A 61552-nucleotide genomic window follows, 5' to 3' on the forward strand; every position below is an offset into this window, starting at 1 on the left:
GTTTTAATTATGTTAGTCTTCTATTTATGTTTAGTTGTTCAATTATTCTAGACTTTGGGTGTAACTGAGATAAAGGTAGTTTAATTATAAATTGATTTTACTTGTTTTCTCTATTATGAATGAAAGTTCATTGTACTCAAATTACATCAAGTCAGTAAAATTTTTCTCTTTTCCAAAAATTCAACACTCTCTTATTCCACCACTGCCTTTAACGAAATGTAACATTTCCAATACTATCTTTAAGTCCTCCCATAACACTCCTTTTCTTTTCATTATATATTTCTCCATGTTAGAATTTTCAAGGAGAATGGCTTGTTTATAGTCATTTGCTCTAAGGGATGGGACATGTCGATGACTTTTCTCTTATCCAATGGTTTTTGGGATTTCAAGAGTTCATTTTCTTCTTGGAGCTCTAATCTCTTCTCATAGACAACCTCATATTCATTTCTCAATTATTCACGGCATTTAGTTTATCTTTTTCTCTTTCAAACTCTTCTAGTCTTTAGGAGCTCTCTTGCTTCAAAAGAAATAACTTCCTCTTCTAAGATAGTCAGTTGCATTCTAAGTTCTTTACTACCTTGGGCTTTACTCCTAAGAGAAGTCCTTAAATCTCTCAAATTTGGTTCTTCCTCTCTCTCACTTCTAGATTTGTCACTTACTAGGCACAAGTGCCTAGATGAGCATTTTTGAGTAAAAGGGTTGCACTCAATGTTCCTAGAATATACTTTAACTCTAGTTTGTTCCATATTTCTTTATTTGATTTGTTGGCTGAAACTTGATAAACTACATTATTGCTCAATGGCATTGAGTAATAGTCCCATGACCAATGCTTTGTTGTCTACTTTGGCAATGTCTACTTCATCCCAATTACTTATGGATTTTGGGATCATTTTCTCATTTACTTTTTGAGATGGGAGATGGGGTTCTTCACAAATGAATCCCCACAAATCTAGTCTCTATGAGAGAATTTTTTTTTTTCTATATTTCTAATATTAGTATTGGGTCTCATCAAACATAGAGGAGCAAGGTGTTATGGCCCTAAAAAAAAATGTAATGCTTTCATAATATACCATAACTAAACAGTCCTAAGATATTTGTAGTCATCCTAGAACCATGCTTTCAGAGTACACTTGTTTTGATACCACTTGTGAGGTTTGGTGATGAACAAACCTAGAGGAAGGAGGAAGTGGGTGGGGGGTCATGAAGTGAGTGAATTGGTTTGTTAACTTTGTTGTTTAATTAAGCTAATGAGTGTTTGCACTTTTAAAATTCACACATAAGCAATAATTTAAACAATAAACATACAAGAAACATATTATGATTTATAGTGGTTACTAATCCACAACCAAGGTGATTTGTATCTCAGAGTTAATTCACTATGTTAGGGTCTCAAAATGACATTTAACCAAATTACAATAGTAAAATAGACCGACATCCGATACCAACAAAGGGATTTCTCAATGACTAATTAAGTTGTACATTACTAGACCCGAATAGGGATTTTTAGCACCTTACCTTCACAACAAACACAACTTACAAGCCTTTACAAGGGTGTTTTTTCAATCAATTTGAGAGGAAGATGGTCTTGCCTACATAAGACTTGCAAAGCTTTCAAAGGGTTGCTTGCTTGCTTGCGATGCAAGCCTTGGATAGACTATAAATTAGGTATATTTAATGTACGTACCAGTGACGGGCGATTGCATAAATGCTGGTTAACGAATATAGAACGTCATAAATTCGAAAATTTCGATTGAACCCTTCACCCAGGATTCAATATGACGACTGGCAGTGGCGACCGCCCATTACGATCAATTATAAAATGATGCCAAGCCATGGATATCCCGGTAGGAAGGCCACCTAATCTTTGTCTTTGATCTTTCCTGTTCGATAAAACATCCTCAGAGAAAGACATCGCTCCACGTTGGCTCTCGGCCTTTTTGGCCTTTCCCCTTCTTGTTGCAATTCCCAAACCCTAAATTTTTTTCTAGAACCGCCTAGGACCCAATTCCCGCAGCGAGAAACCTCGAAATACACTCAAGTGTCAATTTCTGAAACCAGTCCCCGGATCTGTTCCAAGAATTTTCCAGAAACTGCCTCTCGATGTAAAATACTATTCTGTGAATAACCCATTTGGAGCTTTACGAATTCCAGTCGCTTTTTGTGGATTTGATATTGGAATTTGGAATTGTATTGAAATTTTCCTAGATCCTGTTTGGTAGTTTCCAATTTTGTTTGTCCAAGAGCTGTAGAGCGCACATACGTTGAATTCGGTTGTTATTTCTTCTGGGACATCGAATTCGGTTCAAATAGCCTCTCAAAAATTAAAAGCCTAAAACCCAAGTGCGTGTTTTTTTTTTTTTTTTCGTTGTAAATGGGCGGGGGAAGGATCTGCAGGTCCACCTCGCAACCTGATGCTTCTCCTTCCGTCACCTCATCGACGTCGCTAACGCATACTGTCAATGAGTCCCACGAATTTAAGATCACCGGATACTCCTTGTCCAAAGGTCTTGGTGTAGGAAAATATATTGCATCTGAAACTTTTGAGGTTGGTGCTTACCAGTGGGCGATCTACTTCTATCCAGATGGCAAGAGCATCGAAGATAATGCGGCCTATGTGTCACTTTTTATTGCATTGGCAAGCGAAGGAACGGATGTTAGAGCTCTTTTTGAACTGAAGCTTTTGGATCAGAGCGGGAAAGAAAGACACAAAGTTCACAGCCATTTCGGGAGGATGCTGGAAAGTGGCCCATACGCACTCAAGTACCGGGGAAGCATGTGGTAGGTTCTTTTCTTCTTTGGGTTTTGATTATGGAAGTTCCTTCCTTTATAGATTTTTAAGTAGCTATAGAATTTGAAAGAAACTATTTATTGTTACGAAGATGGTGACTTCAGAATCCAACGGATGGACACTTGTGATTATGGAGGCCCCTCAGCTTTCATTTTTTTTTTTTGTAATAAATCTGAGACGCTGTTGTTGCAAAGTAATACATTGCATTGCAGACTTAGGTTAATATTTTGAATGACTCTAAACTAAAGCCGTTGGTAGACAAAAGGAAAAAGGAGAAGAAGAAGGATATTTGCCAATGGGTGGTATAAGAGTTTCTGATGTGGACTTCTGGGAGTATCAATTTTTTTCCATATTTCATTATGGGGATTCACTATTTCCCATACTCTGTGGGGATTCACTATTTTAGTTAACAAGGTGGATAACTTTCATTTCTTTGAGTAGTTCTTGAAATGGCAAATTTGTAGGCTTCTGCATCGAATCTGAGGTCAATTTAGAGTTATCTGCAACTGAATCACAAACTCTTATGCATTTAATGTAATTGTGCAACAATTGGCCAGATATAATTTTTGAAGGATAACTGGCCACATTTGTAGCTGTCACAATGTTACTTATCTTCAATAAAGTTACAGAGGATTGGTTATGTTCAATAAAGTTGTAATAGGGGTCTGATTCAGGCTGTTTAAACAGTTCATGTGGCAATTGGTGGATTTGTAGACAACCTGCCTACTCTATCCCAATTGGTGGATTTATGTTTTAATTTTACAATAGTGATATGTGTTTATTGGCAATACCTAACCGAATCCTATATAAAACATCATACAAGGGGGGGTAACCCTAACACGAAAGACTCCTTCCTTAGCTAATAGTTCTGCAAGATTTTTAGCATAACAAGGTACAAATTTTACACTCCTAGAAGAGGACTGACTGTAAATCTCATCAAAGATCTTTTGCTTCTGTTGAATCTCATTGACTGAAGGGACCAGGGTATGAGAAAAAGACAGCATCTTTGTGGAGTCTATTCCTAGTTGTAGATCCTGTAGTGTCATTAACCGGAGCTGGTTGCAGGCTCATACTAGTGACTTCATCCTTCTTACAGTTCAAGGCATTAATGACCAACTTTGACCTTTTCCTGCATAAGTCAAAGGAAAATGTCACTTGAATAGAAGTATCAAATTATTTTAATTGGTAACGAGACATAAAAAGGTCCAAAGTTTTAACTTGGAAGGATCATTTTTCAAAGGTGTTAATGCAAGAAATGTATAAACATACAAAAGTTTCTATGAGTTCCATGAGAGGATAAATGATTAGATTGTTTGGTTCGATGTTCGATGGGGTAATCCTCGTTACAGTATGGTGGTTGGAGACAAATGGAAATTCTCTCATATGTCATTCTGTATGCAGATTACTGAAGACTTTTATTCTTTTATGTTCTAATATGTTTCTGCGTTGGATTAGTTGAAACTTACATGTTTTGTCTATCATGTTTATTATCTTTCCCTTCCAAATGGGTTTTTTTTTTTTTATTTGGTATTTGAGCAATACTTGTTTTTCTGTTTATATGCATCTTTAATACATTAGATTACAGTTTTTTTTCGTTTTTAATTTTGTCCATATGCATAAGCCTATTATTGAAGTTGACTATGTAAAGTGAGGTAGTCACTTGAAAAAGTGGCTGGAGGTTGAACTTCTGGAAAAATTTTGGTTTTTAAATTGCGTCAAGAATTAGTTTTCCTAAACCATAATTGGTCAAAAGAATGTCTTAAATCATAATTGTCATTCTGAAGATAAAATAATCTGGTGTGTTACCCAATTGGTTATCTCTGTTGAGAATATTTGGAATGAAATTGAATGGTGCAACTACTATAGTTGCCAATGAAGGTAACTTTTTGTTTTCCTTGACCACCCACTGTCTTAGGATGTGCTGCTGGTGGAAAGACATATCTAGTTGAATGTGTATCACTGATATATAAAATCTATTATGAGGATTCTCACGTATAATATCTGTTTGACTGCTTCCCTTTCATCTGGTCTAAATGAGCCTGTGTCATGGTCTAAAATGAGCGTTTTCACCTGGTGCTTGAACCTGGAATCAAATTGCATGTAGATTTTTGTTTTGGTTTTTGATGTCTGTATGGATGTATTGCTGAGTGTACATCTTCTTTTGTTTTTCGTCAATAAAATATAGTGCATCACATTTAAACAGAATGAAATATGGTTGTGTCATTTTTTATTCTTCATCAAGAAGTTTTTCTACTGACTGGAATAAAATGGTTAGTGTTTTTCTCTTAAATGATAATACTTGCTTTTCTAAGGCATATGTCTATGTGAAAAATAAATGTTGTTGGGTATTTTTTCCCTTTTAATGACGGTAGGCCTATTACAGCTACTACAAAATTAGCACTCTCTGTTATAAAATGAAAAAAGAAAAAGACCTCATGAAACAACCTATGTTCCTCTAAAAAAGGTTAGCTATGGGACAATTGAATGGTTTATGAACACGTCTCACTGTTGGTCTGTTTTTTTATTGTTCCAGGGGTTACAAACGTTTTTTTAAAAGGACATCTCTTGAGACATCAGACTTCCTGAAAGATGATTGCCTTGTCATCCAATGTATTGTTGGTGTTGTTCAGTCTCATACGGAAGGGCCCAAGACCTATTCTATAGCAGTGCCGCCATCTAACATGGGTGAACAATTTGGCACCCTTCTGGAGAGTGGTAAAGGGTATGATGTTAGTTTTGAAGTTGATGGAGAGATCTTCACAGCCCACAAGTTGGTGCTTGCAGCTAGGTCACCAGTATTCAGGGCTCAATTTTTTGGGCCAATGAAGGAAAGGGACACAGAATGTATAAAGGTTGCAGACATAGAAGCTCCAGTTTTTAAGGTTTGTCTTTTTCTTTGATCTGGTTCTTGACCACTTAATTATTGTCATCGCAATCTAGCTGTACTGATATAGCTGAAATAAGATAAGCAGAAGACCTCGAAGAAAAATGATAACGTTTATCAGATAATACTTTTGTCTCATATGGTTACCCCCTTAAACCATGAATTCCATGACGTTCAGTAACACCAGTTGTAGACTCTTTTTTTTTTTTTTAATGAAGTGAGATTTTATTCATCAGTTGTGGACTCGTTTTTTTTTTTTAATGAAGATAGATTTTATTCACCAGTTGTGGGCTCGTGATTGAATGAAAACTAAAATGTGACTCTTAGTAAGAGCTGTTTACCCCAATTAGCTAATAGGTTTGCTTCTGTTTTTATGTGAAGCACCTCTGTAAACCTTATTACTAGGACTTCCACTCTGGTTAGTTGAGTTGCTTGTTACAGTTTGACTTTTTTAGATTGCTTTCTTTAGATATTATTTGTAACTTGGTCTATGTTGATACTTGTTTTGGTGCTCTTGTAATTTTATTAAGATTTTTTCATTTCAACTTTACTTTGTCAAAACCAAATTTAGAGGAGAAATATGGAAAAGAAGAAGAAAAGGGCATGGGAGAAAAGGACATAATGAACAGAAAAAGTTAAGAGCTGCTGATTGATCCCCAGCTCTTGTATTCCTGATAAGTTAAGTGATCAGTTGCAAATACTAAAATACCCTTGATTTATGACAGCAAATCAGTTACTAGTAAGTGATTGAACAATATTACCTCTTGTATAAATTAGTGGTGCTCAATCTTCCCCTTATTCTAGGGCTGATATATCTAACAAACACAGCTTGTTAGACATTTTAGAAAACTCTTTCCTAGCAAGAGCTTTGGTGAAAGTGTCTCTTAGATCAGTCTTCATCTAGGGAGTGATACTTTATTGCATCTTGGAGAAAGTGGCAGTTATCCTTGATGTGTTTAATTATCTTGTGAAAGATAGAATTGCATGTAAAAAAGTTAAGAGATGATGATTGCGGCCCATGTATGAAGAAAGGCATCTAATTCAAAAAGCTTAGGATGGAGAGGCCCTACCCAATCTCTTATACCAGGTTGTTGATTATTTTACATATGATGGCACTAGTCTTTATACTCATTCACATGTAGGACCTCTTTATGACTCCACACATCTAGATAACTTTGAGTGGAGGCCCATAAAACTTGCTTTCATACCATGAAAAAAGAAATCCAACTCAAGTGGTCAAGCTGAGAATGGTAAGGCTCAGCCTAAGTTCTTATACTAATTTGTGGATTACTTCACAACCAATGTTAGACAGTTCGCAGCTGGCTTGTTCCTCGAAACCCAAATTTTGTTATCAATGATTTTACCAACATCTGGTCACAGGCAATGTGAGCCATCTCTTTATTCTCAGCTGTAGGATTTTGCGATATTATATGCTTTTTGCATTTCCCTGTGACAAGGTTAGAAAATACCTACTCTGCATTGGAATGCCTAGTATCAAGATTCCGTGCATGCTACATAGAAATCCTTTGCTTCTATCCCCTTTTTAAGTTTTGAATATTATGAGGTTTGCGTCTAAGTGAATCCATCTAGGTGACCACAAACCTAACTGTAAATGAAATACCAGGTCATGTCATTGTAATATGTATGAGCTTTCATCATTACATAAAAAATAAAAAAACTCATCACCTTGGGTGTGTCAACTGGTTTAGACACTAAATAACATTATCTTGCCAAACAGCGAGTAATATACTTTGAATTGAGATGTCTGGGCGATATTTTACTCCCATCTTTATTTTAACCATGTCAATACCTAGTTGACAAATATATGAAGACCCAAGTCGCCCTATCTTACTTTACAAGCCAGTAATATACTTTCAGTACAATCGTCTGGGTGATGTTGTACCTATCTACATATGACCACTTTAGCACCTATTAGGCAAACCTATTAGAATGCAAAGCCCACATTTTTTTCCATACTCATCTTCCATGTTGGTTTTGGAGAGGCTTTTGAATAAGATTTAGGTACCAAAACTGATACTGACAAAGAAAGGTGCTGTAAAAATTAGATAAATTTTGAAGGGAGACAAATTATGGAAGTAGGATGACAAAAGAAAGATCTTACACCATTAAAAAAAAAAAAAAAAATCTTACCACCATTAAAAGAGAGAGAGAGAGAGAGAGATCTTACCCTTTTACAAAGAGCAATAGGAAAGTTAAGATCAAATGGAAGGTTGGAAGATGGATCCTCAATAGAAGTCAAAACAATTGATGTATAAGGATCACTGCTATGTGCTCTCCCGGCTTTCTCTTCTTCCGAGTTTATAACCTTGGTGTTTTAGAGTTTGATTCATCTCTGCTTACTTCTCCCTCAACTAGAACTAGAAGAGGTATCAAGGACGAGGAAAACTCAGCTAGATAAGATTAAGATTTATGAGCCTGTGAAAACTACTGAGTGTTCTCAAAGAATGTCATATTGAGAAGTAATGTAAACTTTCGCTGCTATAGCATAAGAACACTTTTTCCTTCGACTTGTAGACTTTGGGTTCAAAGCTTTACTCTCAAGTACTGATGGCCGCATGAGATTAATAAAGTAATAGGTAGTGGGAACTGCACCACCTCAAAATCTTTTTGGCACTTTCATGTTGAACATGATTTTCATAACTAGACCTGGCAAAGGACAACTTTTCATGCAGCAATGCATTTGCTATCGGCTGTGCTCATAAAAGGTCCAATGAATACAATGGGAAACATGTAAATTTTCTTTTGTTAATATAAATACATCTTTATCAAAAAAAGAATACAATGGGAAACACTGATTTTTTATATATATTTATATTTTCAAAGGGATTGTTGGATCTAAGAATGCAAGTAATAAAACCAAATTGAACTTGCTTGAATACATTGAAGATTGTTATGTTGTCTTTGAGAAGATAAATTCCTGTTAATCTTGTAGAATCATTGACAAAAGACATGGATTACTTTTAACCATATGTACTCTCACATGACCAGAGGGAGTCCTACTATTGTGAAACATAGGTTAAATGACAGGCCTATGGTATTTCCCTTGTTCACAGGTCTCAACTGAAAAACTAACACACTTTTGAAGCATGGTGACTCTTGATGTACATACCCTGGTGAAGGATAACGAAGCAAGAGATGTTGATGGAGAAACTCTGCAATATGTACAACTTTGAGAGCTCAAGTAACCACTCTATCCTGGGGTTCTAGAAAATACACACAATTGTAGAAAAGGTGATATAGAGGTGTTGTGAATAGACTTGCTGATAAAAAGCTTATAGTATAGTTAGGAACATGCAATATTGGTTGTGGAGAAACCAAAGGAATAGCTTGCACTACACCATTCCCTAGGAACTATAGAACTGGACCTGCCATGACCGCAAAGGGTGAAGAAATTATTTGCACTAGGACAAAACTCATTAGGGTTCCTTATAAAAAAAGAAAAAAAGAAAAAACGAGGATTACCTTTCATATTGGCTAATGCATTAGAATCTATGACCCAGTCAGACTGGGAGGCAAAGCAGGTGTGCACTTCTGGTCATTGAGTGAACGCTTGAACCAATTGTTGATAGAAACTCTTGTGGTATTGTCTCAAGAAACAATAGGATCTGACTCACTAGGGAGTCTCTAGCCTTGGAGACAACCTGATTTATCCCTGCTGGCTTTTTTTCTAGAATAGATTTGTGCTAACATCAATATGATTTGTTGTTATTTCATCAATAACAGAGACATTGTCTTGCACCTCTACCTCTGCTATGACCTTGTTGTTGGCTTTTCCTCTGACTGCTACTATGCGTAGAGGCTGAGTCTAATGTGAAAGTTTATGTCATGCTACTAGAAGTGTGTGCTGACATTCTTGAATTTTCTGCCATCCTAACCCTAAAGAACACATTTTTCATTGAGGGTACAACCTCTCTTGTCATGTCTAAGCCTTTTCAGACATTTTATTAGAACCCAGGCCTTGTAGACACTTAGGCACTGACAACTCTTTTTACTGTATAGGTCCGATGGATGATACATACCCTGTATCTTTAAGACACCCACCCTTGTTGAAACCTAGCCACCAACAACTCTTCTGACTGTTACTGTAGAGGACCGATGGGTGACATATATTTAACTCATGCCTTGTACGTTAAAGACACCCACCCAAAATTTCACTTCCCTCTCTATAGAGTAAGCAATTTTAAATATTAATCACATGCTTCTGAGCACTAAATATGCAGCTTCATGCTATTGATTAACCATGCCCTCTGTAAATGATTTTCTGATTTCCTCTTCAAATTGGGGCTAATGTTGATCATCATTTATGTGCCTCAACTTCTTAGCCCCTATAAATACATAAACAGATTGTGCACATGACGAGTTTTTTCCATGCAATGTAACTGTAGTTTTTTTTTTTTTTTTTTTTTAAATGATTGATGAGAAGTTTTATCTAGGAAAAGGCAAAACAACAAAAAAAAAAACAAGAAAGTTTCTCGAAAAAGAAAAGAACAACAAAAACAAGAAAGAAAGAAGGCCAAGGCCCTAAACAAGGGAAAGAGACAAAATATTAACTGTAGTAATTTGGTTAGACACCATTCTTTTTCTCAGAATTCTAGTTCTTGACGTGAGGCATAACTAGTTAACCACTTATGTCAGCCATCTTACCAATTTTTCAACAAAATAAATAATAAGTTCAGAAAAAAAAATTGAAATGGAAAATTGATTATTCTCTGCTTTTTATTGTTTGTATTGCAAATGTGTGGCTGCAGCCTGTGCTTAAGTCATTTGATCCTCTTGCTTGACAATGCAAATACAAAGGGCACTCTTTTCCTACAGTGGTTCCTGAAAATGATTAAGAAATTGGAAAACATGCTTAGATGTTACTTTCTACGCTTGTGAACAGGTTGCTCAGTTACTCCTCTACTGAGGTTGAAAAGTATCATGTTATATTTTTTCAGTTACATAATTTGAATTTAGCTTGTGCTACCATTTCCTCTTCTTTTTCTTGCATGTCAGTGTTTATGGCTTTTATTGTAATATTTTAAACAGGATTTACCATAATCGTGATTGTTTAAATTTGCAGGCCTTGCTTCATTTCATTTACTGGGATTCTCTGCCTGACATGCAAGAACTAACTGGGTTGAATTCCAAGTGGGCTTCAACGATGATGGCCCAACATTTGCTAGCTGCTGCAGATCGATACGGATTGGAGAGACTCAAGTTACTATGTGAAGTGCAGCTATGTGAGGAAGTTGCCATAAACACTGTGGCAACGACCTTGGCTTTGTCTGAACAGCACCATTGTCTCCAGTTAAAAGTCGTATGTCTCAAATACATTGCACAGCCTGAAAATCTGAGAGGTGATTTCTTAATCACTACCCTTCCTTGGCTTGGTTTGCATGGCTCACAGGAGATGTGGTGATGGATCATTGATCTTGTGGGTTTTACCCTCCACATTGAGCTGCTCAGGTCCAAAAGAAAAATGTTCAGAGTGTCTTTATTTCTAATAAAGGATTTGTTTGCTGTTTCAGCGGTGATGCAAACCGATGGGTTTGAATACTTGAAAGTCAGTTGTCCATCAGTGTTGACGGAGCTCTTGGAACATGTTGCCAAGATAGCGGAGCGTTTAACAAGTCTCTCTCGGCAGCCAAATGAGGCGCTCGATGGGAGTGATGTCAATGGGAGACGCGTGAAGCAAAGGATATAGAAATGCTTTTAAGGACAAATCTCCCCTAAGCCTGATGATTTTGTCTTTGAGATAGAGATACGTAGGCTCTAAGATAAAATTCCTCTCAATTTCACTCTCCTTTGGCTATTGTATCAGCTGCAAATTTACTATTAGAAATTGGAATGGAATGCGTTTTCAGGTCCAAAAAAGGCTTTGCAATGTAGTGCCTGTTGATTTTTCTCAGCTTGTAACTTTTCTCTAATGAAATAGTAAACTACTTCGATATGTTTAGTTCTTTCATAAAGAAATAGGTTTTTTGGCGATACGAATTTTTGCTACAGTATCACAATCAAGTTGCATAGCAGCTTTAGATAAAAAAAACCCAATTCTAATAATAGAAATTTCAACCATATCATTTCACTTGTAGCATGAACCATAGTGCCATACTCTGCTTTTGTGCTAGAATGAGCCACAGCACTTCATTAGGTGACCAATGTTACAATAACCGAAAGTAGTGTTCATATCATTTGAAGAACTTGTCTAGTATGCATATGCAAACCTTTCTGATCTGTAAGACGAAGTATATATCCTTAGCGTCGTAATGTTGGTTTTTTATAATGCGAAAAAAAATTATTGGTTCTTATTGTTGGAAAAATGAGTGATGTTTTTTATATATTTGGTGAGAAATAGTAAAAAATATTATTTTTAATTATCTAAGCTTAGGAGGGATGACACTAAGCCTCTAAAATTTGAGATTCTAACAATTATTTTTATTTTTATGTTAATTTTTAAATAAATAAATAAATAATAAATATTTTAATAATATTATATTTGTTTTAAGAGAAGAAAAAAAACAGAGACTAAATCTACGGTCCTGTCCATGTCTGGAATTCTGGTTTTCGGATCCGACCAAACCCTTCCCTTCTCTCTTCATTCTGCAATTCAATCAACGAGGTCGATGACCAACGTTTATAAAACACGATGCCACGGACATTTCGAGCCAGTATTCTGACATAGCCGGCCTTCTATCTTTCTTCTTCTCCAATTTATCCGCGTCTACGAGAATCAAAGTAAGCCACTCTTTTCACCTTTCCCTTTTCCTTCTCTCTGGAATTTCAAAACCCTAACATTCTTCATGGCAGCCTAGGATCCAAATTACGCGGAAAAGAGCCTCGAGATGCCCTGTTCAAAATAAATGCAAGTCAGTTCCCCGATCCCTACATCAGCTCAGAGAATTTTCCTCGACCTATCCTCCACGAATTAAAACATCCGTATATGACCGTTACAAACTTTCCAACTCCCAAGTGTTTTTTGTTGATTTAGTGGTTGGAGCTGAACCGTGAAAAGCCCCGGATCCCGTTTGATTTGTTTCGGATTGTTTTCTCCCCAAGCAATAGAGTAACCAACAAATGTCTGAAGCCGATTGTTCTTTCTCCTAGATATCTCAACGGACCAAGCTCGTTTGAATAGCTCTAAAAAATTAAAACCCCACAAACCCTCCCACGAGAATTCTTGCGTTTTATCGTAAATGGGTGGGAGTAAGATCTGCAGGTCTGCCTTGCAACCTGCATCTTCTCCCTCTCTCACCACTTCGACCTCCCTAACGCATACTGTCAACGGGTCCCACGAGTTTAAGATTACCGGATACTCATTATCCAAAGGTCTGGGCATCGGAAAATATATTGCGTCAGAGACGTTTGAGGTTGGTGCCTACCAGTGGGCAATCTACTTCTACCCAGATGGTAAGAGTATTGAAGATAATGCGGCATACGTGTCGCTTTTTATTGCATTGGCGAGCGAAGGAACCGATGTTAGAGCTCTGTTTGAGTTGAAGCTTCTGGATCAGAGCGGGAAAGAAAGGCACAAAGTTCATAGCCATTTTGGGAGGATGCTGGAAAGTGGGCCATATACCCTTAAGTACCGGGGAAGCATGTGGTGAGTCTTTTAGTTTTGAGGTTTGGTTCTGGAAGTTTGGTTCTTTGGGTTTTCCTAGCGCTTGGCTGTAGAGTGTTGTTGAAATTATTTGTTTATGAGTATAGTGCATCCTGAATCCAGTGAATGAGCACTGTTGCCTCTGAGAATCTTTGTCATCCGTTGTTTTCTAATTTATGTACACTCTGGGTATAGTTAATGCGAAATAATGCACTGCATAGCAGATAACTCTCGTGGCTCTGTTAAATTGGGATTAATATCATTTTCACAATGACTTTAAAGCTGCCTAGAGATCCAGTAAGAAAAAGGGAAAGAAAGAAGTCTTGCCTGGGCATGGGTATAGGTATTTTTTTGCTCTTGAGACTGTGGAGGGTAGTTTCTGTCATTAAAATCTATTGAACTGTGAGGAGGGCTGACTATTTTAGTCTGCAGGATGGATAACCTTATATCTTAATGGAGTACATCCATAAGACTGCAGATCTGTAAGCTTCTGAATCCAATCAGAATTTGTGGAGATACATTTTTATTAGGTAAAATGTCAAATTTTATTTTTATGAAATAAATCATGTCAACATTATCCGCCCAAGCATGTGAAGCTATCAGTAAGTCTTGTCAACATGATCCTGCTTGCACCACTACCATCCCAAATATAGATCACTGTAAAATTATCACCAGAAGATGATTGTGACCCACCCTACACCAGACATTATGTCTTTCTTGCAGCTCCATTCATTTGCTACTAACTCTGTTTGTTTACAGCTTAACAACTGAACAAGGCTCAATTATTTAAGGTGATTGAATGGGGACTCCATTGAATTTTGTTGATTGATTGTGGGGAGAAATATCTGAAATTTTGAACTCCCATGTCTCAATAGTTTAAGGTGCTAATGCAACAAAAGCGTTGTAATTTGGTTAGGGTGTGCTTTGTGGCCTAAACATGGCAAAGTCCCTCAGGAATTATTGTAAGATATTTCTTATTCCTCCAGATAAGCATGGTAGAATTTGGAATTGAATGGTTCAATGGGGGTGAAATTGAGTTGTTCATTTGGTTGAGGAATTGATGAAAGGATCCGAATTAAATTAATGTTATTTTCAGCATAAGATGCTTGGGGCAGTATGTATTTTCTCCTTTGTTATTCCAAATCCAAAGGAGTCGTCACTGTCTATGCTTTTTGTTTTTAAATAGAGTTGCTTTGCTGTATATTGCATCTTCTGTATACTTCATTGCTATCTTTCCCATATTTTATGTTGAATGCATTGTAAATCCCATATTTTCTTTCCCTTCATTATTGTACTTATCTGAGTTCAACACTTAAAGCAAGGTAACCACTTACCAAATTTATATCCAGAGGGTAACGTGTAGTATTTTGATTGTATGAAGAAGTATGTTACTTAAAACCACTTCTACAGTGGTTCTGAAGGGAAAAATCAGTCCTGGTCCCTGTAGGCTATTGTGCATGAAGGTATTGGTGATGAAATTTAATGGTCCAAAGACTGTGTCTACTGGAAGAAATTACTTTTAGGTTTTCCTTTCTACCCCAGAAGTTTTAGCTTTCTTATTATGCGCAGAAGGTGGAAGGAACTCTAGTTGGATGGGTATAGTTGTTTGTTTGCATTCTCTTAATTTAAATTCAAATGTCTTTGGGGATTCTCCCATCTGATGTTGGCTTGACTATTTCTTTTTTGAATGGTGATATTGGCTTGCCTTTTACTGCTTCCACTTCATATGCTCTTATTGATCCTCTAGAAGCAACTTGGTGAAAATTGTGTATTTCATTTTGCTCATGGTCGGGGTGAATTTTATGCATATGTTTGTTTTGGTTTTGGGACATCTTTCTGTACATGTTGCAGCATATGCTACTTACTTATTCTCTCGTTATGCATAAAAAAAAAAAAAAGCCTGAACTTGAGCCAATTCCAGCACTTGTCAGTCTTTTTAGCCCTGAACTCGAGCCAATTCCAGCCCTAGTCAATCTTTGTTCTTTGCTATGAAGTTTCTTACCCTGTAGGATACTGGTGGTGAACATTTTCTCACATATAGGCTAATTATTTGAAACTGTGGTAGGTTTAGCAGTTGATACACCCATTATGTTTGGGTATGATTTTTTAATGGAAACTGCATTTAGTTTGTCACTTTATAGAAGATCAAATATTTTATATGGTGATAATATTTGCAGGCCTGTCTACCTAAAACTTAGTGATGTTGTTGATTTTGTTTTCCCCTCTATGATAACTGCAGCGATTATATTTTCTGCTATGAAATTTGCATTCTCTACTTAAAAAGAAAAAGAGAAACCAATGAAAACTAATCTTGGGAGAATTGTGTGGTTTATGGGCTTGTCATTTTCTTTATTTTTTATTTTTTGAATATTGTTGGTTTGCCATATATTGATCTTCCATATGTGATTTTTTCCTATATTGTATTCTTCATATATTGATCTTCTATTCATTTGTTTCAGGGGTTATAAGCGTTTTTTTAAAAGAACATCTCTTGAGACATCAGATTACCTCAAAGATGATTGTCTTTCCATCCATTGTATTGTTGGTGTTGTTGAGTCTCGTACTGAAGGGCCCCAGACCTATTCTATTGCAGTGCCACCATCTAACATGGGTGAACAGTTTGGGTGTCTTTTGGAGAGTGGTAAGGGTACTGATGTAAGTTTTGAAGTTGATGGGGAGATCTTTGCAGCCCACAAGTTGGTACTTGCGGCACGATCACCTGTGTTCAGAGCTCAACTTTTTGGCCCAATGAAGGATCGGCACTCAGAGTGTATTAAGATTGAAGATATAGAAGCTCCGGTTTTTAAGGTTTGCCCTTTCTTTTAATCTATGATAGTTTAATCTAGTTTCTTGGTACTTTATAAATAGATATCTCATCCATTTGTTAGCACCAGAGGGTGAACAAGTTGTTTTTGAGATTTAGGGATTGATATACAGAGAATTCTCTGCAAAATGCAAATGTTGATGAATGTCCTCTAAAAGCTGAACATAAATGCAGTTGCAGCATACAGATTTCACCCTTTAATGTCATCAATATAGCCATAGTAAACAATATTGTATGGATGTTTAGGACTCAAGCTTTATTAAAAAAAAAAAAATTCTTTATCAAAAAAATGTTTAGGACTCAAGTACTTTTTAGAAAGGAAAAAATTGATATAACTCTGATTGTACATAGGTATTAAAAGAATCACCAAAGGGCTTTGAAGTGGCTGCTTTGGGAGCCTGAAAGTTGAAGTGTATAAAGTAGGAAAAAAAACCATAAGAGAATGGAGAGTTGAAAGTGAGAGACAAGCAAAGGACAGTTGTCTAACTGGTTTTCAGATGACCGACATACCTCAACTCTATTCGATTTGTGGAAGTTTCAGTACAAGGTGTGACACTCAGAAACAGAAAATGTTTAATATTCTTGCAGCAAACATACTTTGACTTACTAAATATAAGACATCTTTTTTTCTTTTTTTTAACAAGTTTTAAATAAAAGTCTTACTTTTAAAACTTAGTATAGTATTCATGTTAATGACTACCTTTTATCTACTAAGCAACATGAGTATAAAACAACTTTCTAAAGGTTAAATAAATATTTTTAATCGAATGATAATTTGGATGCAATAATTTTTCTTTATTTCTAACAAAGACTGCTAGAGTTTTATAAAATGGTAGTAAACACCCTTTTTTACCATAAGAGGGATATGGCCCTGGTCTTTCAGTTTGTAACTGATTCATTCATTTGGGAGTTTCTTTTTATTTGCAAGGATTGCCATTTGACACTGCCAACAAAGTAATTGATTGTGATATGAGGACTTCATCATAAGTCCAGGCCCATCTTTTTCTATACTTGAAACAATAAAATTCATAACTTTCAGCAGTGCTGTATTTGGACTCATGATTACCCAAAACATGACTTTTAGTGATACTTGCATGACCTTTTCAAGGCAGATTTTCCCTTCACATTGATCTATCTGCCGTTTTGGTTTGTCATGGAACTAGTCTACACTTGGAAAGAAGGTTGCTCTGGGTCTTCCCAGGTTGAGAAAGAGTTCTGTTATCTATTATGGAATACTCAAAACTTAACTACCATCACTTCTTCTTTTGTGTGCCTTGCACTAAGATGTGCTTTTTTTCAGGGCAAGTGTGCTGGTGGTGTATATGTGGGTGGGTGGGGGACATTATGCAACTCTTTGTAATTCATTTTGATCTAGTGTTAAGCTAAATAGCTAAATGTGATCTTTACTTTTGCAGGCCTTGCTTCATTTCATATACTGGGATGTCCTACCTGACATGCAAGAGCTAACTGGTTTAAATTCCAAGTGGGCTTTGACGTTGATGGCACAACATTTACTGGCTGCTGCAGATAGATATGGATTGGAGAGACTTAGGTTGCTGTGTGAAGTGCAGCTCTGTGAAGAAATTGCCATAAACACAGTTGCAACCACCTTGGCGTTAGCTGAACAACACCACTGTCTTCAGTTAAAAGCTGTGTGTCTCAAATTCATTGCCTTCCCGGAAAACCTAAGAGGTAATTCTTCATCACCACTGTCATATTTAAATCTGCTTGGTTTGCATGATAGAAAATATTTTGACGGAGCATCAATCTTGTGGTAGTTCAGATCCAGAAATCACTTGATAATCCTATTGTCATTGGTCCAATGTTCAAATGGTAAAACTTTTGAAATCTCTCGCATGGCGGGGCCTTGGAATATAATGTGTGATGAATGGTCTTATCATCATTTCTGGATGCCATCTATAAGGTGAGACCACTTAAAAAAAAAAACTGTGAAATGAAACCATAAGAAAGGTGCAGTTAGCTGTATCTCCTCCATTTCAAAAGCATCAACCAGACATGATATTAATATCTAAAGTATTATCTGTAGAACAGAAGAACATGAGTTTTACCTTTTAAGGAAACCGTTGATAGAAAGACAAAATCATCTTGCTTACCTTAACAAGGAACCGTGAAGAGAACTACAATTGTCTTACTTTTTAGTTTTTCCTTTCCCAAAAGGTCTTCAATATCATTTGTGAATTTAACATATTGCTGTTTCAGCGGTGATGCAGACAGATGGGTTTGAATATTTGAATGTCAGTTGTCCTTCGGTGTTGACGGAGCTATTGGAACATGTGGCTAAGGCCGGGGAGCATTCAGTGTCTATCTCTCGTTTCCCTTACCTGAATGAGGTGCTCGATGGAAGTGATGTCAATGGGAGACGTGTGATGCAGAGGATACAAATATGACTGATGACTATCTCCTCTTGGTCTGTTCCATTGAGGATGATTTTGTGGCTCTAGAGTATTTCTCAAATGTACTGCGCTGTCCTCATTCTGAGGTGTAAATTAGTTTAACTATTGGAATGTGCTATAAATCAAAAGCCATCGCAATCATCTTGCACAGTTTCTTTTCGTCTGACAGGAATGTGCTTGGAGGCCACAAGTGTAACTGAACAGTGTGCAAATACCTCTCCGCTGCTTAGGATAAGTATTCAAACTTTCAGTTTGGTATACTGCCTTCTCGTTGTCTTGACGCAGGATTGTTTGTATGAAGATAACACAGCAATGTTGGTGAATGGATAAAGTGTTGGTGCGTTCTTTGAGTCGTCTTCGATTTACAAGAAGTCGCGACAGGAGCAGAGAGTTTGGAGTCAGGCAAAGTGTTTCTAGTTTGATCGAGGTAGTTTGTCTTAGTTTAGAAATACTTTTGTTGAAACGTAGGTAGACATAAAGCTGTAGAGTTCCTGCAAACGTTATTCGTCTTTTAGCATCATATTACTATGTTTTATTTACTCTACATGGTTTCCACAAAGAGTATTACTAGTATTATCTGTAGTTAGTACTCTTTAACAATTTGCAGAAGAAACATACTTAAATGACTAATAACTAGAAATAAATTTGGTTTGAAGCCCATATTGACAAGTTATATAGTCTATTGCATCTCTACCCAAGAGGTATTAGAGCGTAATGGCAAAGAAATCAGTGTTTAGTGGACAAGAGAGACGTGGTGATTGTGATATTACACTTGAAGTTTGTTATTCTCAAAGGAAGCAGGTTAGCAGAATTGCAGCCTTATTCATTGGTCTTACAAATCTCCATTTGTAAGTTATCCTCTTCTTCTTCCTCTTTTATGTGTTTGAAGTCCATCTTATATTCCAAAGCTGAGTATTCCTATGAAGTCTTCTGTGTTCTATGATGAGAACAAGGTTCATTGGATAACAAATTTCTTTTCCCTTCACTCTCAATAATGAATTCATACTCCATATACCAAAAAGCTTAGACACCCTTTTTTTCATTTCTTAAGTTTGTATAGCACAAATGAGCTTAAAAGAAAGGCCACATCCCCTCCCTAAACAGAAGGAAAAAAAAAAAAAAAAATTCAAATCAAGTATCAAATCTAAAGTTAAATCAACAATTCTCTCGTGATTTTTAGCAATCCAACTGCAAAAATCCATGACCATGAACTCGAGCTTAAATGGATGAAGCTTTTAAGTTTTAAGAGAACATAAAGATTAATTAAGAGACGCAAATCGGTTTATAAACTCAAGAAACCATGCCAAACCATGAATTAGCTGTAATTATTACCTGAATGAATGTATTTGAAGCCTCGAAGAAGCTGATAAAGGAAGAATCGATCATGTTTTGGGATCAAATCATCATCATTTGCCTTAATGACCTGATGCAGATCAGACTCCATGAGCTCAAAAACAACATATATGTCTTTGAATTCCTTTCTTGAAGGACGTAAAGAACAATGTCAAGATGAGGAAGAAGTCTCAGGAATATATAATATGTCCGACTCCATGTCTTTTAAGAAGTCTTAGTATGTGTGTCAAGAGTAGAGCAAAAGTGGTATGCCACTAGTCACACAAGTCTATACTCGGAGACGTCGGGCCCCATTGGGACCCACCACCCTATAAATTTATTATTATTTTTTTGTTTTTATTTTATTCTGATCTATTAGATAGGGGATATTCTTTTTTTTTCTTGATTTTACGATATTCGAATTTTTCTTTTTTATTTGAATTTTGAACTTCTATTTTGTTTCTTACTTAAAAGGTTGTAATCGAATGAGTGTGAACATCATTGAATGAATTGAAATTTTCTGCCCACGTTGCCTTCTTCTCCTTCTTCTTCTTATGAGAGAGAGAAAAAGAGAATTTAGGGCAACTGCTAGCGTTCAACAATATTCCACTTGGTCATCATCATTAGAGGTTGATTCTGTTGCATGGAGCTTGAAATAATTGTACTTAATAACAATAAAAGGACTTTTTATGAGAAAAACATTTCAATGGGTATTCATTTCCACCATTTTTTTAATAAGACTACTTTGGTTTTAAATAAATTTCTTTTAACTTGTATATGCAGGTTTTAAAATTACAAAATTAATAATCTCTTTGATCAAATAATCAAATAATTTAAAATTATCAAATTATTTTTAATATTAAATTATTAAATATTAAGAATATATTACACTCTATGATACTATAATCTTAAATGTTTCAATTGTAAAATCAAATTAATATTATTAAATCATTATAAAATTATTTGTTTACACAAATATTTATATTGAACATTCACCTATAACTTTTCACTCTTACTCTAATTTTTCTTTCCAAATATGCCATCATTTAGGGTTTTTAGATCCAAAAAATACTAACATTTACATAATAAAATAAGTGTATTTTCTATTTTTTATTTTATTTTATGTTTTTTACTAAAAAATCTTATGTATTTAAAATAAATAAAGTAAATAAAAATTTCCATTCCTTAGGTTGAAAAAATTATTTTTTCTCCTTATCAACTTATAACCTCCATCTCAATTTAGGTTTAAAACAGAGGAAAAGAAATATAGTTTCTTTTGTTTGGATACAAGTAAAAAAGAATAAAAGAAATAAAAATTAATAATATTTTAAAATTTGGATAATTAATATTTTCTCTCAAGTTTCTTTTTTTCTCTTCAAATTCTATTATTTTATAAAAAATTATTAATTTTCTCTCTTATTTTATTAATTATATTTACCCAAAGAAAATAACTTTCCCTTCCCGTCTCTTTTCTTTTGTTTTCTGAGCATTAAGCTCAGAAAGGGTCGGCTAACGGGCTTCAGTCTCACTTCGTGGGTACGGTAGCAAGTCGAGGGAGCAGCACAGTTTTCCTCTTTACTCTTTTTGCTCAGCAAGAAACATGGTAATTTTCTTTGATTAGTTCGAGTCCACTTATCATGTTTTTTTCTTGCACGGGGATTTGATTGTTTTTGTTTGTGCTTCTTTATACTTGCAGCTTTTCTTTTCATATTTCAAGGAGTTAGTAGGCAAAGAAGTGACGGTGGAGTTGAAGAATGATCTGGCAATTCGAGGGATTCTGCACTCTGTAGATCAATATCTCAATATAAAGCTGGAAAACACGAGGGTGGTCGATCAAGACAAATATCCTCACATGGTATTTTCGTTTCCTTGATATTTTAGGGTTTAATTTTATTTATTTGTTTACTTAGGGATGTCCATGCGCTTGTATCTTGAGTTTATTGCAAGTCTACTGCTAGCGAATTTCATTGGTTTGTTGTGTTATACGTCTCTAATGAAGAGCAATACAATTTAGGTGTAGGGTTTTGAGTCTGGATTTAGATTTCTCGTGGTCCTGCTGTATGCTTTAGGGGGGGTTGGGATCTGACAAGGACTGAAGGAATGAATGATTAAAGTGAAGTCTGAAGTGTAAGGTTTTGGGTTACTTCTGATGATGCTGGTTGAGTTTTTGAGTTGAAAATCATTTCATAATTGAAACTTAAATTGTGTCTGCAAGAACATGGAACAAAGCAAAAATAGAGATGCTAGGTTTAATGAATAGGGAAGGTGAACTCTATTGCTGTTCTTTGGCAATTTTTTTATTTATTGGAAAGTTATTGTTCTTTAATAGTTTTCTCTGTTGATATTTTCTATCTAGGGAAAGTTAGCAAGTTTCTACTTGTAGTACTTTCCTAGTTTGTTAATAGTCTCAGCTAAGAGAATTTGATCAAGGAAAGTCTTTGGTTAATAAATCTTCTTAATTACCAGTCAATTTGGGAAAGTTAGAAATTTAGTAAGTCCAATATTAGTAGTTTCCATCTAGGATAGAAGCTTGAATTCTATTTTTTTTTTTTAAATAGCAGCTCGAATTTTATCTTAGCAAGTGATTTTCAATTTAGTCAAAAATTGTAATTAGAATCTTTAGTCATAGGACTATTATGGTGATATACTTATTTTGGCAAGTCCATGGTTGTTTTAGAGTACATAAATAGTTGAATGTACCATAACTTTGAACTAGTTTGAAGAATTAATCCTATTTTTCTTTTTTGGTGGTTGGAACACAATTGGCTGCCTTTTTTTTTTCTGGGAATAATTTCTTAGTGTCTTTCTTCTCTTGTGCTAGCCACCAGTTGCTACCAAAACACACCAGTAAATTCGAGTTCTTCTCTTTGAACTTGGAAACTGGGAATTCCTTTAGAGTTAAGAAACTGGAGGCTGGTTACTCATATCCCCCTCCCCCTCACTGTCAACATCATCAAAGCTCAACCATCAGTTATTTGCAAAGACAGGGCCAACTGATTGGTTCAATGGCTGTGGGTAGGGTCTTATAACTAGTGGTGTTAAAACCGAATTGGACTGGCCTGGTCAACCAGGTTGAACCAAAACCGAAGCCCTGTCTGGTTCTTAAATAGAAAAGAACCGTAGATAAACTGCCAGAACCAGCCGGTGAACCAGTTCTGTCATGGGCTGGACCGCTTGGACCTGCCCAGTTTGACCAAACCCATTGAAAAACATTGCTGTCAGAGGGAACTTTCGAGCAGCGACCTGTTAGAAATTGAGGTAAATGCCTGACCAGTCTGCTAGAACACTAGCTTGCCTTAAAATGTGAAGATAATTATATCTAAATATTATATGTTGTGAGTTATGAGCAAGTCTACTGCTAGCGAATTTTTTGGATGCTGATTAGATACACACACTACACCCTTTTCCCTTAGTTAGACTGGAAATCAAAGACCTCACACTAGAAATCCCATGCAGCCATTGAGCCATAAGGCCCAACCGGAATAGGTTTTCCTTTTTCGTTGTTCACCTCTTTTGCATCAACTAAGAAAACCAGAGATTTCACTTTTTTCTGTCATCGAATCTTAATATCAGGCAAATAAGTATTTGTATGGACCGTTTAAAGTGGAAGCGTGGAAATGCCTTCAACAGCTGCATTTCCAACAGCTGAAAAGAATTGAAAAATAAAGAAAATACATGTCAAGCCACAGTTTATTTGGTTGAATCCAAGTTCCAAAACCGGCCAAAAGAGAATGGTCTTGGTGGCTGCTGAGTTAAACTGGACTGATGTAAACTTAAAGGAATATGACTGAAAACCTTGGTTTTATAATCTGTTTCCTAATCCTGATGATCTGAATGTCTTTCTTTGGTTAAGTCTTGGTTTTGCTTCATTGAATCAATGTGAATACTTCTCTAGTGTATCAGATAACAGCATTTGTATAGAATTTCAGTACCCTTTTCATCTCAATTGCAGTACTGCTACATTTTCAGAAGAATAATATCTACCCTGCAAAACTGTAATTTATATTGTACTTATTACTTTATAAAAAAAATTGTACTTATTACATCAAAGAAATAATTATGAGGATGCCTGTGAAAAACCCATGATATTTTAATTTTTTATTTTTGTTAGAATGGTGACATTTTATTACTTGAAAGAAAAGAGTTACAGGAAGAGGGGTTGTAAACCCTAGTTTACAAGGAAATGGTATTCCTCATAGCTAGGGTCTGTTGGGAAACCTCATTGTTAGCAAATTGATCTCATAAACTGTTAGCACACCTTAGTACATGTTTCAATTCTATTACCCATGATGAGCCGAATCCTGAGATTTCATAAAAAGGTAGCCTGGCCTCCAAGGCGGATCACATTTTTTAACCCATCCCTGCGATTACATTAGTAGATTTTCCTTCAATCACTTCTGGACTTGGTATCTTTGAGTAAACAGTCTTACAACTGAGAGACGAGCCCTGGTTTCAGCTTCAGTTTAGTTACACTTCCCAGCTGTGCCCTAGAAGAGCAAGAGTATAGTTCCATTTTTATCTCTGATGGTCTCCCACTGCCTGCTTGACCAAGGTCTAATAACATTGCTTAGAATGGTAATATGAATGTAGTAAAAGATGAACATATAACTTTGTACTGGTACAGAAAGATGAATTTACAGAAAAAGAGCAGCAAACTGGAAATAATACAATGAACTGGATGATGTAAAAAAAGGGGGCCAACAAGATGACAAAAGTAAGGGGAATTGTAGAAATGAGACCTCTTCTTTTGCCAACCAATTGACTGAATTTGCTGATCTACGGTTTTTAGAGCATTGGATCTGTTTGTTTTGAGGAGATGACAATGATTTCCAGACAGATTTTATCTAATGTCTGTGATCAGTCAGCACTAGGTCAGTTCAATTAATATCATTACTTTTATCACCAATTATGACAGTAGTGGGAAGAACTTATTTAAAATTTATGGGCTGAAGAAAAGAGTAGTTCATCTGGAGAGTCATTTCTCACCTTGGCCCTGGCATGTCGAGCATCGGGTGGTGGGAATTCATTGTGGAACCGGTCGGGCTTGGTGTCAAAGAGCTGTGACCTTCAATGTCACAGGGTAACTGAGGGAGGAGACAAGTTCTGAGTGACTGAATAGTTGGGAGTCAAAGGCTCAGAGTCCAGAACTGCAGCTGCTCCATAGTCAGTGTTATAGCTACCAGGTGCGGGATGTGAATTTTAATCTTAATTTGGGACAGAGTTGATATAGTGCTCAGCTGGATTGGATTTGTAGTCTTGAGTCTTTGACATTATGGCTGGAAGGGTTGCCTTCTGAGTCTTCTCGCTGCTGGGTAGGGGACAAGTCAGCAACATCTGAGTTGGTGAGTCGTCGCCTTCTTCCTTTCCTCTTCTTCCCTCTTGCTGTTTTTTCAGTACTTTGGTAATTTTCTCAAACATGACTCTGATCCATATCCAACTTCCAGTTTAATATCTGAGATCCCTCCTAGAGTTGGGTAGGGATTAAGAATCCTCTGACATAGTCAAGCCTGATCATGTTGGCAGTAATGACATCTTGCTTAACCATGTGCCCAAAGGTGTATCTGATCAGCTGAAGCACAGACTGTTGCTAGAGCTCTGGTGGGAGTCCAGGTGAATCCATTGTCCATAGAGTCATCAGCAACTGCAGGGCTCCAATCTCCCACAGCAGCTAAGAGATTATGGGAAAAAGGTCTGATGTTCCTAATGAGCTCCTGAATTAGAGTTACTAGCAAAAAATGCAGAATCATTTTCGACTCCCCAGGTATGAGCATATAGGATCCTGGAAAAGGGTGCTGTGATTAGAGAGCGCCACTGACAAATGTCATCACCAGTAATATTCACTGTGGTTGCTGTTATCATCAAGTAGTTCACCATCTTCTCCCTTCCATCAATGAATTTGTGAGGGATCACATTAGTGACGTTTCCATCCTCAGCATTCCCATGGGTGGGATTGGGGTGCAGTTGGTGTGAGATATGGGTGGCTGCTGAGGTTTTATTTTCTGGTCATTATGGAAGTGGGGTGAAACTTTCATGTGTGGGTTCTTGAGTTGGTGATTGGGCGGAGATGTTCGGTTGCTCAGGCATCATTATGAAGCTACTGAGGCAATCGGTGAATAAGCTAGAATCTAAAGCTGCTTGCAGTGTATTCAGAAATGTGGATTCTGACCGTTGTTATTGTTCCTCTACATGCAGGGTTTTGTACTCCCAAATGCTCTAAATTGAGAAACAGAGAAGAAGAGAAAATTAGATTACCTGTCCAAATCTCCCTGGTTCTACTGCTAGAGCGATGATTTTGAAAGCTTTCTGAAGCTACTAACAGAACTTCACAGGCAATCTTTAGTATGGCAATGAAAGAACTTGTTAAAGTTGTTACGTGTCAAGGGTATTTTGGGTAGTTTACATGGTTGTCCCCTCTAAGGTTAGGAGAGTATTCTTCTATTTATTATGTACATCTGACACCCCTTTTTTACATTCAGACTTATGCATAACGGGCCTGCGACGTGTCCACAACTCAAACAACATGACTCTCACCTCATGAAGCCCATATAACACAAATAGCTTGGGGAGAACACACACTAGGCCTCAGCCGACACCCATAATCTGCTCTGGTACCACTATTGGGTTGAGTTCGGTTCTATCCCAAAATGGCTAACACTTAATGTGGGACTTTTTCCACTAAACGGAACTCTTGTCACCATTTTGGATAGTCATGAGATCTGTGTTCAGCCTACTCAGTACCTTCTCAATAGTCAGGTCAGTTCTTCCATATTTGAAGAAGGCATTTTTCCTGTTGCCACCTTTGATCGTGATGCTCGGTTTCCTCTTCTCTACTCGAACGGTCTGCATTCTATCATCATCTTTGCATCTCTGGTCACCAGGTCATCTCGCTGCGCCCTTTCATCGTGGAGTGTTTGCATACTCTTCACCTTGTTATCCTCGGGGATACCATTCCTCTGGCCTCTCATTGTCCTCTTGTTGAGTGATCCAAGTCTTTCTTACAGTAACAATAAAGAAAAATAAAAAGAGGGATGTAGTAAGACTCTGGACAAGAGGGGATTTAGTTGGGCGGCAAGTGACTTTTGCATTACTTGAGTTCTTCCCTGTTAATGGAAGAGTATATTGAGACTGGTCATGCATGAAGTACTTGATGGATAAATTTTTTTTCCTGAACATTCTGTTTTTCATTCTTCTCAGCAGTGATTGTTATATTTTTCTGTTTTCATCGCTCTCAGCCGCCAGTAACAACTTATCATTTGTTGTTTCAATTTGTCTCTATTTTGGTTATTGTTACCGTAGATGGGGTAACTCTTGAGTCTTGTATGCAGGTCATAACAGAAATAATGCAAAAACTAAAATAAAAAAATGCTGTTATATTTTTCCATCTTAGAAGCCTATAATCGTTTTTTTTCTTTTTCTGGAATCTGTATCATTGATACTAGAACAGGTACGAGTGGACTGGTAGTTTTCTCTGTATGCCACTGACTTGAGCATGTATCTGAACAAGAAAAGTAATCAGAGTACCATAAGATTCCTCCGTCTACAGTATTGATCGATTAATGTAGTTTGTTCCCTGTATGATTTGGGTTTCGACTTTGTTGCAGTTATCAGTGCGGAATTGTTTCATAAGAGGATCAGTGGTGAGGTACGTTCAGCTACCCCCTGATGGAGTGGACATTGATATTCTTCATGATGCTACAAGAAGAGAAGCCCGCGGTGGTTGACTCATGTGTTAGCTGTTCTGGTCCCTCAAAAGGAGAAGGATAGTAGGAGAGGGTGGCTTTCTGACCTCAAAAACCTATAAATTGCAAAGCTTTTAACATCGGTTTAATTAGGGTTTCACTCCATTGACATGTGGTTTAAATGCTAAATCCTGTTTTCATATATGTTATATTGACATCTGGCAATTCTATTTTTTTCTTCAATCGAGATAGCCAAAGAGCCCCCACATTTACTTGGTCAATGAAGTGCTTCCTTGGTTCATGAATGAAAACGCATGTGAGAATCCATCAATAAGCTGTTATTAGTCTGCTATGTCCGTATTAATGTATCAAACTTACTACACGAGACCAAATAAACATCGAGTACAGCCTCACCAGATAATACACAGTAAAGAGTGATCTTCTCAATTGAGGTGCTTAGTAAACCAAGCCAACATGTCACCGTGCGCTTCCTCGGCTTTCTTAACGCTCAGTTCATCATTAGGGTTGTACCTCACAGTCCAACCGTGGGCGGCTCCCGGGAAGATTTTCACAAAGCTGTCAATCTGCATAAAGATGCACATTATTAGTGCATTTTATCTTCGTGATTGCTAGTTGTTTGCAATGACAACTTTTATTTGAATAGAGTAGGAGAACTATCCACAACAGATTAGTAAAGAATTGTCTGGGACATCGGATATTCAGGTAATCTCTTAGATCGATAATATAAAAAGTATTAAAAGCTGACACAAACAGATAAAAAAGTATGAAGATCATACCTCGGATTTCGCAGACAACGCTTCTTCGAACTGTTTTGCCAATTCAGGTGGAGTTAACTTGTCAATCTCAGCTCCTAGTATGGAAATGTGACATTTCACCTCTGAAACACATTAAGGATGAACTATCCAATCTCAGAACACATAAGCAGTTGGATAATGAAACTCACAAATCTGTCCTGACTACTAAATGTGGATGGAGATTATTGGTTTTTTAATAGTGAAAAGTGGAGACAAGAGTACAATTGAATAATCTGAATCCACTCAGAGAATTGGTTACAAAGGGTTTCTTGCAGGCAAACCCCAATCAAACCTTGCACAATAGACAAGTTTCAATGCTGCAAATCCCCAATTAATAGTAAACGATCACCTTGTGGGGAATTGGTCATTAGTTCATAAATGTAGTTAGATGATGTATTGAGACATATGAAGCCATGTCAGTGAGTACTCAGTGGATATCATGTACAAACAACTTGTCAAAATGTAAGAGAGTAAGCTATCCTTCTGATTTTTATCATTTTTTGTTTTTTGTTTTTTGTTTTTTAGAGAGAGATTCCTAACCTTTGATGTCATCAAGAGTTACAAATGAAGGATGGAACATGACTGCAGCTTGGATCTCGTTGGTCTTGGCTAATTCCACTATCACCTTGGCTGGAAAAGAACTATCAACACTTCAGACAAGTATTCCACAAGGCAATTCCAAATAATCTAGCTCCAAGAAATGAGATATCTGCCTTTTCAAGCGTTAAAGGAATAAGCAATTCCAAAGAATCTAGCTCCAAGAAATGAGATATCTGCCTTTTCAAGCGTTAAAGGAATAGGCACTAACTCACCACCCCAGCAAATTCCTACAGTGCCGATGGAAGATATTCCTTTACTTTTAATTGCTGCAACAACTGTTTTTGCTTCCTCAGCCGCTTTATCCTACAAAACAGGTTATGTATTCTCAGTATTAGAAAGATTCTATGCATAGCTGCATCCTGGAAAAACAGCAACGCAAGCCTTTTGTAGTCCAGGAGATACGTGAAGCCTGATAAAAATATGAGATGGATGAAACAATCTTTGGTTCCACTATGCTGTGGATAATTTCTAAAACATTGCAACCTACCAGGGAAACTAGAATAATTCAAAGACAAAATCTTTGCACTAATAAATGAGTAACAAACCGGTGCATGTAACTTCAGCCAGTCTTGAATGCTCGAATGCTTTTCTGGCCCAAAAGGATCGCCATGGAGAAAATCAGGAACCACTGCATAAAATCCAGCAGCACCAACTCTATCCGCTAGCTCCCTTTACAGTAAAAAGCAGTGACACAAGCTCAAGTCATTTTTTTTGTGGAATACATACAAAAAAAAAACATTTTCTTGGAGAAAGAATAGTTGAACAAAGAAGAACGGGGGTGGCAAGAAGCTTTCCTTCAAAGAGACTTGGATCTTTGGCTCAATTGCCATATGAGGTGTTTTAGATGTGAGGTCTTGGGTTCACATTTCACCAGTGTTTGTGGGGTGTAACGTGTGCATAGTCAACATTTAAAGGTAACATTACCCCATATGCTTATCAAAGTAGCACTGTAATGTTCTTCCTATGTTACTAGCAATATTGAAATAGGATGTAGTTAGCTACATGCTGGTTTCTAGATTGATCTTTCTCAAAAACAATGCTGGATAAATTACGTTGGTTTCTGGATTGATGTTTTTAAAAAACAATGCCGCATAAATTAGATGGTCAAAGTAGCTCCACATGGAATGTTCTTCACATGCAGGGTGTACCCAAACAGCTGGCCCAAGGCTGATGTCATTGTTCAGGTAATTTAGACTCCATGCTTGGAATGCTTGAGTTCAAAATTCGAGAACATCTCATTTTTACACCATTGCAGGTCTCAAAGGCTAACTCCAGATCTGTCTTTCAAGCAACTAGAAAATTGTTCCCACCATAGACTTTTCAGAGAATCCCTCTATTATATAATACAATTTTCCTAAGGCAGCAAATGATTTTTGCAACATACTTTGATGCGCAAGTCCCTTTCCAATTCTAGAACCTACCAGAAGGGTATTGGAAAAGGACTTTAAATTTGATAAATTATGGAAGGACATCAAGAATCAGTTGTCAGTACTTCCTCTAACAGGGAAAACTATTTCTTTTAGATGGGTATAGAAATAGGCATCTTTGTATTATGGTAAACGACTGGCTAAGGGGAAGTAAAATACCTCAAGTTTGGAGCTTCATAGCCTGCAAAAGAATGGAATCAAGTTAAGGGACAAATGAAAATTGCAAGTACAAGCTTCCAATTTTCTGACATATGCTTAACAGAAAAAAGTTTTGGGCTACAAACAAAATGGCAACACGCATGATTGTCAATACTTGATTTCATACTTAATTTCCAATACGAATTGTGATGCACCTCCACATGATGCAAATCAAACTAGGAAACGCGTATCATGCAAGAATTAGCTTTAGAATGGCATTTAAAGTGCAGTCTTTGTGGCAGTGCTTAAAGTGCCACCTTTGAGACGGTGTTTGAAGTGCCACCTTTGTGCTGGCGTTCAAAGTGTTGCTAAAAAAAGTAACTTTTGTTTTTTGTTGCTCATCACGACTGTGCGAAACATATGATGACTTAGAGTGTTGCATAAACCCTAAACCTTATCTTTTTTTATACACACGAATCAGATTATCCGGGTGGCCCAGTACCCATACAGATAAATCCTATAGGAGACCAACCACGAGAAAGTTACAAATCCAAGCAGATCCCTTTCCGCGGTCCACAAAGAAGAAGACGAAAAAAGAAAAAGAAAAAGAAAAAGTGAATTGTGACTGGAAAAATGTAAAACAGAACCAGACACTACAACGAAAAAGGAAAACTGTGGCATAAAGGAAATTCAAACAAAAAAAGTAAAAAAGGAAAAAACTCCTGCAGAGCTACAAACAGGAATAGAAAAAAGGCTAATCCGCGACGTGGAACTTCAAAGGAACACGAAAATAAAGCCATTTGGAGAGACATTCCATCTGAGTACTCTCCGCCAGGCACCAAATTATCGGACTAAATCCTAAGCTGCAACTGGTGGTATGTTAACGCGGATATCCTCCAAATTAACAGACAAATACCTATTAAGAAACCACTAAGGGACATCCACAATCCATGATCAAGTAAGGAAACACCTGCAAACCAGATTGACGCCGACTGACGAACACAAGAACGATTCGCTTACTGTAATTTGAAAAAATACTGGAGATGCCGAGAGTTTAAGCATATACCATATACATCAGTCACAAAAAGAACTGCCGCCTTGGAATCAGGGGAACCGGCGACGTACGCACTAAGCCCTCCAATGGCTACTACGCTGCCGGATCCGGAAGCAGAACTGAGGGAAGGAGGGTTTTCACAGCATCGAGCGCCTGCCATCTCTCCAACTGATGAAGGACTCGAAATCGGTAGTGAGTGAGAAGGAGAATTGCCGATCGAACAGTCCGTAAAGAGGGAAAAAAGTAGCTTCTACCAAACGTGGAATGGAATGGAACGGAAAGGTCTAGAAGCCAACGACAGAAAAGTCAAAGGTGATGACGTCGTCGGTGACGAAGAGGAAAAGGCTCGTTTTGTTTGAAACTCAACATGTGGTGTTCACCAGGTTATTTCCCATCAAGTTTTGAATAAAAATATTTTAAAAATAAATAAATATATAAAATAAATAATGATATATAAAACTATTTATGAGAATCAATATATTCACAATTTTGAGTATAATCAATAATTTTCCGGGTTTACTAATTCTCTTAAAATTATGATTTTGCCTTTAGGATGAGATTTTTTTGAAATAAAAACCTCACAACTCAATAAAAAAAAATATGAATTATCCAAATTGGCTAGGTCAATGTATCAAATAAAGTATTTATATAATTATTTTCACTCTAAAAGAATCACATATCTCACACAAAATCAGGTTAATTTATGTGCTATAGGCATAAAATATTATATGGTGATGCGACTTTAAGTCAGTGCAATGCATTAGACCCAACACCCATATGCGGTTATTTAACATGCAAAGATCTAAGTGAATTGTCCTAATTTTAATCATTATCGATCAGAACAAAATTTTGAACACTAGGCTCCCATACACACTTCTCAATACTAAACCACCAAATGGATATATCCTATTAAATCAAATGATGCATATACATATCAGTGAAAAAGACAAAGTATAGAGATGATACCTTGGATTTCACAATAAGGCTTGTTGAAACTCTTTTGACAATTCAGGTGTCTAGTCAATCTCTGCTCCAAGTTTGGCAATGTGACTTACATAAAAGGCCAGTTGAATGTCAACACATTAACAAAATGAATAATGAAGCTCTACTGTTATTTGTTTAAATAGTGAAAAATGGAGATAAGAGCATAGTAGGTTAGTCTAAATAATTTGCATCCACTAGTGGTCTGTTTGGAACCCCTAGACAAGAAAAGAAAGAAAATGAGAATTTGACCATTATTAATCCCAAAAATAGTTAGTAAAAATGAGATAATGATCAAATTCTCCTTTTCATTAACTACTTTTTAGAATAAAATTTTTCGTTTTCTTTTATTTTATTTTCTTTTCCATGGGGTTTCAAATCAACCCTTGGATAGTTGGTTACATGGGATTCTTGTAGGCAAACCCTAATAATGTGTTACAAAAAATATTGTTTCCATCTTGCTCATCTAACAAATGTCTAGTACCAATTGATAGTAAAAGATCAGTTCCTGGTGTTTACATATTGGTCATTAGTTCATCAATATTTAGGGAATGTGTTGAGTATCGACAATATCAAGCCATACCAATAAATGGGAAGTAGCTAATCCCATTGTTCTTGGCTAATTCCACTATCAACACTTCAATCAAGTCTTCCAAAAAGCAAATCCAAAAAATCTAGCTCACCAGACTAGTGGAAGATATTTCTTTACTTTTAATTCCTGCAACAATTGTTTTTGCTTCCGTGGATGCTTTATCCTACAAAACAGGATATGTTTTTCTCGCCATTACAGAAGATTTTATATATGCATACCTATATCTTGGAAAAAAACAGCAATGCTAGACCTTTGTAGTATGAGAGATTCAAACAACTATGGGATAGACGAAACAATCTTTGGTTCCACTATGTTGTGGACAATTTCTGAAAGATTGTATCCAACGAGAGAAACTAGAATAATTCAAAGATAAAACCTCCTCATTAATGAGTAAGTAACAAACTCCAAGGAGAAAATCAGGAACCATTGTATGAAATCCAGCAACAACAATCATATCTACTAGCTTCCTTTATAGTAAAAAATAGTTAAATTGCCTCAAGCCTTTCTTTGTGGAAGACATAGACAAACAACACTTTCTTGGAGAGAGAATAGTTGCATCGAGCATATGTTCTAGTTTAGCTTGATCTAAATACATCTAACTTGAGTTCGAACTCAATCTTAATCTCAAACTTAAAATTGGAATCGAGCTCAAGCCCAAAATTTTTAACCAAGTTTGAGCTCGAGCTCAAGTCAGGTTTGAACTCTAACCTAATTTAAAAGTAAAAAAATAAATAAAGAGAATATTGTGATGAACTTAGTACCATTGAACTACAAGCTATCAAAGATGAGTCTGACTTTGCAATGGAGCATACTAATGTATAATAACCAGCTTAATAGACCTAAAAGAAAGAGCAAACACCTCTATCAATAGTGTTTACTTCATTAGTAAACAACAATATTAGAGGTTGAAGGACGCAAAAGGGTTGAACGATCAATTGTCTTTGAGGTTTGAGGTAAATCAAAGCAACTATCAAGCAACTAAAGAAGGAATTGACGAGAGCAATCAAAGTAAAGTATCTTTTTGTAAAAAAACTATACTAATGAGTTGGTTCATGAGCTAACAAACGGAGCTTGGAAAATCTTGAGTTTGGCTTGTTATACTTAATGAGCCTTATTTCAAGTTTGAGCTCGAGTTGAGCTCAAGTAAAAACTGAACTAAGTCGAGATTTTTTTGAGCTGAACTCGAATGGTTTACAAGCCGGTTTGGCTTGGTGTCACTCCTAATTCCAAATGTGGAGAGTAATATTTGGGTAGTCAACATTCAAAAAAGAACATCACTATGAATGTTTGGAAAGTAGTACATTAATATCCTCCTATGTTATTAGGAATACTGAAACGAGATGTCCTTGTAGGTGCATGTGAGTTCCCTTTGATGTTTCTCTAAGACAATTCTGGATAAGATTAGATGGCAGTGCAGTATGGACACGAACATGATGAACCTAAAGACTGGCCCAAGGGACAAGTCATTGTTCAGGTAATTTAGACTCCATGCTTGGAATGCTGGAGTTCAAAATTTGAAACCATCTCAAGTTTAGAGTTTCATATCATTCAAAAGAATGAAATCAAAGGAGCAAGCACAAACTTTAAAATTTCTGAAATGTGTTTAAGAGGTATAAAAGCAACAATAGGGGTGGCATGGGTCGGGTTTTCCAAAACCCAAACCCGAACCTGAATTATAAACCTGAAACTTGAACCCAAAAGAATCCAAACGGGTCCCTGACGGATCCTGAACGCGAACCCAAATCATCATGTATAAAGATAATAAATTTGCCATAAACGTAGTTGCAGTTTATTTAGCATGAAGATATTGAAGGAGTTGCATAAACGAAATTGTAATTTAATTTTAATTACTGTAATTTAGAGGGGGTTGTGCACTTTGAAAGTGTTGTGGAAAGTAAATGTGAAAAAGAATTACTTTTTTGTGTTAGATTGTGTAATGAAAAGTGCAGTGTAAAGTATTTTTTTGTGTTAGTGTGCACAAATGGAAAGTGCGGTGTAAAGTACGGAGATAATTTTTATTAATAAAATATTTTGATAGATTTAACTTTATAACGTTTACTTAATTTTTTTATTCAAGAACATTAGAAAGAAATCAAAGTTATTATCAATCTTCTTCTTTAACTAACTCTGCATTTCTCTGGTAATTTTACCTAATCCATCTATGATTTGTACTCTCGAAGACGTTGTATCCCTATGCAAGCTAGAAAAAGTAGTACCAAGGAACTTGCTAAATGTAAGGAAATCTGATATAATAAAAGCAATAGTCGTTAAGGAAAAAGGGTTTGCTTTAATTCTACATAAGTTGAAACATTGTTCGAAACTCATTCTTTTGAATGGTGCATAGGACCTTCAGAGGATCGTTTACTGGGTCTAATTTCAAGGGTACGACTCACACATTCAATTAAATTACCTTAGATACTAACAATGAAAGTTTGGCAATTAGAGATTAGATGGACAAAAGGTAAATGAGTGATGAACGAGCATGCAGGTGTGAAAGTGAAACGAAGACTATTGAAATCTAATAAAGTAACCTTTCTGTTGGAATATATGAATATGTTGGAGGGTCATTGATGTAATTAGTTTATGTTTTTTGTCTCTTCTTCACTCTTACTAGGGTGAAGGGTATAATTATAATATTCTACTTTTATCATTTATAAATAGAGCAGGGTTTGGACTAAGTGCATAACCTCATTCTCCATCCTCTTTTCTCCTCAATGTGCCTTCTCTCCTTTACCCGAGTTATAATCCATGGAGTCTTGAAAATCAACATGATATGAAAACAATGATTTTTAGGACTCATAGCTATGGTTTTTAAGTATTTCACACTTGTTATTGCTCGGTTGAGCAAAGGAGACCAAATATGATTTAGAAGCTTGTGTTGTTGTTCGTTTTATATATGAACGATCAAGCTTCAATATGTGTTGTGTTACTGTTGGTTGTTGGGTCTTTTCTCTTCTCGATTTGATTGATATAGATGTTATATTGAGAGATCTGCAGGCATTGTTATTCTGCTCTCTCTCAACAATGGCTCTGGTGGTACTACTGCCAAAGAGACGTAAATGAATATGGATAAAGAGCCTAGCATATCAAACTTGGGAGATAACTTTACTTCTCTTGAGGAAGGTACTAATGAAGTGGAAGACACTGCAAACAACTCTCCTACTCAAGAGGCAAAAAATCCTAGAAAATCTACTTCATCTGGAACTAGTAAGGTAAAACAAAAAAAATGACGGGCTTTTGATGTCCTAGATGAAGATCTGATACCAATCAAGGAGATTATTGATGAACTTGAAGTTGTACAATGAAGTGATAAAGATTTTAAAACTTGAGAAATGTGCCAAGAAAAAAACATATGACTTTCTTATTGAGAGTTCTACTAGAGCAGTTGCTTTTATAGGTACCCTTTTGAAGATCGAGCAATGTAGTTGATGATGAAAATGGATAATTAATTGTCTTACTTTAGAAATTGAGTACTTCAAACAATTTTGAGCAATGTTGTCCAAACAATTTATGTACTTTATAAATTAACTTACTTTATGAAGAAGTGACTTGATTAAACAATTGATGTTTAAGATAGATTTTATTAAGTAGATATCTTCTTATTACAAATGTTATTCCTATGAATGTGTTTTGATAAACTTGACCCGTGCCAAGTAGACTCAAGCTTGAGAGTGGACTTGAGCTTTCAACTTGCAACATTTTTATGTTCAGTAATTACTTTTTAAAGGTTAAATTGAGGTATTTTATAATTAGAGCCTCTAAACATTATTTAGGAATACTATTTTTGAATAATAATAAAATTATAATAACATTTTATAGAGAATATTGATCTTAATTGATAAATAAAAGTTTATCGATAATATTTTAATAATTATAAATATTTTAGTTCTTAGGCTTGTATATACTTTTAATTACTAAAAAATTAAAAATATTAATTTTATTTTATTTTCCTTTTTCATTGTGCATCCAATCTAGAGAAACCAAGTTTCTCTTTTGTTTTCTCTCTTATTTTTCATAGATATCCGAACAAGATAAAAGAAACCTCTTTTCTTTTATCTTTCTCTTCTTTTTTGTTTTTTTTCTTTTTTCTTTTCTTTTCTTTTCTTTTGTAGGGGTTTCGAATAGACCCTAAGATTGTGTTTGGAACACAGAAAGTGGAGAGAAAAGAAAAAAAAAAGAGAAAAGAGAGAGAAAGAGAAAAAAAAATGTTTCTTTTCTCTTGTTTGGATGCCCATAAAAATAAGAGAGAAAATAGAAGAGAAATATAGTTTCTCTAGTTTGGATACACATGAAAAAATAAAAGAGAAAAATTTTGATGTTAAAAATTTATCTCAAGATTATTTCTTTTATTTTCTCCCAAATGCCATCATTTTGTGAGAGAAATTTTATTAACAAAGAGAGAAAAGTGAGTTTTCTCTTATTTTCTTTTCTCTCAATGATTTTCTGCTACCAAACGACATAAAATAAAATTTTCTCTCATTTTTTTTTTTTGCGGGTTCCAATCATGCCCTAAGGCTGTGTTTGGAACATAGAAAGTGGAGAGAAGAGAAAGAGAAAGAGAAAGAGAAAGAGAAAAGACAAGAAAAGAAAAGAAGTTTCTCTTATCTTGTTTGGATGCCCATGAAAAATAAGAGAGAAAATGGAAAAAAATGTAGTTTCTCTTGTTTGGATACATGTGGTAAAAGAAAAAGAAAATAAAATTAGTAAATTTTATATTTTGATTATAGTTTTCTCTCAAACTTCTATTTCTTTTCTTTTCTCCCCAAAATTTATCATTTTGTGAGAGAAAATTTATTAAAGAAGAGAGAATTCTCTCTTATTTTTTTCTCAATAATTTTCTACTGCCAAATAATTGAAATTACATTTCTCTCCCTTTTTCTTTTCTTTTTGTTTTTTGTGAGTTCCAAATAGGCCGTAAAAGAATTTGGGCTAGATTGGGACGATTAGCACGACCACACTATCCACTAGCAAACCACTAGTAGGAGACTTGGAGGCTTAGAGGTGGCATCGAATCGAGCCAAGCTTGAACATGCCTATGTTCGAGCTAGGTTTGATTTAAATATTTCGAACTCGAGCTAGAGCTGAGCCTAGCCTCGAGCCTAAAATTTTAATCGAGGTCGAGCCCAATAATTTTAACAGAGTTCGAGCTCAAACCTACATTTAAAATTTTGCATAAAATACATGTCAAATAAACTGTATATAAAATTATGCATACATTTTACATAAATTTAGGCATGACTTGTACCTAAAATTGGGCATGACCTTTACCTAAAATTGGGCATAACCTCTATACATTAAACATGCATAAAATTGTCTATGCACCTCAATGATAAGAGAATTTTCTCTTTCTAATCAATAGAATTGTCTCCACTCAGAGGAATAATATAGGAGGAATCAAAATTTAGAACAAATAAAGTTTGAATAACTACAAAATAATTTTTTTTTACTAAAACATGTAATGAAGCCAAATATTGAATATTTATCCATGTAAATAAATTCAAACAAATAAATCAATATGTCACTATAATCTTTCATGTGGGTTTAGATTATAACACATAAATGATTTATATCACTTTATGATGGGATCAAAATTTGTTTGTCAAGAAATTTTCTAGGCCTATGGGAATTAGATTATTTTTTTTAAGTATTTCTATCTCATCCTGATTAATCGCTTAAATATTTACACTGTGGGGTTAAATAATTATATCTCCATAATTAATCACAAATTTTTATGTCATTAACTTTTTGTGACTAAGTTTAATGTCATTAGACATTTTCATAATTAAGAATGTTGTGGCTATTACTCAATTATTCAAATATAAACCAAAATATGACATCAAGATAATTGACTAAAATTGATGCAATTATTAATTCCTTATATTTAGGTCAACCAAAAATATGTATAGAAAATTAAGTATGCATAAAAGCCTAAATAATTTTTTTTCATAAATATACATTTATAAATTCATATTTGCATGTAAAATTATTTAATTCATATGAAGTAAATGAGAAATGACATAAAAAAATATACTGATTTTCTAGTTATTCAAATATTTATTAAATGTATCCAAAGATATCACTCAAGGTGACATGGATTAGAAGTCATTTTTTTAAATTTTAAGTTGAGGTTGTGGGTTCAAATCGCCATTGTAATCGATGCTGGCACACCCAACAAACGAAAAATTTCTCCACAAATTTTAAACCCGTAGAGCCAAGAACACACGAGCAAAGCTCCCTCGTTATGTCCACTGGTAATCATTAAGACCTGGACTGAGGACGGTATCTCCACTGCGCCGGTGTCTCAAACGGATTGATGTGCTTCCAAAATCTCGACAAATCCTTTACCATCACCAACCCAGCCCTTCACAAATCTCTCTGTTTCCCACTAGTTCACTGTCCATCGTATAACCCAGCTTCTGCTACATCTCCTCCACCGAGGAATACAAAGACGCCAAAGAACAAAGATGTTAAATAAGGAAAACACTGAAGAATGAAGATGACAAAGATGAAAAATGCCTCTCGAATCCCTAATTCGCTACTCCCCGAAATCGAAGCTCGAAGACAGAACAAAGCCGAAGAGAGGAAAGGAAGACAAAAAGCTGAAAATATTAGGGCTCGGCTCGAAATTGCTTGTTAAGTAACAAGCCGGTTTGCGAGCTGCCGAACCGAACCACTGTTCGCTCAAACTCGGCACGTTTACTTAAACAACCCCAAACCTCATCTCGAACTCGATTTAAAGAAGGATTTTTCGAGCCGAACCGGAGCTGTTCCCGAACCGACCCCATTGGAGCTTACTCAAATAATCATGGCCTTGGGCCTTCGCCTTGTAAATGCTTTTCTTGTAAAAAAGAAAACAACGCCTGCACGGCTGCTGCTATGTCCATTTATGGACAGTTTTCAATCTCATACTGTAACTGGTTTTGTGCCCAAAAATGAAAAAAAGAGGTCGGAGCGTGGGTCGGTCTCATCTTCAATCTGTTGTGATTCTGTTGGAGCAGAAGGACGACAGGAAAGGTTCATGGATGAAGCATCAAAAGCTGCAAGGCCCCTGACTGTGAGGTCGTAATGGACGCTTTTAGTAATTTAAAGGAACTTGTTCATCTGAAATATTTTCCGGATTTTGGAAATTTTTGCTTTTCGTTTCTTTTTATGAGTCCATAGTTTTTTACTATCCGGCATGTATTGGGCGCGTTTAATTCTATGATGTTTCTAATGTTCTTAGTTCTCTTCACTGGTGTTTTATCGTGCGTCTGTGCCCTCTCTGGCTTAAGTTTATCCGGACCGGATTGTTTGTAGGCGTAGAATTGTTGTTGCTGAGTCAGTTTTAGGTTTTTCTCAAGCTTCGATGTTTCGATGAGTGCATTTTGGTTTTGTATGCGAGATGGCGCCGTTGTAGTTAGAAGCATGCGCGGCTATGATGTTTGTTATTTTCTGGGTTTTCTTCGCTTAATTTTTATGCATGTCTTTCATTGACTACAGAGATCGTTGCCAAACTTCGAAAACAATTATTGACTTAGAAGTCTCATTTAAATTGATGCCATACCTTTGACTCACTTGATAGGCTTTCTGGATGTGAATACAGTTTCTGAATGATCCAGCAGCAAAATGGATTTCCTAGCTTTTTCACGGAAACATTATGCAGTAGTAAATGGATGTGCATGGAGACTAACATGGACACAAATAGCCTGACATTGGCAGCCGTCTGAATACATGGAGATAATTAGTGACTTTGGTGAAGGCTTCGCTGTACTATTATTAAGAGGAGTCAGCGGATGTTGTGCATCAAGCAGAGGAGGATTATTATTTACTTGGAAATTCTCTTCTTTGTGATGATAAATCAGAGTATTGTTTATTTCTGGTTTCTCATCTTTACCCAGAAACTAGCCAAAAGATTGGATGACCGGAGTTAGTTGCTTTATCAATGGCAGTAGATTCCAAGACCTATTATGCTCCCTTCCATTCGTTCACTAACGTTCTCACTTCAAGAAAAATAAGACAAAAACTTTTAATCTCACAATTTTGACCATGTGCTGACAAATTTACCTTACATTTATTTGTCTTGTTTGTTCCATTATATGGTTTCTACCAAGATATGGAATTAAGAGGTGAAAGAGAGAGGAGAGAAGAAGAAGAGAAGAAGAGGGTGAGAAAGATGTGGGAAGCAGCAGCCAAGTTAGGGATCAAACATTGACCTCTAACTTCTTTTATTAACTCCTTAAGGATATTACATAAAAAAGACAAAAATATCCTTTTCGCTCAACTCCACTTAACTCCCTATTTATATACTATATTTTATTTATTTATTTATTTTTTGCAGATGTGTTAGCCAAGCAGGGAGCGTCCCTGCAATCCCTGGTTGTGAGGGATCTGTTTCCTCTTCCTTCGTAAATTTTATTGTTTATATATAAATACATCTTTATAAAAAAAAATATACTATTTTTTATGAAAACTGACCTAATCCAACTTGACTTAAATAAGAAATATTACAGACCTATGAGAGGTTAAAAATATATAGTGAAAAGACTAAACTACCTTTGGTACATATTTGAGCAAGTTCCATTGTCCAGTTCATATAGAGTACCTGGTTGTTTTCAGGAGTTTTCTATTACAGAACATTCATGCTGTACTTCTTCATTGCTTTTGTTACTTCTTTTTGTTACCAACATGTCAAATATGGGAGCTTGATTGGCATGTGGTCAAATGCATGGCATAGAATTGAGCATGATCCAAATAAAATAAGTTTATATTCCCCTTAATTTGACTGTTTTGGGAATGCTTTTTACATATAGTGGCTGTGGCCTGTGGGTGCATTTCCTGTTTACTGAGTAATAGGAAGATCTAATTGAGTTCATTACGCTGGGAAGTTGGGAAATGGCATTCTTAAAATAAATAAGTTGGAAATGGTAAAATAATTGTACCATATTGGAACGAGATATTTAGCTGTTGATAGATCGATCTGACTGGCTGTTTATAAGGATATGAATTTAGACTGATTGATTGATTTATTGAATTTTGCGCAAAGATGCTGATAATTTACTTGATCTGGCATTTGACTTGTTGATGGATCTCTTTGTAGCATTTGGTTGTGGAGGATCATTTTCCGTTGGATGATAATTCTTGATGTCCTATTTGCTTTGTTAATTTTTTCCCACAATGTATTCTTTGGTTTGGGCTGCTGATTTCTCTGGCTGCCCTGATGTATCCATTGTAATTTATTCTCCTTGTTAAAATTCTTACAATTCAAGAATACTTTTTTGTGTTACTATTGCTGTTACGTAAGACTGTCATAATTTCTGTTGCATTGTATTTACAATGTTAACTCTATGTAATAGTAACCATGATGATTCATTTAAAAAAAAAAAGTAGCCATGATAAGTCTCCTGAAGCAATATTTCTAGTTTCATTTATAAATTATGGTTATTTTGTTCACTTTTTTACCCTGAAATTGTTGATAGGCACAAATGCTCAGCTTGTTTCAAGCAGTACAAAAAGAAAGAACATCTAATTGCACACATGCGAGTGGCTAATCACTCGGTTCATCAACCTCAATGTGGTGTATGTCAAAAGTATTGTAAATCTTTTGAATCACTAAGGGAGCATCTTTCTGGTATGGAACTATAATTTATACCATAAAGTTCATGTTTAGAGGCTGTTATTTGAATAATTAATCCTTTTTTAACTTTTTTATTGTTATCCGTTAGTTGCTTCTGTTTTTCCCTTGTCTTCATCAAACTTCTGCATTCTTGGTAGGCCCTTTGCGGAAAGTTTTTTGTGCCAAGATATTTAGTTCACGAGGTTGTGACCTTTGCATGGATGTTTTTGGTAGCTCCGATGCTCTGGACATGCATAAAGAGAAATGTCGCATGTGTCCTCTTCCTGCTCTTGTAAGTCACATCAGTTTCTATTGTTTTAGTAATTGGTAAAAGAATATTCCTGTTTATTAGGTGTGAGGGAAATCTGTGACTATTCAAGTTAGTATCTTGTGCTTTGGCAATTCCAAATTTTCTTGATTAGATGCATTTTAATGAAGCTTCTTTGCAATCGACATGGGCTTCTCTCAGGGCCATGCACAGGTTAATTTTCTAGAAAATAATCTTGAGTCGGTAGACCATGCACAGTTGATAGCAGCAAATCATAATAATGAAAGCCCCAAAGCAGTAGCCATGGACTGTGAAATGGTTGGTGGTGGAAGTGATGGCACACTAGATATTTGTGGGAGGGTTTGCTTAATTGATGAAGATGAAAATGTGATTTTTCACTCTTATGTTATACCTCAAATCCCAATTACTAATTACAGGTATTTTTGTTGGTTTTGTCTGTCTTTTGAACTTATTGCAGATTTCTCTTCAACATGCATACTGAACCTTCTTTCTGTAACTCCAGGCATGAAATTACAGGTATAACTGAAGATAATCTGAAAGGTGCCAGACCACTCAAGCAAGTAAGAGAAAAAATTGAGGAAATTTTGCATAATGGAGAAGCCATATGGAAAATTCGCTTGCATGGTGGAAAAGCTAGGATACTTGTGGGTCACAGCATAGAGCATGATCTATATTGTTTGCAAATGAATTACCCGGACCACTTGAGAAGGTAATACTTGTTATGATAAAATTTGGTAGAGACCTATTTTTCTTTTACCTGTTTTGAATATACATCTCTGATACAGAGCAGATATATGGTTCACACCAATCAGTTCTGATGAGGGAGAGTTGGACCAAATTAGGTTCCTTTAATCCCTTGATGTGCATAAAAATATTTAATATAAAAAGGCAAGGCAAACAAAGAAATATTTTAATATATATTTCTTTCAATTGGCTTGTCTCCTTTTCATTATATTGAAAGAGATGGTGTATAAAATGCATTATAATGTAGATGAGTAGTTAAGTAATTTTGTTTGTATCTGCGTCCCTCATTCTCTGGGAGAAACAAGTAAAATGCATTATACTGTTTTATGTATTTTACTGGAAATAACAGGAGAGTGGCATTTTGGTCATTTACTATGTAATGTTCTCTTTTAATGAATAAATAGAGATTAGGGGTTGACTTTGGATCTCTAAATAGACCTGTGACGGCCTGTCTGCCAAGGCTTCTCAACTGCTTTCTCTTTCTCTCTCTTAACGCTTATTTCTTGGTTCTGTTAGCTGATTTCACATGTTACGAGAGCATTGGAGGCAACTGTAAGATCTTTCCGTTTTCTTTCCTTTTTTCTTCTTTTATACCCTTTGCAAGTTATCCAAAGGGCACATAATTTTATTTTTGTAGTCTTGCAAAGGTCCTAAACCCTTTTCTTTCTTTCTCCTGCCACAACCCTTTGGTTACTAGTCTTTAGTGATGCATGAGATCAGGTTATGTTGTTGATGTTCCCCATTGTGGGTTAATTGAGTCTATAAAAGCTTGTGCAGACCTGACTAATGCAGTTAATGTGTTTGTTAACAGTCTTGCTACTGTTAGGTACCTATCTTCTATGGTTTATTTACATAATTGATGCTAAGTTGGTTTTCTATATGTGCTGTTTGATGAACTTTTGATCTTCTCAAGCATAATATGCTCCAAGTTGAGTTTTTTTATTGGATTTCTGTTGTATCTGATTTTACGGAGGACCCTGCATATCTATGCTAAACTCTAGTGATAAAAATTATTAAGAATATATCTTGGCTGATCAAATAATTACACCTGCCAAGAGTACTGAAAAATCTGATAGCAAGGACACATGGAACATTCAAATTACTAGTGTCAAATTAAATGGTCCTAACTATTTGTTGTGGTTAAGCTCAGTCAAGACGTTCTTCTGGGCCAAGAAAAAAGTTAAGTATCTTGATGAGGATCTGCCTATCCCAGTGACTGAAGCATGAGATTCTAACAACAGCAATGTCATGACATGGTTAGTTAATAGCAAGGAATTCCACGTGAGTTCTCAAATTGTGTTCTCTGACACAGCCAAAGATATGTGGTGAGTATTCGACTTTTTATTTTCACATGAGAATAACCTTTCCAGGGTATGTGAACTATACAATAAGTTGTTTACCCACAAAGAGGTAACATGACTGTTACTGAATATTTCATGTGAAAACAATGTAACCACCTTTTTACCACTGATCCAGATGAATTATGGAAGAAGAAATCTGAAATTCAAGTGGCTAGGTTCCTTCCTGGCTTGGGATCTGAAATTGAGACTATTTGAGCCTAGATGTTAGTAAGTGCTGACATTTCTACACTTGAGAAGGCCTATCCTTGGGTAGTGAAGGCAGCAAGTGCTATTTATCTACTCCTGACCAGTAAGCCAAGAATAATGATGCTTTGACCCTAAACATCACCTTCAATTCAGAATAAAATTGAAGGATTTACAGGATTTGGTGGTAGTGGCCGGGGTGAAGTTCGAGAAGGGGGTGGACTTGGAGAGCTATACTATTTTCATTGTGGAAAAACAAATCATTATTTTGATCGATGCTTGCACAAATTTGGGAAACTAGCTTGAACTAATTTTAGTGTCCAAGAAACTAGAGAATCTGTTGAAGGTAACGATGATGAATTTGTAATAGGGATTAAGAATGAAATTCAGAATGTTGATGCAGAAACTTGAGTAGATGTGTACTACCTCATCGGTTGGCACCACTCTAGCCTACTTAGGCATGATTACATTTCATACTTCTTCTAGTCCTAGATGGGTAATTGATTCAAGAGCTTCAGCTCATATGACTGGTACATCTTCTCAATTCCCATCCTTTACTCCTTCATTTAAATCTACCATACTTGTCGATGGCTCCTTTCCTTGTATTAGCGGTGAGGGTGTACTCAAGGTCACACCCTCTCTACCTTTACCTCTGTTTTGGTTGTCCTAAGTTTCTAGTTAATCTTCTCTCTGTGAGTCAAATTAAAAAACACTTGAATTGTTCTATAATCTTCTTTCCCTCAATTTAGTGTTTTTCAAAACCTAGAGAAGAAAAAGGTGATTGGTGGGAGTTGTGAGCAGGAGGACCTCTACTACCTTGGAGATATTCTTGATCAAGATCAGAATGCCTTAACTATTGAGGCCTTTCCTGATCAACGTCAACTTCATCCATCTTTTAGTTTATCTTTTTCATTTGAGCGTGTAGCATGTCAACGTGGCAAACATGATGGACTGTCCTTCCTTTCCTTCAACTAGTAGTAGAAGTACTTATCCTTTTTTAGTTGGTCCATTCTAATGTATGGGGTCTGTATAGAGTGTTTAGTCTTTTTGGTTACAAGTGATTTTTGTGGTTGATTCATGATTATAGTAGAGTCATAGGGGTGCATCTCTTGAGAGATAGTCTAAAGTGTTTTGTTAAGAAAACATGGATTAGTGAGTACAAAGATCTTGAGTTTATTAGTTGGGAAAGAGGTTTCCTAAGTTGGCTAGTCATTTTGGGATGGGCCTTGGATCTAACTTCACATGGTATCAGAGCAAGTACTCATATGTGGACCTCCACCCAAATATCGACATGTAGAGCCACAAAAGAAGGCCTACACGTGAGAGGGGAGTGTTAAGGAATAGTTCCACATGGATTAGTGAGTACAAAGATCTTGAGTTTATTAGTTGGGAAAGAGGCTTCCTAAGTTGGTTAGTCATTTTGGTATGGGCCTTGGATCCAACTTCACATGTTTAATGTAAAATGTATTCTTAATATTTTCTAGTGCAATAAAAGTTTGGTTTGGTGTTACAAATTGTGTGTTTTGCTAAGATTATGGGCTTAAGTTTGTTAATCACAACTTCTCTACTTTTTGTGCTTTAAATGGGATGATTTATCAAACTTCTTATGTATATACCCTCAACAGAATAGGGTAGCAAAAAGGAATAATAGATATCTTTTAGATGTGGCTTGGTCTTTACTCTTTCAAATGATGTTACTTAAAGTGGCTAGAGGGATGCAGCTTTAACTACATGTCATTTATTATATCGTATACCATCTTCTAATCTTGGGGGCCATATTCCTATTCATTTGTTTAAACTTAAATGTCATCTATTTTGAGTGATGTTCTTGTGTTTTTGGCTTGGTTTATTTTGTTCATGTGTTTGGTGCTAATATTGACAAATTGTCTCCCTGAGCGGTTAAATGGATCTTGTTGGGTTGCTCCATTCTACCAAAATGATACAAATGTTATGATCCTAGAGGAAGGAAAGTTTACATTTCAACAAAAAGTCACTTTTTTTCAGTAGACGCCCTATTTCACCTTGAGTAATGAGTCTACTCTTGATGCTCATGATGCCATCTCTTTGCCCATTCTAGTGAGGGATGATCCATGTGGATACATGAATTCCAAAGTCAAAAAAAATCTTTGAAGGTGTATCAACTATGAGAAAGGAGAATTACTACTTAACAAGGAGCTCTATAGACAAAGCCAGTGCCAATACAAGATCCCTCTTCTCCACCCTCATTGATTCCATCTACTAGTCCATAAGAAAGTGATCTAGATTTTCCTATTGCGCTTCAGAAAGGTCTTAAAGCATGTACATGACATCCCTTATCTTGCTATGTGTCTTTTCACTTTCTATCTTTTGTATATATATATATTTGCTTCTTCCATCTCTATTCCTTCCATTCCCAAATCTTTGCAGAAAGCTTTGCAGTATTTTGAGTGGAAATTGGCTATGGATGAAGAGATGCATGCACTACAATCTTGAAAAGACTTAAGACTTTATGTAATCTACTGAATAATACTACTATTGTGGATATTAGATTGGTTTACATGATAAAGTATAATCCAGATGGGTTTATAAAAAGGTACGAGGCAAGGCTAGTAGCCAAGAGCTATAGCTAGACACTGGTGTTTTCTTCTTTGATACCTTTTGTCCAGTTGCTCGATTCAGTTCAATAAGAATTTTGATTTCCATTGTTGTAAATAAAGGGAGGTCATCTTTCCACCTAAATGTAAAGAATGGCTTCCAAAATGGAGATATCAAAGAAGTTTATATGAAACAACTTATTAGATATGTTGCTTAGGAAGAGAGTGGAAAGACATGCAAATTGAACAAGACGATCTATGGATCAAAATGGAGGCCAAGTGCAAGGTTTGAAAAGTTTACCTAGGTGGTTATTTCCTTTGGGTTCTCATGGAGTCACTTGGATCATTCTATGTTTGTGCTTAAAAGGGATATTGGAGTAATAATTCTGATTGTGTATGTGGATGACATTGTCCTCTTAGGTAGTGATCTGAAAAGGATTGAAAAAGTGAAAACTTGCTCAGAAAGGCAATTTCTAAACTAAGGATTTAGGGCAAGTCAAATATTTAATGGGAATAGAGGTTGCTAGAAGTAGTTGTGTGGTCTTCTCTCAACAAAGTACATCATAAATATGTTTTGAGAGAATGACCTCTTAGGAGCCAAACTAGTGGAAAGCCCTATAGAAGTTAATCCAAATTTTCATGGTGAAGGAAGCCCCGTGTTGCATGCTAGGATATAGTAGACTAATTGGAAAACTTATATATGTCACTGTTACAAGGCTACATATCTCCTATGCATTTAGTGTTGTAAGGTAGTTTAAGGTAACTTCACAAAAGATACACTTAGAAATGGTGCCTTGGATTTTGGTGTACTTGAGAGGAGCACCAGGAAAGGGGCCACTATATAAACCTCATAGACATTTAGACACAAAAAGATTTTCTAATGCTAATAATGTTGGGTCTAATAATAATGTTGGGTCTAAATTAGATAGGAGATCCATTGTAGGAAACTACTCTTTGTTGGACAGAATCTAATGAGTTATAAGAGCAAGAAGTAAACTGTAGTAGCAAGGACTAGTGTTGAAGCAGAGAACTGAACAATGGCCCACCTGACATGCAAGTTAATGTGGTTGAAGTCAGTGCTAGTTGGATTTGGGTTTGATATCGAGGATCATATGGTATTGGGCTATGATAATCAATTTGCGATATTCATCACAAGCAATCCTTGTTCCACAAACAAACTAAGCATATCGAGGTAGATTGTCATTTATTTATAATGTTATTTTGAGCAGTAAGATTGTAATACCCATACATAAGATCAACAAAGCAATTTGGAGATTTCTTAACAAAAACACTTGTTAAACAGGATTTTGTTCTTATTGTAACAAGTTGGGGTTATTTGGTATTTATTCTGTAGTTTGAGAGGGAGTATTAGAGTGTAGAAGGGTAGTTTGGTCATTACACTTATACTTGGGTTCCTTTGTCTCTAGGTGTAACAAGTGAATGACGTGGGGGGTTAGAGTTTAGGATTTTTTCTTTCTTATATGCGTTTTACTGAAAGTAATTGGGAGAAGGGCATTTTAATCATTTACGTTGTAAAGTATTCCCTTAATAAAAAATAGAGATTAGTGGTTGCCTTTGGATCTCTAATCAGACTTGTGACAGCCTCTTTGTCTGGCAATCCTTCTCAAACTTCTCTCTTAAATGCTCTTATTTACTGGTTGTATTGGTGATGTAATGTTCTCCCTTAATGAATAAATAAAATTAGGTGTCAACTTTTGATCTCTATTAGACCTGCATCAGCCTTTCTCTCTTAAATCTCTCCTATTTCCTCGTTGTATTAGCTGATTTCGCAAAATGTAAATGTTTTTTCATTAAAGTGCATTAGAATCTGTATTTACGCCCTCCTAGACACAATTTTACAATGACAAAAATGATATAGCTGTAGATTGGGCCTTTATGATTTCATGTGGGGGCAGGGTGGAATGGGATGGGGTGTGTTGAGCCTTGAGTATCAAGTCTTACTGGGACTTGGAGTGTTGTGTGTATCAATATCTGGAGTAAGATGACATGATATGGGTTGCTTCCAGATAGTCCAATATTTTAACGTGAAAAGAAGGACCACAACTAAGAACTTCTGATGTGCATCTCACATGGAACACTTTTTAAACTGAACTGGGTGAACTGGATGGTTCATGTTATAAGTGGGAAATTATGAGCAAACAATTGACTTGTCATTTCCAGATTAGTTTGTGTGGTTTGTTGTGGCTTGAACACCATCGTGCCCGCCCCCACCCAATATGCCCTTTAGTAAGGTGGCCCAAGGTGACTTACCATTTGATTTGTTGATTTTGGTCAGAGATACTGCATGCTACCCTCCCTTGATGAAGACAAATTTGGCTAGCCATTCACTCAAGTACCTGGTGAAGACCTATTTGGGGTAGGTGACATCTTTTATATCTTTACTTTTCTGTTTACTTTGTTGGAATGGCTTACAAGTATGGTTGCACAGATTTAAACACATCAAGTGAATGCATTTTGAGATTTTCAAATTTAAAAACTAGTATATCTCCACATGTTTTATTCAGGTCTGGAATTGAGTTGGATGTCCTTTCTCACTTGTTAATTGCTAAAGGAAATACTATGGCTTGTCTAGACTGTGGCCATTTCCTTTTTTGCAGAAGTAAAAATTTGGTAAAAATAAGTCTAGAAAAAGAAGTATCTATTAATTTTTGCTGTCATCACTATAAAAAGGATGAGCTGCAGGCAGTGGCAACTACTTTGTTCCTGTTCGCATGGATGGAAATCTCGCCACCATAGTATGTATATCGCTTTTACTGCAATAAGAACCGTCTAGCATAGGAATTTCAAACTAAGGCTTCTTCCAGTTTATCCTTCACGGATGTGTTAAAGGTGGATTACTTGGTTTTGCAGGAATGAGATTCAATCTGGTGTACATGATCCATATGAAGATTGTGTGGCTGCCATGAGGCTTTACAAAAAAATGCGTGGTCAAGCCCACAACCTACGAAGGAGCGGGACCTTAATACTGAATGGAATGCAATATCCAACTAGCTTAGATGATGCATGGGGGCAGAAAGAACTGGAGAAGATGTCACCTGAAGCCCTTTTTGAGATATCAAAACCAAATTACAGGTGTTGGTGCTTGGACAGAGAGCCAGAGCCCGAATCTTGAACTTTTCTGTTTTTCTCCAAATCATAGTTCCAAAGCATACAAAATCCTTACCGATTTAAATATTGTTCTTAATTTGTATATAAAACGGACACTACTCAGTCTGACATGTAGAAGAAGACTGGAAGAGGCAATAACCATAGACTAATAGCAGCTCTTTTTCTTTATGCCCTGCTGGAGCTCCAAGTCAGTAAAGCAAGAAGAATCTTGGATGGGACTCCTAGTAAGACATTAGCAATGTGGAATGCCATGATCACTAGATGTGTTCATGGAGGACTCTTTGAAGAGGCAATCCAGTTGTTTTATATTATGCAAGGACGTCAATTAAAATTTGATGAGATAACCATGGTGAATACTATACAAAATTTAACCAAACATGGATCATAGACTTCTAACATGATATGCCTAATTGATACTTCAAGAGATAAATATCAGGAAGAGAGAAATGACTCAAACACCTCTCATAGTTTCTAATACTCTCCATCAAGCTGGAGCATATATATTAAGAAAGGTATAGTTTGTTATAAAAAAATCCCAAATACTTTCTTGGCCAAGACTTTAGTAAAGAGATCACCAATCTGATTAAAAGACCGAACATAAGGAGTAACCATTGTTCCATTCATCACTACATCTGGAATGAAATTACAATCAATTTCTACATGTTTTTGTACGCTAATGTAATTCAGGATTATTAACCATAAAGATTATAGCCTGCTTATCACAACATATAATCACGACTTCTTTACGGGGAAAGTTGAATTCCTGTAGCATAGATTTGACCTACATAAGCTCATTGATTGTATGAATCATTGCTTTGTATTCAATTTGAGCACTTCAACGGACCACTACATTTCATTTTTTACTTTTCCTATTGACGAAGTTTTCTCCAACAAAATACAGTAACCACTTGTGGATTTTTAGTTTAGTTTTGATCTTGCGTAGTGTGCATCTGAATATGCTTTGTGGCTGACCATACTAACAACAAAAGAGATATTTGGACAAGTAACAGTAACATAAATAAGTTTACTTACCAATCTTCTATACATAGTTTTATGCCTCAATTCTGTGTTATCATCCTCGTGGAGATTGTGCCTACAGCTTTTCCCCCAAGTAACATGTATTCTTACAACATATCTGACACATATTTATGTTGAGTCAATACAACTTTTATTTCTAATTACTTCAATTCCTAAAAATATTTCAATGCCCTTAGTCTTTTGTCTGGAAATGCTGAGCAAAGAATGTTTTAATCTCGCCTATCCCTTGCAAATTGTTGGCAGGTAAGACCATATCATTCACATAAATAAGAAGTATTACAATTCCAACATGTCTTTTTTAAGCGAAAAACAAATGATCACAATGACTTAGGAAAAAACCCAAAGACATAACAACTTTGTTGAACTTATCGAACCATGCATGAGGACTTTGTTTGAAACCAGAGGACAATTTTCCTTTGAGAAGAGAAATTATGGTCAAAATAATGGTTTGATGCTGTTTGTATGTCGTATAGACAAGAAGAGAGATCCAAGAAGGGAATTAATAAATGATACAGAATGAAGTGGATTAATGTAGATGGTCCCAACCTAATTGACATTGGTTCTGAAGATGATGACCATTTCTACACGGGTAACTGGAATCACAACCAAGCCAAAGTTTGAACTCCATGAGTTTGCTGAGGGGACACCATCTTGACTAATTTCACTGTATTCCCACCAAGTAGGGAGTATGCAGATGAAGGCCAACTCTTCTGGCAAGAGTAAAGAAACTCATCAGAGATGAAGAGGAAGGCAGAAAGTAATGGAGGAATCCTCTCACTTTCAAGTCTTGGGTTTCATGGGGAGATTATATGGGGGAGGAAATTTGGGGAGATTAGGTATGGAGGAAAGAACCAAATGCATGGGTTTGAGTCAAATTGTGCCTACAGAAAGCCAGGATCAGTCAGGTGCCAATAAGTAGGTGAGTCTGTCTTATAAATCCCAGAAATCAAATTCTTAACAAGCGAAAGGAGAGGATTATTGTCTTACATAGAACTTGTTCAATCACTTGAAATTTTCAAATGAGGAATGTAGATTCGAATACATCTTTCACTAATCTTCAGTATTACAGCATATTTAGTACATATCTAGGTGTTGTGTCATGATGATACAGTGTATATTTCCACAAGAAAGCAATTTCCATATTGTGACCTGGTGGTGCAATGAGTTGATACCATTGCATGACTAAATTCTTAGACTGTAAAACCCATTAACAAATCAAAAGGAAAATGCTCAAAATGTGAACAATTTTTGGGCATCCAACTTTTACAACATATAGAAGATTTTGAAAATTGATCAACCCAGAGGCTCAACCTATTAAACTGCTCTCAGTCAAGCTAAGCTTCTTTTGTTTTGCAACTTGGTTTTTGGCAAATTTGGTTCATCTCCTCATGTTCTGGTCAGATTTTATTGAGGTTAAGATTTTGGGACTGTGATTAAGACACCGAAGGTACTTTTCTGTGCTGAAATTTGTAGGGAGTGTTGGGAACACTTGTTGAAAGATTCTTGACCAGTGGGATTAGAGATTGAACCACATCTGTCACGAAAGGTCGGTAGTCTGCTTCAGATTGAACACATACAGCAGCAATAGCAGCTATCTGTGACAAGAAAAAAATATTGCTACAAAGATGATCAGTGTAAATGAATTGTGATAAGAATATCATATTAAAACATAGATTTATGTCAAAGTTCACCTGAATTAGATCTTTCTTCGAATACTGGCCTTCCAGAACCGGATCTACCATTTCCATAACTTTTTCTCTATTTGTCAACCTTGGAAGGGCCTGGTATCAGAAGAGAACCCTAGTCAAAACTTCTTGATTCAAGATCCATATTTATAAAAAAAGAAAAAGAGATATATCTCATTTTGACATTCTTATCATAACACTTGTAATGGACTGGAAGAATAGGAAAATATGCTATTGCTCCATGAAGAACAATGCTCGGAGTAGGTTAGGTGGAAGTGCTGCTGATAATAGCATACTCGTGCTATTAGCCTCCACCTGAAAATATGAAATCCACCAAACTTCACTGCTTCTAAGTGGTATTGCTCAAAAGGAGACTAGTCATATTTTTCAGAGTATTGTGCTCCAACAATTTATTACATTCATATATTAAGATATGATGTCTTGTCTTTCACAAAGATAATCTGATTTCTTTACACGAACTGTTAATTTAAGAGCAAATTAGCAAGGTTTGGTTACCAACCCATGAAACCAGAACTTGTTCTCCAGGAGGCCTTGTGGAATCCACAGGTACCCGGCCGGTTATAAGCTGTAGGAGAATCACCCCATAACAGTAAACATCAGATTTTGTGGTAACCTTCCCTGATGATGCATACCTGCACAAACCACAAACTCATCTTCAGTACATGCAGACTTACAAGCAATATAAAGTATTCCTTTTCTTTATGAAATTGTGGTAACTAACAGATGTCTTCACATCTCATAAACACGAGTAAAATGTGGACTCTGGCAGTGAAAAAAATTTTCATTGAAGAGAAAACCTTCAGTTATTATTAACTTGTGTGCTTTTGTTTCTGATAGATGGTGGTGAGATGTTCCCTCTACAGAGCAAGATTTCTGCATACAGAAAAAGGTAAGATGGACTTACTCAGGGGCCACATATCCTGTCGTCCCCAGCACACGAGTAGTCACCTGACCATTGATTTTGTCAGAACCCATCTTGGATAAACCAAAGTCTGACACTTTGGCTCTACAATTGTGATCTAATAGAATGTTACTGCATTTGAAGTCACGGTGAATAACCGGTTGGTTTGAATGCTCATGCAAAAATTCTAGACCTCTGGCACAATCCAAGGCGATCCTCAATCGGGTTCCCCAGTTCAATAGCTGACATTTCTTGTTGGAGGAAGGATGAAGATGGTTTTGGAGACTCCCATTTGGCATGAACTCAAACACCAGTAGCCGATGGTGCTGGTCAGCACAATAGCCTAGCAACTGAACCAAGTAGGGTGAGTGCAAACGGCTCAAAAGGTCAACCTGAAAAGGAAAGCCTACTAGTTAGAAGCAAATCTATGGATATGTTTCTGCACAGGACGTACTGCAAGAGAAAGTAACTGGTGTGGTCTTGTTGGTCGATCTTTAAGTACTAAATTCTTTGAGAAGAGGACAATGTAGAACTTTGGAAATTACTTCGGAAAAAAAAATGGAAACCCAACTGAGTGTTGGGCAAATGCAGGAGCAGGAGGTGGCCTCCTGCAATGCAGTCGAGCCCTTCATGATGCAAAAGGGCTACGGCAGTCTGGTAATTGGAAGACAAAATAATGGTTGTTGTTAGACCAGTCAGTTTGCTTCGCAAGCCCTCAAAAGAGTCCCCAACAGATGATTTCCACCAAAAATAAAGAGCCAGCAATGATTTTGACCTTTTGTTGGGAAGTCAACATCTGCGCCCAGGCCTCTTGTCTCTGATTGCATGATGCTCAGGGACAGAGTGAAATAAACTTCTTACCAGAAATAAAGATAAGCCCTCTTCATAGATTTTTTTTTTTTTTTTGTAGAGCTTCTGTTTTATTTAGAGATCATAGAAAAAGAAAATAAATATCGAAGATTGAAACACTGAGGCACTGTAAAATAGAATATTGAATTACAAAGGTTGGGTTCAAAAGTCGGACAGGGACAAGGGAACTAGTTCATCTCTCCAGGCGCATTGAAATTGAAATTGTTGTCATAAACCAGAAGCAGGAGAGTTGATGACAATTACCTCTACCCTGAATTCACGCTCTCCTTGTTTCCCTTCTCTGTTCAACATTTTAATAGCAGCAACAGTTCCATCACTCAAAACCCCTCTGTAAACAACTCCGAAGCCTCCATTGCCAATCATATTTTCTGTGTTGAATGAATCTGTGGACGCCTCAAGCTCTTTGTATGTGAACACCTGTCCTCCTCTAAACTTGCTCAGAGAAGGCGGACCAACAATACCCATATAAAGACAGTGCGCCATATCTTACAAGAGGAATGGGAAACAACTTATCTATCATTTCCAGCGTGGGTACCAAATGTGAACAAGCTACAAGAATCACAAAATGTAAAAATACTTCAGAAGCTCGCACTTACCAGGGCTAGCATTGCTGCTAATGTTCTTGTGACTAAAACCTCCATATCTCTGGCTGACAGTGGACGCTGTACTGCGATTGGATTTGCTGGATTTGTGTCGTCGGAAAGTAAAGAAAAATATAACGACGAGGAGTAGTAGGGTGACTATTGCTACACATACCCCGAGTAAGATAATAAACTTGGAAGGCCGGAACAAATGCTGGTGCTGAGAGTGGAGAAGGTGGTGGTGGTGGTGGTGAGGTTCCGCGGATGGTGGATTTGCTAGAGTTACAAAAGATCGGATACCCATGAGGGAGAGAGAGAGAGGAGCAAAAGAGAGATGGTAAACGACTGTGTGAGAAGAGGGAGACCAAATAATATGGATGTATGGATTGATGAAGGGCACATGTGGAGGAGTGGAGCTTGGTATCCATGGCGTATGTCAGTGTTAAATGCTACAGCCACATGATTCATTGGCGTCTGTCAGCGTACATGTGCATTCCTCCTCTCCGTGTCTCCACTTCCATCTCTAGCTCAAAAGCCTTTTGACCCTTCTGTCTCTTGCTCTATTTTGTTTCCCCATCTCTTAGATATTTGTTTTGCTTCCTTTTTCTTCTCCCCTTCGTGAGCAATCGGCTCATCCATTCGACCTGTAACTGTCGAACCAGAATCTACTCTATCCATTTCTTTTTTTTTTAAATAAATGCATCTCATGATACTAGCTAGTTACTGTATAGCCTTTTCCCTTTACTACTGTATAGCGCATTAACAGCTGCTGGAGGTGTTTAGCCATTCTGAAGCCATTGACGAATGACTTCAGAGACCAAAATTTATTAACAGAAAATGAGAGCTCACGGCTATCGATCCAATAAATACCAGAGGGTCAAAGAAATTGCAGGTGAAGAAGTTGGGCAAGAAAGAAACTTAAGTTTCCCCATGTCACGGGCATCCCGTCACGCTCTCTCGTCTCTAATCTTCTGAGAACTCTGAGGTACTGAAATACCATAATCGTACGAGAGACTGATCTGGTATAGCAGAAAGAGCGTGTCGTAATGCCAAAATTTACAGCTCTCTTAAAAGAGACCTCTCAAAGTGGGGACTTCCAGACCCAACACGGCCATCAACCTCTTCCAGAGCAGGCACACTACAAAACCCTTTGCGCCCTTGTTCTCAGCATAAACCCAGCGCCCTCTAAAGCCAGCTCAACCAGCCAAGTTCACTCTGCCCTTTCGGGGGCAGATACAAACGCGTCATCGTCGCTCCAGCTCGTTCCCTGACAAAACAAAGAAGCAAACACCGGAATTGGAATCACAGCTACGCAGCCGTAGAGAGTGCTGAAACCACATCTTTGTCAAACATTTTGAGAGGTCCCGGCGTGCGCAGAGGCTTCATGGCGTTATAATGAACCATGAAGGCAGCTGTTTTGCGTCCTTGAAGCTCGTCAGTGGATGAAGAAAGCAGTGAGATCGCAGACAGAAAAAGCAAACATCCATTTCTCGTGTAACACGTTTAAAGCTTAGACAGTCGGAGTCGTGATTTTACAGACAATTCAGGTCATCACCATTATTACTTTGCACAAACAGTACTCAGTTTGGTTGACATAATTATTTATAATTAAGAATGGTATCAAATGATAGAGAAAGGATTGATTCGCCTTAATTTTTGGGTCTTCAAAGTGTGATGTGTGACAAATTAACAGACGATCAGACCAAAGAAAAATGAAACAAATTAACAGACGAGGGGAAATATCTGTAAGGAAGAACTCGTTTTGGGCAACTTTCTTCTTGTCTCATATCTACAATGTTGCCTTTCTAACTCTTGTTTCCTATTTTGTTTTGAACAACTTCAAGAAGTTTCCAACTCAGTTGTTTCCAATCCTAGAATTCCTCTCACATTCTTGGGTAACAAATTAGAGTTTTTTTTTTCTCTTTTATGACTCTTATTTTTACAAAGAGTATTGCCTATGCTGCAGGGAATTCAGAATTCAGCTTATGACAATTTTCTAAATTTTGGTTCTCCTATAGAAACTACTTCCTGTATTGTTTTTTTTATCACCTTGGATCAATGCTCACACGCCCATTACCCATGATGGCCTTTTATGACGTACCTTCAATAAAAAAATTGAAGTTTGTAAATGTGTTTCTAACTACGGTTGAAGGATTACATCTAGCCATAGTCGATGAACATGACCTTCTTCTTTGACTTTAGTTTTTATCATTACTGCAAGGGGTTGTGGCAAATTAAACACCAACAGAGAGTTGAGTTCTTGTGTCAGTGTACTATAGATGTTGATCTACTTGTCTGTTTGAAGTATTGGATTCATTGTTTGGCTAAGAGCGATGTTACTTCTCTCATATATGTTATTAGCAAGTCGGATCTCTTAGTATCACAGATAAGGGTGACATCGAATCGGGCCGAGCCCAAACCTACCTATGTTCGAACTGGGCTTGATTTATATATTTCGAACTCGAACTCGAGCTGAGCCTAGCCTCGATCCTAAAATTGTAATCAAGCTCGAGCTCAACCCCATTAATTTTAACAGAGTTCGAGTTCCAACCTACATTTAAAATTTTGCATAAAATACATGTCAAATAAGTAGTATATAAAATTATTTATACACTCTACATTAAATTATTCATAAAAATTGCATAATTATGCATAAACTTTATTCAATAATCAAACACAAAAATATCATTGAAATATCAATATCAATTTACAATCACCCAAACAAACACTATACATCTAATATAAATTTATAAACTCTAGCTTTTTTTCTTCATACTAAGGATGTATAATTCACAAAGTCCCCTTTTCATGAGCAAGATGTCCACCTATGACAAAAACAAAAGAATAAAACTTATTATTGTCTAATAAAGAAATACTCTTCCACTACTAATTACTTAATGTAGTGAAAAATATTAAAATTACCAAGATGATAAAAAGATGAAAAATCAAGTAACTGGTAGCATTATCTCCACAATCTTCTTCTCAGGCTGTAACCATAAAACAAAATTTTAATAAATAAAAAAAATATACTCATAAATATCATAATAAATAATTATTCAAAAGTAGTTCACCTTTACCTTCGTGAGGATCAGTAAACTATTCATACCTATTTTTCATGAATATAGATTAACAGAGCCTCATAGTAATTCTTTAATCTACTGGTTCTTTCTCTCTCCTCCGCCACCAGTTCAAATGCAGACTCGAGAAATGGAATTGCAGTTGCGTTATTAGATTGCTCGAACACAAACAAAATAAACAAGGGACAAACGGAATCAGTAACAGATGAAAAGCCCCGAAACAAATGGATGCAGAACCACTTTCTGAAAGAAATAACGCACAATGTCTAAAAACCTAAAGTTAAATTTGAAGTGGGAACGGAAAGCCAGCCAGGCTTCTAAAATTACAAAATCACACAGACGGAGTAGCAAGTTTTAGGGGGTGTAAGCGGTTTGGGGGTTAATTTTTTGGTGAAATGTCTGAAGTCTACTGTAAATTAATTATGAGAGTGGAAGAAGGGGAAAATGAGCGGCGAAAAGAGGATTGAGGCAGTCACTTTTGCTTTCCTTCCATTGGTATTTTTCTAATCTCTTGCCTTTCTCCAAACAATGTAGCATCGTTTATTCTGGCACTTCCATTAACGAGGAAGAAGAACACAAACCACCCCCCCCCCCCCCCCCCCCCCCCCCTACCCAGTTTCAAAGAATGAAGGATAAAGACTCCTCCCTCCGTGCTCGGGCCCTCGTTAAGTTAATGAGTAGGCTCATGAGCTTTCAAACCAAACCATTTTTCGGTCGAACTTGGCTCATTAACTTAAATGAGCCTGATTTGGCTCTCGAACTCGGTTTGGGATCCAGATAAATCGAATCGAATCGGCTCAGTTCGATGCCACCCCTAATCACAAATCCTCAGGGAGAAGTAAGAGGAGAACACAAAAAGGAGGTATTTTTGAAAAGCCTACAGTGAAGAGTTCCATGAATGATGCTAAATGAATTTTTTTTTATCGAAGTTGGCGACCAAAGACAAGTTTTTTTAGATATTCAAGAAAGAAGAGGGGGGGGGGGGGTGGGAGTTGACTTCCTAGACCTGTGTTCCTTTCAAATCTTGAATACCCTCAGTGACTCCTACTAGTTACTTTAATTGTTGACACCCCAGCCTTCTGGGAATGAATTGGTGGGGATGGGTATACCAAGGTACCGATACACTGTTCTTTGCATTTTATTACCAACAAGTAACATTTTTAAATTGTCTTTCTCATTTTGATCTTAAGGATGATTTTACATTTCAATTTTGCTTATTTTGATGATTATTGATCTTGCAAAATACATATCAATAGAATTTAGTTGTTGTCACTTCTGCAAGATCAACTATTCCATTAGCCTTAATGAACTACGTAAGTACATCTTTTCCAGCACCTCAATCTACATTTATGTTGAATATGTGAAAAAAAGAAATACTTCATTGATTTGTTATAATTTTTGTACATGAGTCTCTATTTATAATAGAGGAAACAAGTATAATCCAATTACAATTAAACTACTCTTATCCCAGTTACATCTAAAGTTAAATACTAAAAGATATCTTTATGGGTTGACCAAGCAACTCACAGAACCTGCTCTGATACCATGTTGAATTTCTAGAAAGGAGAATAATTCATTAATTTGATTATAACTGAGTACAATGAGACTCTATTTATAATAGAGAAAATAAGTAAAATTAGATTACAGTTAAATTACCCATATCTCAGCTACACCCAAAGTCAAACACTTAAAGATAAGTCCCAAAGTAATTAAATTACTAAACAACAATAAAACACTAACATAATTAAAATACCTTTTAACTAAAACTCTTTTTTAGACTTCCTCCCATGAGACACTTGTAATATTCTGCCATATTAATTATTACTCTATGAGACTTCTTTTTATGAGAATCATGTAAGACTTTTCCATACCTTTTCTTCAACAAAAGATTGTGAACATGAGGTTACCAATACCGGTCTCCATGTCATGAACCAACTAGGGATATAGTTTGCAAGTTTTTGTATGCATGGGCTTCTCCATTTGTCTGAAGCAGTGTTGTGGTCTCATCTTCGTAATGCCTTTTATCTTTTGTATCTTTGTCTTGCAATGCTTCTTTGTGGTCGCTTGACTTTGTGAGACTTAGATTCAATTGTTCCCTTGTAATGTTTTTCTTGTTTGTCACTAGTGTCCATCCCAAATCATCATATTTCCTTGGAAGGGATATCTCTGGAATTTGAGTTCGTGCAAAGGTGAGAGCTTCTCGTTCAACTGAAGTTATCAATACATCAAATAATTTGAACTTCAATAAGAAGGGCATCACTTTCTTATTAGGTAGTTTTTTTTTATCAATACCACTCTACTTTGCTTCTCATAACTTTTCTTTGATGCCTTCACAAGCACCAAGTTTAAAACAACTAGCTTGTGTTCAAGATTGATGATG

The 61552-nt window shown here is 36.3% G+C and overlaps 6 protein-coding genes across 8 annotated transcripts; 4 read left to right on the plus strand and 2 right to left on the minus strand.

Moving 5' to 3' along the window:
- Positions 1-1783: 1783 nt before the first annotated feature.
- On the plus strand, positions 1784-11615 carry LOC137958975 (BTB/POZ and MATH domain-containing protein 2-like). Of its 2 annotated transcripts, XM_068806214.1 has the most exons (5): positions 1784-1844; positions 2583-2778; positions 5322-5670; positions 10756-11032; positions 11204-11615. In XM_068806214.1, the coding sequence occupies exons 1-5, from the start codon at positions 1820-1822 to the stop codon at positions 11377-11379; spliced, it is 1023 nt and encodes a 340-aa protein (XP_068662315.1). In that variant the 5' UTR covers positions 1784-1819; the 3' UTR covers positions 11380-11615. The 2 variants fall into 2 exon arrangements, with proteins under 2 accessions (XP_068662315.1, XP_068662314.1); XM_068806213.1 differs by having other exon boundaries at positions 1784-2778.
- A 615-nt stretch (positions 11616-12230) lies between these two features.
- LOC137960472 (BTB/POZ and MATH domain-containing protein 2-like) lies at positions 12231-19054 on the plus strand. Of its 2 annotated transcripts, XM_068808106.1 has the most exons (5): positions 12231-12410; positions 12483-13275; positions 15732-16080; positions 17512-17788; positions 18317-19054. In XM_068808106.1, exons 2-5 carry the CDS (start codon positions 12869-12871, stop codon positions 18502-18504), a joined length of 1221 nt encoding a protein of 406 aa, XP_068664207.1. In that variant the 5' UTR covers positions 12231-12410; positions 12483-12868; the 3' UTR covers positions 18505-19054. The 2 variants fall into 2 exon arrangements, with proteins under 2 accessions (XP_068664207.1, XP_068664206.1); XM_068808105.1 differs by having other exon boundaries at positions 12231-13275.
- Positions 19055-21321: 2267 nt separating this feature from the next.
- On the plus strand, positions 21322-27723 carry LOC137960474 (sm-like protein LSM2). The gene is made up of 3 exons (XM_068808108.1): positions 21322-21445; positions 21539-21697; positions 27444-27723. Exons 1-3 carry the CDS (start codon positions 21443-21445, stop codon positions 27561-27563), a joined length of 282 nt encoding a protein of 93 aa, XP_068664209.1. The 5' UTR covers positions 21322-21442; the 3' UTR covers positions 27564-27723.
- Positions 27724-27838: 115 nt separating this feature from the next.
- LOC137960473 (endo-1,3;1,4-beta-D-glucanase-like) lies at positions 27839-31798 on the minus strand. The gene is made up of 7 exons (XM_068808107.1): positions 31568-31798; positions 30523-30544; positions 29482-29605; positions 29149-29239; positions 28877-28966; positions 28319-28419; positions 27839-28105 (listed from the first exon to the last, which is right to left on the minus strand). The coding sequence occupies exons 1-7, from the start codon at positions 31713-31715 to the stop codon at positions 27965-27967; spliced, it is 717 nt and encodes a 238-aa protein (XP_068664208.1). The 5' UTR covers positions 31716-31798; the 3' UTR covers positions 27839-27964.
- Positions 31799-39983: 8185 nt separating this feature from the next.
- On the plus strand, positions 39984-51217 carry LOC137960168 (uncharacterized). The gene is made up of 7 exons (XM_068807679.1): positions 39984-40187; positions 42584-42735; positions 42879-43012; positions 43190-43425; positions 43512-43718; positions 50167-50247; positions 50742-51217. The coding sequence occupies exons 1-7, from the start codon at positions 40015-40017 to the stop codon at positions 51001-51003; spliced, it is 1245 nt and encodes a 414-aa protein (XP_068663780.1). The 5' UTR covers positions 39984-40014; the 3' UTR covers positions 51004-51217.
- A 1989-nt stretch (positions 51218-53206) lies between these two features.
- Positions 53207-56602, minus strand: LOC137960167 (probable serine/threonine-protein kinase PBL7). The gene is made up of 6 exons (XM_068807678.1): positions 56111-56602; positions 55758-55999; positions 54648-55036; positions 54243-54375; positions 53729-53818; positions 53207-53632 (listed from the first exon to the last, which is right to left on the minus strand). Exons 1-6 carry the CDS (start codon positions 56397-56399, stop codon positions 53471-53473), a joined length of 1305 nt encoding a protein of 434 aa, XP_068663779.1. The 5' UTR covers positions 56400-56602; the 3' UTR covers positions 53207-53470.
- Positions 56603-61552: the final 4950 nt, after the last annotated feature.

Source organism: Aristolochia californica, unplaced genomic scaffold (genome assembly GCF_029961685.1).
Source record: "Aristolochia californica isolate CCGP_79_NKW_82.1479 unplaced genomic scaffold, dmAriCali1.0.hap1 SCAF_3, whole genome shotgun sequence".
NCBI classification, from domain to species: domain Eukaryota; kingdom Viridiplantae; phylum Streptophyta; class Magnoliopsida; order Piperales; family Aristolochiaceae; genus Aristolochia; species Aristolochia californica.

Excerpts from the sequence above, each read along its gene's own strand:
- LOC137960167 (XM_068807678.1), bottom strand. The coding sequence starts at position 56,399 with ATGGGTATCCGATCTTTTGTAACTCTAGCAAATCCACCATCCGCGGAA. Across the intron at positions 56,000-56,110 it reads TAGCAGCAATGCTAGCCCTG|ATATGGCGCACTGTCTTTAT; the intron begins GTAAGTGCGAGC and ends TCCTCTTGTAAG. Across the intron at positions 54,376-54,647 it reads ACAGGATATGTGGCCCCTGA|GTATGCATCATCAGGGAAGG; the intron begins GTAAGTCCATCT and ends TGGTTTGTGCAG.
- LOC137960474 (XM_068808108.1), top strand. Across the intron at positions 21,698-27,443 it reads AAGACAAATATCCTCACATG|TTATCAGTGCGGAATTGTTT; the intron begins GTATTTTCGTTT and ends ACTTTGTTGCAG.
- LOC137960168 (XM_068807679.1), top strand. The coding sequence starts at position 40,015 with ATGGACAGTTTTCAATCTCATACTGTAACTGGTTTTGTGCCCAAAAAT. Across the intron at positions 43,013-43,189 it reads TGTGTCCTCTTCCTGCTCTT|GGCCATGCACAGGTTAATTT; the intron begins GTAAGTCACATC and ends GGCTTCTCTCAG. Across the intron at positions 43,719-50,166 it reads TACCCGGACCACTTGAGAAG|AGATACTGCATGCTACCCTC; the intron begins GTAATACTTGTT and ends GATTTTGGTCAG.
- LOC137958975 (XM_068806213.1), top strand. The coding sequence starts at position 2,372 with ATGGGCGGGGGAAGGATCTGCAGGTCCACCTCGCAACCTGATGCTTCT. Across the intron at positions 5,671-10,755 it reads TAGAAGCTCCAGTTTTTAAG|GCCTTGCTTCATTTCATTTA; the intron begins GTTTGTCTTTTT and ends TTAAATTTGCAG. Across the intron at positions 11,033-11,203 it reads ACAGCCTGAAAATCTGAGAG|CGGTGATGCAAACCGATGGG; the intron begins GTGATTTCTTAA and ends TTGCTGTTTCAG.
- LOC137960473 (XM_068808107.1), bottom strand. The coding sequence starts at position 31,715 with ATGGCAGGCGCTCGATGCTGTGAAAACCCTCCTTCCCTCAGTTCTGCT. Across the intron at positions 30,545-31,567 it reads TTTTGTGACTGATGTATATG|GCTATGAAGCTCCAAACTTG; the intron begins GTATATGCTTAA and ends ATTCTTTTGCAG. Across the intron at positions 29,606-30,522 it reads TATGAAGCTCCAAACTTGAG|GGAGCTAGCGGATAGAGTTG; the intron begins GTATTTTACTTC and ends TTTACTGTAAAG.
- LOC137960472 (XM_068808105.1), top strand. The coding sequence starts at position 12,869 with ATGGGTGGGAGTAAGATCTGCAGGTCTGCCTTGCAACCTGCATCTTCT. Across the intron at positions 16,081-17,511 it reads TAGAAGCTCCGGTTTTTAAG|GCCTTGCTTCATTTCATATA; the intron begins GTTTGCCCTTTC and ends TTACTTTTGCAG. Across the intron at positions 17,789-18,316 it reads CTTCCCGGAAAACCTAAGAG|CGGTGATGCAGACAGATGGG; the intron begins GTAATTCTTCAT and ends TTGCTGTTTCAG.